Below are 72,089 nucleotides of genomic sequence, written 5' to 3'. Positions count from 1 at the left end.
GTGTCCCGCGAGTGAGCTAGAAGCAGCCAGTCATCGAGATAGTTGAGAATGCGGATGCCCACTTCCCTTAACGGGGCAAGGGCTGCCTCTGCGAATTTGTGAAGGCCTGAGGTGACAGGGACAGACCGAGGGGGAGGACCTCATACTGGTATGGAAGAACGCGTCATTCATGTCTACCGCCACAAAACAACCTTGATGCCAGAAGCTCGCTAAGATGCGTTTCTGCGCCAGCATCTTGGACGGGAGTCTGTGCAAAGCCCGATTCAGACTCACAGGTCCAAGATTGGCCGCAACCCGCCACCTTTTTTGGGTACAATGAAGAAGGTTTTTTCCATTTCAAAATGCACTCTGTCCACACTATTGTTTTCAAGAGTTTTCCAAAAGTTGCTCATCCACACTGAAGCGTATGAAAACGCTTAAATCATTTTACTGCACCTGTGGAAAATCCCCTTTGCATGCATGGTCTGAAAAGCAATTGTCCTCGTGTTCTGTCACCAGACACTATTTCCGAATAAACTTCCCTTCACATTTGAAGGAATGTAATGTGATGGTTGTACAAAGTAACATTTATTTTTAACAATGCTATCAAAGTGAGTTTCAAGTACAACAGGGCAAGAGGGACACAACATCTCCTTCCCTCCATCAAGGAACGGAGGTTACGACAGTAACATAGACATTTCCCTTCTGTCACTCACTCAACGTTGTGTCGATGTAGTGACACTAGGGGTCCCTATTTAAAAACGCCTCAATACTGAACCGTGGACTGCTGATGCAGGTGCAAGCAAGCTGCTGCGTGCAAAAATAGCTGGTGCAAAGGGACCGGGTGTGTATAATCACGACCCGGCCCTGCCCTCCACCCTGCCACATTCCTCCCTCGTTCTGAAAGACTGCTGAAAGAACGAGGGAGGCATGACGTACAACCCCCCCCCCCTTCCCTGGGGAGGGGCGTGCCTTTTGCCCCGTCTGCCGGCAGGTCATCCTCGTCTACCTGGATGAAGGAGGGGACAAGGGGAGGGAAACAGAAACAATTAAATGGGGGGTACTTCCTGTAACAGTATAATACCCCCCAAAAACACTGTAAAATTTAAATGAGAGGGCAAAGGCCAACGCAGAGCAGCAGTGAGAGAGAGAGAGGAGAGAGAGATTGAAAAAAAAACATTGGGGGTGCGGCATTCAAAGAAAAGGAAACAAAAGATTCTCCACCCAGCCCTCCACCAGGGGATGGAGTGGTCTGGATACCAGCTCCATAGCAGACGTCGCACTCACTGGGTTGTCCATCTCCAGAGTGCTTGGGAGCCTTCTGGGTCTGGGAGGTGATTCGTGAACAGGGGTCGTCCGCTTCCTGTAGGGAGCTCTATGCTGGGGCTCTACACTGGGGCTGAGAGCTAGTCCCGGGCTGGGGCAGAGCTGCCTGGGGTTTCACTGCTGCAGGGGGACGCCCTCGGCGAGCAGACGGAATGCGAAATCTTGAGCCATGGCGGGGCAATATGTTTTGTATTCCCTCCGTCTGTTTCTTCAAGCCGAGAACTGCTGGGCAAAGTCCTCAATGGTGTCACCGAATAGGCCGATCTGGGAGATGGGCATTAAGAAAGCGAGCCTTGTCGAAGTCCAGAATCTCAAACAAATTCAGCCACAGGTGGCTTTTCTGGAACACGAGTGTGGGCAATGCCTGTCTGAGTGCACGTGCTGTGACCTCCATGGCCCTGAGGGTGAGGCCGATCACCGAGTGCATTTCCTGCAGCACATCAGGATCAGGACTACCCAGGTGCAGTTCTTTTGATGCCTTGGCCTGGTGGACTTGCAGGAGGGCCATGGCATGCAGGGCGGAGGCTGAGGTGGCCTGTCCAGCGGCGTTGTAGGCCTTGGTCGCCAGAGACGACATCAACCTACAGGCCTTGGAGGGGAGTGACAGTTGATCCTGCCAGGTGGTGCTGTTTTGTGGGCACAGGTGCAGTGCAACTGACTTATCCACCTGGGGGAGTTCCGTAAACCCGTGGACCACCCCGCCATCATTTGTAGTGTGAGCAGACGAGCGAGGAGGCGAGCCGGTCTCATCTCGGAACCCAACGGGTTCAAAAGAGCGTGCTGGGGAACAGGAGGTCCGCAGGGATTTAGCTGGCAAAACTGTGCCCGCTAAATTCCCAAAATCGCCTCCAGAGAGGCGGAGCGGTAACGACCGCATCCAGGAATGACACAAAGACGGAGGGGCATCTTAAAAAAGACGCGTCTTTAAAAAGAGGTTCAACGTCAATGTGTTTACTCTTTTAGAGAAATATATGTTCTTTTAGGGGCTGTCGAAGAGCTCAGGGGCGTAGTCTGCACTGGCGTGCAGAAGAAGATTAAATCCGCTGAAATGTGGCATATTTCCAACAGTGTATGCTCTTTAGAGGTGAGTGGAACAGCAGTGGGTTTTACTCAGCTCGCTGAAACACAACAGCTCGGCTCCGAAGAAAATATTTGCCCCCTTGGAACAGACGCACGCTTCCCTCCTTTTATAACCGTATGTCCGGGGGAGGGTCATGCAAATTCTGTTTGTCAATTCTCATTGGCAGCTCGCCCCTGGTCGCTTCAACAGCGCACTTAAAAGAGTTATTTCTCTAAAAGAGTCCACTCTTTGATCAAAACAAAACATTGAGACTAACAAAATGCATAAAATACACAGACAACCGTTTAACAAGTGATGAAAAACTGCCATTTTTGCATGATAGCAGCACAACATGTGTCTGTCTGCCACAGAATGAGAGACAGTGAGTGAACTGACTTGACTCTGTGTTTCTATAATATTTTGCTATGGCTCTTTCTTAAAGTTTTTTTTTTTTTTTTGTAACATTTTCTTTTTCCTTTATGTGCAACTTCATTTATATTATTTAACAGTATACCGTAAATGTCAAGTTTACATTGTATATCTTTTTATATATTATGTACGTTGTTTTGTCCTGACTTGTTTTGCTCTGTTTGATTTGTATGCAGATCAGCTGTACACACTTTGGCAATACAGATGTACAAATATTTGTCATTGCCAAGAAAGCACCTTGAGAGAGAGAAAGAGAACAGAGCCAAGATTTCTGTTAATTAACATTTAAGTATCTACCAATACAAAATTGAATTGATAATAGAATAGAACCAAGAATGTTTTTACTTACTTGCAGTTGTATATGTCTATTTCATTATGGACTGAGCACAACAGTTAGCAGTGACTGACTGCATTTAAGTCAAAGAGGTGAAATTCAAAATTGAAATTGAAATTGATTGAAATTTCTGATTTGTCATATAAACAATTAATGACAATTAAAATGTAATTAAAATGAAAAATAGCATATTAACTGTTAAAAAACAGTATATTACTGTATGGACCACCAATAAATGGAGGTTTATGTAACAGTTTTAAAGACCCTTTTGAGGTAGATTTCATATTCAATTACATATGAAGTGCATCCGATACCTGCTGATGAAGTTAAAAGCTGTTTATTGTTAGTAATGCCCATTTAAAGCAAGATTTACATTAAACGGACATCTCAACCACATGGTAGAGTTCTGTAATGCAAATATTCAAATGAATTTGCACATGCCATGCACTATGGCAAAGGTGTTTTGATGTAATTAGAAAGCATTTTGTGAGGAAAAGGGCAAAACATTATTTTGACTTGTCCCCCCTTTTCTTTAAAAAATGGGGTCAAATTGTAAACTATAAAATACTCTGTTTCAAAAGTATAGTCACATGACATAAACAATATGTGTGTTAACATTTAGTGTGCTAAAATCACTTACTAAACTTTTCTGTGTAAAGATATAGCCAATTTTACAATTTAGTTGCACATTGATGATTTAAAGAACTTATAGCTTAAATAGTACATGTAAAGTCTTTTATAAAATTATAAGCTAAAAATTTCTGCCCATTAACTTCAGTTGTGTCTGACTATAACTTTGAATATTATTATTTTTTTTTTTAATAAATGGCTGATGAGTAAAAATTTATATTTTGTGGTAATCAACACTATGCCACAAATGCCATAGATTGAGCTTAACTTGTATTGAACCCGGAATAGACCTTTAAGCATTTATTTATACCAGGAAACATCTTGGTTACTGTCATAACCTCCATTCCCTGATAGAGGGAACTAGACATTGTGTTGATGTAGTGACAGTAGGGGTCGCTCTTTGAGAAAAGGCCAATGAGGATTGGCGAGTGAAATTTACATGTCAATCCCCCGGACATACTGGTATAAAATCGTAACCACTCATTCAAGTTTTGTGCTTAGGATCCGAGACAGGGTCCTGAACATTTCAGAGGGTAGTATAGCATTGTGGTAAGAGGGAAACAACGGCGGTTATGACAGTAACCGAGACGTTCCCCTTCTGTCACTCACTCGATGTTGTGTTGATGTAGTGACACTAGGGGTTCCAATACGAAACGCCACAACTGCTGAACTGTGTAATGTGGACTGCCGATGCAGCTGCAAGCAAGCAGTAGCATGCATAATAGCAGTTGCACCGGTTTTCACGTAGCCTCCCCCAATGCCCCAAAAGGCGTAATTCCCCACATCCCTGGATGGGGGGTGAATAGACGTAACTAGCATGAGAGCAGGCCGCGCCAGCCGCTACCTTTTCTCTCTATGTTTTTTCTCTCCACAGTGTATTAGATTTGGCTTGGGCCAACTAATGCTATTATTCGCACAGGGGAAAGTGTTCTATTCTTTTCCTATTCTTTCAGGGGGAAAAGACACCACGGAGACCACATCCTGCCTGAAGGGGAGGTTAACATGTGGCAAGCACATCATGTGGGCTCATCAGCTGCACATGGAAGAGGCACGGTGGTAGGTCCAGTTCTACAAACGCAGCAACTGGGGCCAGAGAGGGCTCTGCCCAAGGGACAAGCGGCCTACCGATAGGGGGACAGTACCATGGAAAATCACATAGGGGGCTAGCAGAGGTAACCGGTACTCGCATCCACTGTGGCGTTGCGACGTGAGCATAAGCCACCTTGGCGGTTTATATATATGCTACCGTCACTGTGCTGTCCATTCGGACCAACGCATGCTTGCCCTGGATCAAAAGTGAAAGCTTCCGCAGGGCAAGCAGTACTGCCAAAAACTCGAGGTAGTTGATATCCCAACACAGTCGCGGTCCCATCCAGTAACAGGAGGCTGTGTGCCCATTGCACACGGCGCCCCAGCCTAGCTTGGAGACATCTGTCCTAATGAAGCACTTACCTCCCTCCATGTACCTGGCGTCGGGGGATGTCAAGTCACAGATGTTTGGTGTCCGGTTGCCGTGATAATGGCGGTCGTAAACACCAGCTGTGTGACCCAAGGATTGAGGAAACCACACTTTTTTTTTAAATGTGGGTGAACATGAAACAAAAGGGAACACAAAATGTATTTCCGGCCCTCCACCAGGGGATGGAGTGGTCCGGACACCAGCTTCAGGGTTCCGGCAGACATCTCCCTCCCTGGGTAGTCCATCTCAAGGGCGCTTGGGAGCTGTCTTCGGTGTCCTGGTGCCAGGCTGTGAGGTGCCGGGCGACCGCTTCCTGCAGGGGGCTATGTGCTAGAGGCCGATGACTGGGCGCGGGCTGTAGTGGAGCCACATGGGCTTTTGCTGCCGCAGGGGGATGCCCTCGGCGAGCAGACGGGGTACGGGATCTTGAGCCGCGCTGGGGCAAGATATGCTTTTTAACCTCTGTCTGCTTCTTCACCACCGAGAATTGCTTTGCAAAGTCCTCGATTGTGTTGCCGAATAGGCCGATCTGGGAGATAGCTGCATTGAGATAGCGAACTTTGTCAGAGTCCCTCATCTTGATCAGATTCAGACATAGGTGGAGCTCCTGGACCACCAAGGTGAGCATTGCCTGCCCGAGTGCTTGCACCGTGACCTGAGGGCGAGGTCGATCACAGAGCGCAGCTCCTGAATCACATCAGGATCAGGACTACCCATGTGCAGCTCTATCAAATGCCTTGGCCTGGTGGACTTGGCGGCCTGTCCGGAAGAAGGAAAAACATGAACCATCCACGAACGCTGCTTCAGTGTGATCACAGCCCAGGCATGTGAGGCAGCACTGTCAAAGCACCCAGGGGTATACTTTGCACTGATCGTGCAGAAGGAGAGCAAGCCGCTGAAATGCACCGTATATCCAACAGCATACGCTTCTTATTTATAGGTGAATGGCTCCGCAGTTGTGGTGTTTCATATAGGAACCCCTAGTGTCGCTACATCAACACAACATCGAGTGAGTGACAGAAGGGGAACGTCTCGTTTATTGTCGTTGTTTCCCTCTTGCCACAATGCTGTACTACCCTCTGAAATATCCGGGACCCTGTCTCGGATCCTCAGCACAAAACCTGAATGAGTGGTTGCGAGCTAGCTAATTTTATGCCCGTATTTAAGGGGGAGTGCCATTCAAATTCCACTCGCCAATTCTCATTGGCCTTATCTCAAAGATCAGAGGTGTTTGAAGCTCCCAAGAGCAACTCCTAGTGTCACTACATAGACACAACTTCGAGTGAGTGTCAGAAGGGGAAATGATGCAATGAGTACAATTAGACCTGTCGCAATTATTAAATAATCATCTAATCACGGTTATTTGAGACAACCGTGATTATTATTATGCCCAAATAAGGGAATTTTAAGCGAATATAGTGTATAAATGCCATGAATGCAATGTTTATGTGTCATTCAGTTGAACTCTGAGTCCGAGCATCACTGTGCTGCACCGCCGACTTCAACCAGCTCCTGTACGGAAAAGCGTGTGAAGCGCTCTGATGCACTCTGATGCACGTGCTGTCAGCAGACTTCCGCAAATATATAAACAAACAAGTATAAACTGTGAAAGTGAACGCAAAGTGCTCCAGTTTCACTTTAAACAATCGTGTATTGGCAAATGTTCCTGGTTAATTTACGCCGTCTTAAAGGAGCAATATGCAACATTGACATCAAGTGTTTATAAATGGGTACTGCACTCCAAATTCAAATATTGGAGAGAGTTGTCTCCCCCACCCCACTCCCTAGACCCAAAGCTCACATAAGTTACCAGGTTGAGGACATGCAACAGGAATGAGCAAACTGACAATGGCAAGCAACGAGCCTTACACTGTAAGTTGATCAGCTAATGTATACGTTTGCAATGTTTTTATTGTTTGCAAATTATAAACCAGCTCATGTGGATTTTTTATAACTCTGTCAATGTTAGCTACTGTAGATGTATTGCTGGCTTCCATGGCTGCAGAGCACTGTGTTTGTCTGCTAACTTGTTTCAGATCTAGCAATCCGGGGTGTCAAAATACTATTGGGAAATGGGCAGTGGGCGGGATCACACAGGCCAAAACACAAACAGAAATTCCAGCCCAGAGCGGACATTTCAAAGTAGAATAAATTGGCTGTAGCATTGTTTTCAGAGAAGCCAGTATTTCAACTTAGCATGTTTCCTAAATCTCTGATAACACATTATGATAATTTTATACTTTGTGTACACATGCAAAGAAAGCACACCTTAAGAAATATGACAATTATATGACAATTAATCGTCATAATCACAGTTATTTGTTTGACAATTAATCGTCAGCCAAATTTAATAATCGTGACAGCCCTACGTACAACAAGCCATATAACCCACATTTTGCAAAAATGTATTTATAGTAACTTGATTCTATGAGACCAGGTTGGATTTGTAATAAATAGATACATTTACTATCAATAGTTGTCAGAATAGCAATTCTTCCGCCAAGTGATATACATCATTATCCCAACATAATCCTGACTTAACTTTCTCTTTCTGTCATACTAACAAATGGCCCGCAAAGCTGCACATCATGGCATGTTTGAAAAAATTATCTTTCAAAGATTTCACCACTGATTAATACACTCAACGTTAACAAAAGTCAAAGAAATACAGCAAAATAATGTGGGCTTGGAGAGTGCATTTCTTAATTTCCTTTCATTCTTCATTTCCACACACTGACAGGGTTATGACAGCATAGCTAGAATGGAGAATAGAATGCCTGTGTGACTGTCCAATCAGATTTCCTGAACAGGTCAGGGGCCTTTCTGTGGACCAATCAAGATGAGAGAATCAAAAGATGAGTCGCAAACCAGTGGCATCAGGTGAGAGAAAACGTGGATACAAACTCATGTAGAATGATTATAAATCATCGATGTTCAATTATAAAAACATGAATAAAAAGGTCAACTTTTGTGCAATACTTCCCAAATAGTTTTCACTTGCATGTTGTTATTGCTTAATATATACACTTATTCATACATTTATTAAATATATTTCAAAAGCATAAACCTAAACATCATAAAAAAACAAAATGCCCTATTTCAGGATTTGTCACCAATGCAACAGAAATACATTATTATAGTGAAATACAAAGGAGTGATTTTGTCATTTTGCTACAGTCCGCATTGTGTTTACATTCCTTACTGTAATGTCTGGACATTGTGTTGTCACTTTCCTTGTCATGTTGATGCCAACAGAATGGTGCTACTCAGAGATGGGTCCTAACTTACCCATTCCTATTTACCTAAAGTCCTCTGCAAGAACATTTCAGGATTTCATGCTCATCTGCAACATATTTCATATAATAAAGGCTGATGACGATTAAACTATACTGAACATTATGTTCAAAGGTTTTCTAACCCCTTAATGAATTCATCATATGTGTCCACTTTACATTAAGGTAAAAAACAATTAAGCATTTATAGCATGTGCAGTACAATGGCTCAACTATTTGGCTGGTGTTGCATGAAAGTCTTTCTATTTTATGTGTTTTGTTATTACCGCATAAACATTTGTAGATGAATTATTAGTCATTTGAACCACTGTTTACCCTTTACAAAGAGAACATTCATGTAACTATAATGTGTTTCCCAAATTTTAGGGATGTCCTTATATTGGTATCGGAATCGGGTCCGATGCTATGCTCACATACTTGTGCTCTTACACGTAAAAATGACCGATAAAGAAAAATGATGCCGTCTGATGTAAGAATGTCACTGCATACACATTCATCACACAAAAATTACAATCGCATTATGTCCTAGTGTGATTATTAAACCGCAAAGTCTGCCATTTAATGAAATAATAAATAGTGTGCAGTGCTGTGTGCTTCATGATAAATGTATTTATTTGTAAAGGGACGGACAGTACAAAAACACAATTTCAGCTCAAATGCATTGTACATAGAGATAATAGCAGATCCTAATTTGCATCTCAGGTCCCTAGATAGGCTTTTCCCTAAAAAAAGTATTAGATTACAAAATAATAAGTTTTCTCCCAACCCTGGTAACATATAATAAAAAAGGATTAGAACAAAATTAGAGCACAGGTCTGTTCTCTGGTTAATATAAATGAGTACAAATCTGGTTTCTTTAAAGCTAGTGCTTCACCATTATTGTAAAATACTTTATAATTTGTATTTATTTTATTTTATTTGGTAACACATTCCGAAGTTGAGAACCCTTCTCAGAAAAAGCCCTTTGCCCCTGTGTATTATACAATAGTCAATCCTACAGTTATCCTACACTCACTGTGCTCCTGGTTGTTCTGATACAGTCCTGTCTATTTATACATTTAGATAACACCTGTGTGTGAAGCCGTCTGCTCATATACTGTAAACACCACATAATGAGCATCGCAAGCACTCTATGTGTGTAGTAGATGATAGAGAGCAGAGTGTGCATTCACTTTGAAGCATGCAGAACACGCAGACTACATATTTATTGAATTAAATCAAAGCCTTTTGCATTTTAATAATCACATTGGGTCATGTAGCAACATGTCTAGAGGTTTTAAAAAAAATTAAAAACTTGAAAGGCTTCACTAAGTTTTCCACCAAAATAAAAAGTTCATTTAAATGGGAAAAGACACTTTATCTTACATCTGTGATGCTTTTTGTGCAGCACTTTATTTGACAAAAATAACTCCCATATCTCAATGTTATGATAACATTTAATTAAACTGCTGATTATGGAATTCAGAAAAAATGTAACAGAAAACACACACACACACACACACACACACACACACACACACACAAAAAAGCATTTCATAGGGCCCTAAATGCTAACATGCAGAGATGCTTTAGTTCATGAAAAAGAACCGCCCCTTACAATGGCAAAAGGCGCCTTATTAATAGACAGAATTTACTTATTTGTAGAATGTGAAAATGTGAATTTTTATTTTTGACCATTTTTAACGATGTGACAGCTAAACATTTGTTTTTAGTGATTCATTAATAAAATAAGTATTCTGTGAAATCTGTAAAAAAAATTATCATTTTGTCACTTTATATTTGAACTGCAACATAACAGAAAAAATAAAACAAAAACAGGTATCATTATATTACTGAGTTCCAACATTTATAAAGTAATGTTTTTTTGACACTCCAAAACATTATATCAGTATAACCCCCCAAAATATATCAGATTCTGTGCTATTTTTAGGTTGCTAATTAAAATAATCATATTTGAGACAATTTCAGATTTTCATGTCTCCATTGAAGCACACAAAATGCTCTTTGGAACAAATAATGCTCAAATAATGCTGGATTATCTAACATGGTAACATCTAATAAATAACATGGACCATCGGATTTTGCACAAATTTGAGGAGTCCATGCCAGTGCATGCTTTCATTAAAGCAAAAGGGTGAATACAATTCAAATACTTATGAAAGTCTTAAATTCATGTTATTTTTCAGTCAAATTGTTATGCTGATAAAATAGTTTGTAATTAAATAATATCTTTGAAAAAATGGATTTTCACATGCGGTGTAACAGTAATTGTTTTTAAATAAAAACTTAACCAAACTGTATTTTAGCAGTACTGTTTAAGACATCCCTAGAACAAACTGTAAATGTAACTTCTTAACTATGTTGCAAAAAAAAACTGCTGTTGTGTCACAGACAATTGCAGAAGTATAGTTAGATGAGGGAAGAGTGCAAGAAAGATGACTGTAAGTGTGATTAAGTGGTTTTTCTTTTTGTTTTTTTTAAGGGCCATGCTAATTTAGGGTAAGAACGATTCTACAGTTTGTGAAAGTGTAGATTCTGCTGCCCTGAGGGAATGCAAATATTTTGATTATTTATTTTAATGAATAATTACGATTATAAAGCATTATGGAATCATCTTTGTTCAGTGCTTTTTCTGGTATTTGCTGTATCCTTTTCAACATTTCTAAAAAATGTATGATAAAAAGTCATATAAATAATTATTACAATTATTTTTACATTATTTTCCCCCAGTTTATCAGATATAACATCAATCTTGATCAATATATCCCATGTTTTACTGAAGAGTCAGCAACCATAGAATGTTACAGCAAATATTTGAAAATTATTTTTGTACATTTCACATTAGGGAAAAGCAATTAAAAAAACAGGGTGAGATGCCATGCGTATTGTTTTAGCATCTCCTTCAAGTCACAACTGGTTGTATAACACAAAAATAAATGCTGATGTAATGAATTTCTAAAAATATTACAATGACATATCATCTATGATATAAAAAAAAATGCCTACACATTTTTCACAGATCACATTTTTACACATTACTGCAAACTGATGAAAATGTGCCTTTACGCAGATCTTCTTGGTGGTCCAGGGGTCTCCTTCTCAAGACTAGCTGCTGTGCATGTCTGTTGAGTGAGATGGTGAGCCAGTCAAAGACTTCCCCATCTTTGTCACTGGAGCAGGTACTGAAAAGCCATTTCATCATGATGCTAGCCCGTTTGGAAAAAGTCACAAATGAGATCTCTTTATATCCCACTTGTTTCTTCTAGACACCAACGAGATGAAATGGAGAGCTTTTCTTATTATTAAATTAGAATTTTTTGTTTCAGTTTTCTGCTTCTCTGAGTTTCTCATGAGAAAAAGACCCCAGTAAACTCACATGTGATTGGTAACCAATAATATTTATTTTTTTTTAAATACCAGAAGCGAATGATGTTCATGACTTTCTGTTCCATTGAAGATTTTTCCACCAATGCAGACAGAACACTGTACTAAAATCCATCGTTTTCAGCACTACCATTCAGGCTAAACACTGTAAAATAACTACTACATTTGTAGTGAACAACATAAGGCTTGGCCAGAGTAGTCAAATTCCTGAAAAAAATACTCTTATGAGTTGATTCTTTTGATTCTACACTGCCAAATATACAGCTTGGCCAGATTAGTCGGTTCTTTTTGAATTTACAGCGCAAAACATATAGCGCTACCAATGTAGTCCTATTCCCGAACGAATGACTCTTACGAGTCAGATATTTCATTCTACAATGCAAAACATACAGTGTGACCTGTATAGTCTGATTCCCGAACAAATGACTCAAATGACTTATGGTTTAGTTCTTTAGATTCTACACAGCAAAACATGCAGCCCGACCAGTGCAGTCTGATTTTTTAATCTGCAGCCCAAAAATCATACAGAGTGGCCAAAGTAGTCAGATTAGCAAAAAAAAAAAAAAAGGCTTATGAGTCAGTTCTTTTTTAATCTACAGTGTGAAATATACAGCGCGACCAATGTAGCATGATTCCCAAATGATTGACTCTTATGAATCAGAGTCAAAACATACAATGCTAGAGATGGAAACTCAAGTCTGCAAAAACAATTATTTGCGACTCGACTCAGACTTGTAAACAAATTACTTGAGACTTCACTTGGACTCGAGATCATGTTTAAATGCATTTTCATATCTCTTGAACAGGAAAAATCACCGGGATAGAGAGAAGAGCTGCCGCTCACTCTGTAAGAGCTGTCTAACTCATTCCTGCAGATCTGTTCTTTCTTTAGTAGGTATGGCTGATTCAAAAGAACCAACACATTTGAATGACTCATTCATTAATTGAAATCTTCTCTTCGACACGAGTAATAATTAAGAATGCTGTATGTAAAACATGTGGGATGAACACTAGCACAACTACATTGAACTTCATGAGACATTTGAAAACTCAGAAAAGATGAGTCAGGTTTTCATGCTGTGAAAACAAATGTTTTTCTGTCTATGTGATCATAAACACAATGACCTGTCAAACATCATAATGACCTCTTTTGCTTGATTTGAATCCTGCTGTGCTTTTTTCTACACTGTTTACAGGGTATGCACAAGGCTCTTTAAGTGCTCGAAATTAGCTTTTAGAAATTTTAGAACTGGAATACCTGAAAAATCTTCTTGTTTTGTTGAATACTTTGAGTTTGAAGTGCTTGAAATTAAAACGGACCGTTTCTTCCGTGTAATGTGTATCCATCAAAGATGACATTCACTCACTCCACTATCACAGAATAATGTCTTTTAATATCATATCTCTTATGAAGAAGAAACATTAATTTTAATCACACATAGCACATACAGACGCAATAAAAAAAAAAAGAGATTCTTCTCTCTCATTAATAAACGAACCGGAACACCAGCATGAGTTGCGAGATGTACGCTAAACTCTTAAAGTTCTATTTTAGCACTTTGTACATAAATGAATGTAAACTTAATGTTATTTCTTGTAAATTATACACATTTATTTCAAACAGTGACACCTCATATCAAGTAATATATTTTTTTTTTTAATTAAATGTGATAATAAAAATAATGACAAACATATGATTAAAAACATTTATTATACATTATTACTTGTTCTGCAACTGATCCGCCTGAATATAGCCCTTTATTTTTAAGGCTTTTTTGTTAATCTTTTCTTATAGAGAAAGGTATGTGAGAAACTCTGATCTTTGATCATTTATATTGTTTTAAAAAACTATGTGATTATATTGTATCGAGATTATATTGAATCATGAACATCCTATAGTATATTGAACTGAATCGTGAGATAACAATATAGTCCAGTCCCCATTTATAAAGTGTATGCAGTTGTGGTGCATATGGATTTTTCATAGATGTTATCCCAATGATGGTTTAAGTCTTGTTTTAAATGTTAAAAATTAAAAGTCTATAATGCAGTCATTTTAGTCTTTTCCCCCCAAAAAATAATTTGTCATATGGACTACTGTCATTATAATTCTATAGTGCTTTTTGTTCTTTTTGGTGCTTGATAGATTTGGTCACTATGAAATGTCATTGCATGGCAGGAGTTGCCAAATGATTCTTCAAAAATTCCTCTCCACAATGTCAATAAACTGCGCACAAAGGTTTGTACTATATTTGTGCATGCATTTAAGTGCACACCATGAACACTGCAGTCTTCTTCCTGTTTCCTTATTACATGTGTGTGTTTTTCACACAGTAGTTCCTGACCAGTCTGTTCAGTTTCTCTTATGAGTCTGACTCACTAGTTGTCGTGTATTCTTTCCTTCACAGCTGTTCAGCTTAAAGCATCTCACCTGGCATCCTCGGATCTCTTTCAGCTGCTGCATTTCTACACTCTAAGCAGGTGGGCATGAGTTATTTTTATTTAGCAGCTATTTCCAACAGTAGATAATAATTGATAGTCGAGAAGGAGAAAAGAGTTGGCCTATTTAAATTTAATTGTTTTCCTTTCAAAACAGTTACATTACAGTACAGTGATGGCATTAGATACTTTGATTTATTACACAGTTCTCTGTAATATTTGATTCTGAATGCAGAATCGCATTCAGCTGTCAAATATTTTTGTATGATGACTGTATAATTGACCATTGTCCCACACAAATGATTTCCTACATAACTTTACTGCTTTCATATCTCTCATGTTGTTTCAATCTACGGTCTCTAATCAATATTTTGTGACTATTCATTTATTTGGTGAGAAGCCATGTACTAAGTGGGATAATGTACAGTCATTATCACAAAATAAACCCCTTCAGGGTGACACAAGACTGCATCAAGGGGTTTATTTTGCAGTAATTACCGAATGGAAGCACATTAACCCTTTACATGTACAGTGGTACTGAATGATTGCCATATTCATATGCCATAGAGTTTACATACAGTTTTAACCCTGTTCAATTAAACTTATTTGAATATTGCTTTTCACAATGCATGTTTTTACAAAGCAGATTTATAAAGAATAGTACCTTACAAACCTCCATTGAGCAAGCCAAAGTCAACAGTGGTAGATGAGGAAGAGGTACTTTTTGTGCTACTCCAAAGTACTATTGTGTGTTGTGGTACTTTTTTGTTTGTGTTGTTTCACTGTGTTACCCAAAATGTTGGGTTTCAGTTTAATGTTTTTCAATTGTTATTTATCTGACTCTACCCATCTTTCTCTCAGGGATGTGTTACTGGTTGCTTCTTGGGTTTACAACCATAAAAGTTTAGTTTTCAGGTCAGTTCACATGGTCCAAGTCAGTACCTGGCCTGTCATTCACTATTCATATAATTAATCAAACTGTCATTCTCAAGAGTTTGTGTGTGTCTTTCAGAAGCTTGCCTGTGTTCTTCTTCAGATCCACACATCAGCAGTATGACTGCGGGAACACCAGGCACAGTAGAAATGGCAAAAACGGTCATGTGTACTATACAGGTGATATTGACCTTTTGATGTCTGTTTTTTGCTGCTTTAACTGACTTATACTTTAAAACATTTTTAATTATACATTTTAATTTTAATAATGAAATGTATTTTCTGCATGAATTTTGTGTGCAGTCTGTGGACATTTCACAGAGAAAACTGAAACTCACATATGTTCATATGTCCAACAACACTTTTAGCTTTGGCCACTGAGGGGCAGTGATTGAAATTTTGATTCAGCATCATAAATCAGCAGCAGAACTTTCAACCTACTGTCTCTGAATTCTTTTGCGCAACCTTGTTATGCATGTCACAGATTTAAACACTCGACGTTGTGTCGATGAAGTGACACTAGGGGTCGCCCTTGGGAGCCCCAGACACCTCTGATCTTTGAGAAAAGGCGTGAAATTTGCCACTACCCCGGACATACGGGTATAAAAAGAGCTGGAATGCAACCACTCATTCAGAATTTTTCTTCCGAGCCGAGCGGTTGTGTTTCAGCGAGCTAAATTCCTCTGCTGCATTACAGCGGCTTCTCCCCCTCTTGCACCGGTTGAGTGCAGAGAATGCCCCTGGTAGACACGATCACTCAGGCCAGGGCCCCCTCTGCTAAGCGCCTGTATGACCTGAAGTGGCGTCTGTTCGCTAAGTGGTGTTCTTCCCGTCGCAAAGACCTCCAGAGATGCTTAGTCGGATCAGTGCTTTCCTTTCTGCAGGAGAGGTGGCTGTCCCCCTCACCCTTAAAGGTGTCTGTAGCCACTATATCGGCACTTCACGATGCAGTAGACAGAAAGTATTTAGGGAAGCATGACTTGATCGTCAGGTTCCTGAGAGGTTAAACCCCCCCAGACTGCACCTCGTTCCCTCGTGGGACCTCTCCATGGTCCTTCGGGGCCTACGGAGAGCTCCAATTGAGACCATAGAGTCAGTTGAGCGCTCCATCAAGAGTGTAGGGGACCTGCAGGCATTCTCTGTCAGCGAACCGTGCCTGGAGTTCGGTCTGGGATACTATCACATGATCCTGAGACCCTGACCGGGCTATGTACCCTAGGTTCCCACAACTCCATTCAGGGATCAGTTGATGAACTTTGCCTCCTCCTTCCCCAGGAGGAGGCAAACCCAGCCTTGGCGTTGCTGTGTCCAGTGCGTGCTTTGCGCATCTATTTGGATTGCACACAGAGCTTTAGAAGCTCCAAGCAGCTCTTTTTCTGCTTTGGTGGATAGCGGAAAGGATCCGCCCACTGGGTCATTGATGCCATCGCTATGTCATATCACGCCCAGGACGTGTTGCCCCCTGTGGCGCAATGTGCCCATTTTACCAGGGGTGTAGTGGCCTCCTGGGCTCTGACCAACGGCGCCTCTCTAGCAGACAATTGTAGAGCAGCGGGCTGGGCAACACCTGGTTCTACATCCTCCGGGTTGAGCCGGTTTCATCCCTTGTGATGTCAGGTTCAAACAGGCAAGACTTGGGACAGCTGGCCGGGTGTACCGCTTGCGCATAGTGCCTTTACCCTCCCTTGAGGCGAAGACATGTGCTCCTTCTCCCAGTCGCATTCACAAAAGTGTGGACCCTGGATGTCCTTCCTCCTTAGCCCTGTGTCTGGTGAGTTTTTGGAGAAACTCACCACCGGCCAAGTACGTGTGTCAATTAGGCCCTGTACTGTGGTAGGTTCTTCAAATGCATTGGTTGTCCCATTGGTAACCCAGTGTGATGTATTTTCTGCAAAGGCGTTTCACTGTTGGTAAACCACATAATACTTTGGCAGAGGCCTCTCTGTTCCCGGTCACCATGTTTGTAGTAAATCCTCCCCCTTCGGGTAGGACCTACCACGGGACCCTTCCACATGACTTGCTTCCGACCGGACTCGGGAAGACCATGTGATGTATTCCCACTCTAAAGCCCCCTCCGCTGTGTCGTCCTCTTTGGAGGGACACCACCCGACGTGGACCTTATATGGCCCCCAGCTGAACGATTTTGTTCCTTATGGGTCAGCCAGTCATTATTTTTTGTGCAGCTGACTTTTCCCCATGGTGCATGGGACCGTTTGACACCTACGAGTGCGATGGAGGAGGTTACGCGATGGCCTGGTGCGCTGGTTACGAGGCACACAGAGCTCTGCCCGTCTCACCACTAGTCCATGTAACACAGTTCAGTAGTTGTGCCGTTGTGTGTCCCTCCTGCCACAACACTGAACTACCTGCTGAAATTGCCAGGACCTTGTCTCGGCTCCTCAGCACAAAGCCTTAATGAGTGGTTGCATTTCAGCTCCTTTTATACCCGTATGTCTGGGGAAGTGGCATGCAAATTCCACTCGCCAATTCTCATTGGCCTTTTCTCAAAAATCAGAGGTGTCTGGGGCTCCCAAGGGCGACCCCTAGTGTCACTTCATCGACACAACATCTCATTCCCTCCATAAGGGAATGGAGGTTACGACAGTAACTAAGACATTTTATAGCTTATCCATGTCTGTTAGCTTTGAGGACATCTGTATGCTAGTCTACTTCTAAAAGTTGACAAAATAAAGTTTTAGCAGATATACACATTTAATATCTTTCTCTTCTGGGAAAATAAACAAAACATTTTGATGACTTAACTTATAATCCCCTCACTTGTCCAATAAAATACTGTCTACAATGGAAATACCACTAATGCTACAAGCAAAATTGGAAGCTATCAATTTGACAGCCTCCATTTGAACACATTAATGTTCTTGATGATGATAGAGTGCTTCTTCATCAGAACAGCCTTGGATCTTGTCTAGATTATGACCTACCTCAAAAATCAAATGCAGGTTCATTTACTCTCTGATTCTTACAGGTCTGCAGGTGTAGGTGAAGGTGGTGCCTTGGTGGCAAAGATTTTTCATGAAATGTATTTCCATGACACAAGCTATCAAGTGTGGTTTTGCCACACTGTGTACACTAAAGGCTATTGGCTTTTATAAAAACAGGGCAAGCCTTTCGAGATGTCCCATATCAACTTCCTATTTGAATAAGAAATTTGTAAACACAGGAATGAAGATTGTGTTCATCAGTTCATTACTTGGAGTTTTTAGCTATTAAAAGCATCTCTTGTCTTATTATTCCAAGAAATGATGCTGCATGATTAATGGACCTATATCTTTTGAACACAAAGTCCAAACTTTATGAAGTTGGAACACATCAGAATATTCAGAGGATGCTTTCACACAAGGGGTGCTACAAATAAAAACTTTGCAACCACAAGATTGAGGAAGTTGAGATTTTGCAAGCATTCTCTTAGGCGCAAGTGCTAACATATTATTAATAGGACAAAGAAAGTAGCCAGTACTTTCTCAATATTCAGTAGCCAGTATCTTCACTTGGTATATATGTGTAGGGTGTCAACAATATTTTTTGACCAATTGACCAATAGAAAATTGTAAAGTAATAATGCATACTTTTACATTTATGTTTATATCTTAGGAACCTTTTGAGCTAGAAGCTAAATTCCTCTTTCCACTGAATTCTGAGAGTCCCAATATAGGAAGCATTTAGAAATGTGTAAAACGTTTGGTTACGTATGTAACCTCCGTTCCCCGAGGGAGGGAACGACACATTGTGTCGGAGAAGCGACACTAGGGGTCTCTCTTGAGCGCCGATATTCACCTCTGATCTTATTGAAAAGGGCCAATGGGAGTTGGCAGTCGGTATTTGCAGGGCTTGTGTGGAAAGTATGGTGCGGTGGTAGATCCAGCCTCGAAAGGGGGAGTTGCTACAGCACGGCGACCGAGGCAGCTGTAACTGCCTAAGGGAGACACGGGGGTCCGCTCGTAAGGGGACAGAACCGTGGAATTACACACAGGGGGAGTCCGAACAGGAGGCCTTCTTATTTTACCTGTGGAGCCCCTATACCAGTACGGGGTGGCCATCAGGGTACCCGCAGTGGCTTGGGTCGGTGAGTTCCTCCGCTGAACCGCGGACCCGGAGGGCTGGGGAGGAATTGACCAGGGGCCCGACTCGGAGTGGGGCGCCCTGGGAAGAAGGCGCACTACTTTACCTTGACGTCAGGAAAAGGGCGCTGGGCGCAAGTGATCCACCCGGCCGGTCGGTCTACGTGTTACCGAGTTCTACGGGCTCGGACCTGAGAAAACACGAGACGCAACCGACTCAACGCGGAGGTTGTAAAACCTCGCGAAGGTGTTGGGTGTTGCCCAACCCGCGGCTCTACAGATGTCTGCTAGGGAGGTGCCCTTGGCCAGTGCCCACGAGGACGCAACACCCCTTGTTGAGTGAGCTCGGACCCGTAAGTGTAGGGGCACGGCCTGGGTGTGATAAACCAGTGTGATGGCATCGAAAACCCAGTGTGCGAGCCTCTGTTTGGAGACGGCATTCCCTTTCTGCCGTCCCCCAAAGCAGACAAAGAGCTGCTCAGAGCGTCTGGTGCTCTGTGTGCGGTCCAGGTAAATGCGCAGGGCGCGCACTGGACACAGCAATGAAAGGGCTGGGTCTGCCTCCTCCCGGGGCAGCGCTTGCAGGTTCACTACCTGATCTCGGAATGGTGTGGTAGGAACCTTGGGCACATAGCCCGGTCGCGGTCTTAGGATCACAGACGTATCTGCCGGACCGAACTCCAGGCAAGTGTCGCTGACAGAGAACGCTTGCAGGTCCCCGACCCTCTTAATGGAGGCGAGCGCGATCAGCAGGGCCATCTTAAGAGAGAGGGCCCTGAGTCCAACTGATTCGAGCGGCTCGAAGGGAGGTCTCTGGAGTCCTGCCAAGACTACCGAGAGATCCCAGGAGGGAACTAGGCCTGGCCGGGAGGGATTCAACCTCCGAGCGCTCTCAGGAACCTGAGGATCAGGTCGTGCTTACCCAAAGACTTGCCGTCTACAGGATCGTGGTGGGCGGCGATAGCGGCAACATACACCTTGAGGGTGGACGGGGACAGCCTCCTGTCCAGCCTCTCCTGTAGGAACAGAAGCACTGACCTAATCGCGCATCTCTGCGGGTCTTCGGCTCGGGAAGAACACCAATCTGCGAACAAGCGCCATTTTAGGGCGTAAAGGTGCCTGGTAGAGGGGGCTCTGGCTTGGTTGATGGTATTCACAACGGTCGCCGGTAAGCCGGCTAGCTCTTCCGCGTCCCGTCCAGGGACCAGACGTGGAGGTTCCAGAGGTCTGGGCGCGGGTGCCAGAGCGTGCCCCGTCCCTGAGAGAGGAGGTTCTTTCTCAGGGGAATTCGCCAGGGAGGAGCTGTCGCGAGGAGCCTGAGTTCCGAGAACCAAGTCCGAGTGGGCCAGTAGGGGGCCACCAACGTGACTTGCTCCTCGTCCTCCCTGACCTTGCACAGCACCGGTGCAAGAAGGCTCACTGGGGAAATGCGTACTTGCGCAGCCCCGAGGGCCAGCTGTGTGCCAGCCGCCTGTCCCGAGGGGAGCCTCTGTTAGGGCGTACCAGAGCGGGCAGTGGGAGGTTTCCTGGGCGGCGAACAGGTCTACCTGGGCCTTGCCAAACCGTTCCCAAATCAGCTGGACCGACAGGGGTGAAGCCTCCACTCCCGCCGGGCAGGCGTTGTCGTGATAGCGCGTCCGCTACGACGTTGAGCTTGCCGGGGATGTGAGTGGCACGCAGCGACTTGAGTCGCTGCTGGCTCCATAGGAGGAGACGGCGGGCGAGTTGTGACATGTGGCGGGAGCGTACGCCGCCTTGGCGATTTATGTACGCCACCACCGTGGTGCTGTCCGATCTCACGAGGACATGTTTGTCCCGAACTAACGGGAGGAACTTCCTGAGAGCAAGAAGGACGGTCAGCAACTCCAGGCAATTGATGTGCCAACGCAGCGGGGCCCCTTTCCAACGGCCCGCTGCTGCATGCCCGCTGCACACGGCACACCACCCGGACCGGGAGGCGTCGGTTGTGACCAGGACGCGTCGGGACACCTGCTGCAGGGGTACTCCTGCCCGTAAAAAGCAGAGGTCTGTCCAGGGTCGGAGTGTTTTGAGGCAGGCGGGGGTGATCCTTACCCGATGCGTGCCACGGTGCCATGCTTGTCTCGGGACTCGAGTCTGGAGCCAGTGCTGTAGTGGTCTCATATGCATCAACCCCAGCGGCGCGACTGCCGCGGAGGACGCCATATGCCCCAGGAGCCTCTGGAAAAGTTTTAGAGGGACCACTGTGCCTGGCTTGAAGGAAGCGAGGCAGTCCATCACCGACTGAGCACGCTCGCTCGTGAGACGTGCTGTCATTGAGACTGAGTCTAACTCCAACCCGAGAAAAGAGATGCTCTGAACCGGAGTGAGCTTGCTCTTTTCCCAGTTGACCTGAAGCCCCAAGCGGCTGAGGTGCCGGAGCACCTGGTCTCTGTGTGTGCATAGTAACTCTCGAGAGTGTGCTAGGAGGAGCCAGTCGTCGAGGTAGTTTAGAATGCGGATGCCGGCTACTCGTAGCGGGGCAAGGGCCGCCTCTGCGACTTTCGTGAAGACGCGAGGGGACAGAGACAGGCCGAAGGGGAGGACTTTGTACTGAAACGCCTGGCCATCGAACGCGAACCGTAGGAAGGGTCGGTGTCATGGCAGAATTGAGACGTGGAAGTACGCGTCCTTCAGGTCCACCGCTGCGAACCAATCTAGATGCTGAACGCCAGCCAGAATATTTCTCTGCGTAAGCATTTTGAACGGGAGTTTTAACAAGGCCCGATTGAAAACTCGCAAGTCCAGGATTGGTCGTAAGCCGCCGCCTTTCTTGGGTACAATGAAGTAAGGGCTGAAGAAACCCTTCCTCATTTCGGTTGGAGGGCCGTGTACTGTGGAAAAGCGGACGCCCCTGAAGGGGGGCGGGAGCCGGGCAAACTGAATTGCGTAACCGAGTCGAATGGTCCGGTGCAGCCAGCGTGATGCATTGGGAAGCGAAAGCCACGCTTCCCAGCTCTGCGCTAGGGGCACCAAAGGGACGAGTATTTTGGACATACCCGGCGGGGCCTCGCAGTGGGGCGGAACAGGTAATGCAGCGTCGGGCGGCTTCGTTGCGGCCTGAGGCTGAGGTGCTGAGAATAGACTCAAAGCACTTACCTTGCTCCGCGCGCCCGGCAGGGGCGGGTTCTTGACTGAGGAGGAGGTCTGATGTTGGCGTCCTCTGGACTCTTCTGAACCGGCCGGCCGGGGGACAGTCGTGGGCAGGCGGAAGGCGGGATCGCCGCGTCCGGTGTACCGGGACTGTTGTGATCTGAAAGCACATTGCCGTGAAAACGGCATTTGTGAGCCAGGTGACCCAGAGGCAAAGGAAATAGCTCTTTTATTGAGAATGTGGGTACCACAGCCCCGTCAGGGGTGTGGCAAATGAAAAAACAAAGGATTCTCCTCCCGGCCCTCCACCGGGGGACGGAGCGGTCTTACCACCTCCGGAGCTAACGTCTTCGGCTCTGGGTCGGCTGTCTCAGGAACGCTTGGGAGCCTTCCGGGTCCTGGAGGGGGTTCGTGAGACAGGGGGCATGCGCCGCCTGCGGAGTGCTCGACGCTGGGGCTGAGAGCTGGGCCCGGGTTGAGGCGGAGCAGGAGCTGGTATCCTCGCAGGGGGACGCCCGTAGCGGCAGGTCTGCGGCGGGGCATGATGTGCGAAATGGCCTCCGTCTGCTTCTTCACCGCGGAGAACTGTTGGGCAAAGTCCTCGACAGTGTCACCGAAAAGGCCAATCTGGGAGACAGGTGCGTCCAGGAAGCGGTTTTTGTCAGCCTCACGCATCTCGACCAGGTTGAGCCAAAGATGGCGTTCCTGGACCACTAGGGTGGCCATCGTCTGTCCGAGTGCCTGAGCTGTGGCCTTCGTCGCTCTCAGGGTGAGGTCGGTCGCTGAGCGCAGTTCCTGCAGCACATCAGGATCAGGTCCACCCCCGTGCATGTTTCTGAGAGCTTTGGCCTGGTGGACTTGCAGGAGGGCCATCGCATGCAGGGCGGAGGCAGCGCGTCCAGCCGTAGTGTAGGCCTTCGCGTTAGCGAGGATGTTGTCCTACAGGGCTTGGATGGGAGTACGGGCGACCCCGCCAGGAGGTAGGGCTACCGGGGCATAGATGGTGCGCAACTGCCCTATCAACCTGGGGAATCGCGTCGTACTCGTGGCGCTCTCCGCCGTCGAGGGTGGAGAGAGTGGAGCGGGTGGCACCTAGACGAGCGGAGAGCGGGGCTCTCCACGTAGACGTCAGCTCATCATGCACCTCCGGGAAGAAAGGGACCAGGGGATCGCGAGGCCGCGAACGGCGCGCTGCCCCCAGGAACCAATCATCCAACCGAGAAGGCTGTGGGGAGGATGGAGGGTTCCAGTCCAACCCCACACTCAAGGCGGCCCGGGAAAGCATGTCGGACATCTGAGCGTCGGCCTCAGCCTGGGCCTGCTGGCCCGAAGGCGGCAGTCCAGGGGAGTCCTCGGCATCAGACACCGCACTCTCCGATGCAGCGGCGAGCTCATCTGCTTCGGACTCGGGAGGATAGACAGCCGGGCCGTGAGGCGAGCCGCTATCACCGCGAGCGTGGACGGAGACCAGCGAGCGTGTCGGGGAACGGGAGGTTCGCGGGGGCTACCCGGCGAAACTGCACCCGCTGCCACCCCAAATCGCCTCCAGCGCCAACCGCACCATCCTTAATCCCGTGGGAAGAAGGAGCAATGCGGGTGCAGCTGGGGTGGCTTGCTTTCTGTTGAAAGCGAGCCGCGACCGCTAACGTGGTCATGGTCATGTTCTCGCAGTGAGAACATGAACCATCCACAACGCCGCCTAGGTGTGATCGCGGCCCAAACACACGAGACAGCGCCTGTGGCCGTCTGAAGCAGAGAGCACTCTACCGCATCCAGGAACGACACAGGGGCGGAAAGGCATCTTGAAAAAGACGCGTCCTTAAAAGGACGTTCAACGCCGCTGTGTTTGCTCTTTTAGAGAAAATTACTCTTTTAGTAAAAAACTCTTTTAATACACAGTGTGTGTGTGTATGCGTGTCTGCGCTGTCGAGCGCTCAGGGGCAACAATGCACGCCGTGCACTGAGAAGGAGAAAGCCGCTGTTGTGCGCTGTCAAGATCCAACAGCATGCAGATCGTCAGAGGAAAACAGGAACGTTTAAGTGGCGTGTAACTCGCAGCAAACTGCAGACAGACCATCGGCTCCGAAGAAATTTTCTGAATGAACTCCCGTATTTGCCCCGCTTAAATACCCGTATGTCCGGGGGCGGGGTATGCAAATACCGACTGCCAACTCCCATTGGCCCTTTTCAATAAGATCAGAGGTGAATATCGGCGCTCAAGAGACCCCTAGTGTCGCTTCTCCGACACAACGTGGAGAGAGCGACAGAAGGGGAACCTATGTTTTTGGAGGCACACCTGACAAAATGTTATCAAATACATTTTGATTCCTCTTTATAAGGAGTTTGGGTGTGGCCCATAATGATGTATTGACCTAAATATTGGGAGTGCAATGTCTAACCACCAATTTACAGTGCTAGGGGCACTATAAGTTAAGAAAATCACCAAACCTGAGCAACTGTGGTCAAGGAAGTTTAAATTTCCAATAAAACAACTGTATCCATAGGATGTGTTCTTCAGATTTGGATATTGTGTTAATTTTCTGCACTTTTATATTTGTTAGGTCACCAATAATTGCCACGTGTGGTTATATTCCGTATTGTTGGAGTCACCTATGGAAAATATTATCTGTTTGTTTCTGTTTGTTGGTAGCTTACAGGGGCCAGTGGTGCACTGTGTTTCATCAATCCTTTGTACCTCCATGAGCATGGTGATGATTGGCTGACTCATTCTTCAACCAACCCACATCTTGCCAATCGTCCAGTCAGCTTGAGACGAGAGAGGCAATTAAGCAACACAAGAGCATGGGATGGGAGGGGACTAAAACAGAGGCCAACTTCCCTAGGTGAGGAGAACTCTGCAGTTTTGACTGTGACAGAGATAGTGGTCACCAGTTTTTTGTTTGCTTTGGCTATGTGTGATTTAAAGGATCCAACAATTATGTTTAAAATACTGTAAATATTTGTGATTCTACAAATAAAGTTGAGACAATTGTAATTATAAAAGTATGTGGACACCCCCTTCTAATGAATGTATTTGGCTATTTCAGCTAGAACCATTACTAACAGATGCATAAGATAAAGTAAATGCAATCTCCTTAGACAAATGTTTTTGTAATATGGTTTACTTAGTCTGGTGTGAAAAAAAAAACTTGATTGGATTACAAAAAGCACCATTGAACACCTTGGGGATGAATTGGAATGCCAACTGCGAGCTATGCCCTATCACCCACTTTTGTGCCTGACCTCACTGATGCTCTTGAATCTGAATGGGAGCAAATCCCTGCATCCAATTCCAACATCTAGTGGAAAGCCTACCCAGATGAGTGGAAGCTGTTATGGCAGCAATGGGAGGACCACCTACCTATTAATGCCAATGGCTTTGAAATAAAATGTTTGTAGAGTTTGGGTGTCCATCTACTTATGGCCATGTAATTTAAGTCTATCTCTTTGTTTCTTCTCAAAGGGTCATTTGAGAAGTGTTCAGTGTCTCTAGCTTCCCCAGGTGGAGTTGTGCTTCGCAGCGGAAGTGGTTCCAACCAGCAAGACCCTCTCAAAAGGGCAAGTGCAGACTCCATCCACAGTCCTCGTCCACAGTCGCCACATCGTGTGTCATGGATAGAGGACAAGATATGGCTGAATGCATCACCTCCTTCCTCTCAGCTTCACCCACCCGGCTTAGAGCTGGACTCCCTGTCAGTTAGTAGTATAGAGGAGGAGCCTGAACCAGCCATAAGCCCTTCCCCATACCAACACTCGCCCCGCCTCCCTTTAGCAGAAAAGGTCAAGAACCGCCTCTCGGCAGTGGGTCAGGCTCTGGGCAGATTTGTGTCACCACAGCGACGACTGAGTAAACGAATTCAGGAGATGGCGGAACAAAAGAGTGGGGTATTTGCAGAGGCCATCAGGGGATTTATAGAGCAAACTCATGCAGGTGGGACAACTCCTGGGGTGACCTGCACTGAGATGCTACAGGAAGTGCGTTCATCTCTAACTGCTCTAAGAGAAACCCTGTTCGATTACCCAGAGATCCAAAGCATCACTGACAGCCTTGGAGACACACCTGATTTAGAACTGGGTATGACCTGGAGATACACAATTTTGGGAGAAGTACAATATGCATGTTATTTACAAAATGCATGTTATTTACTTAGATTACAGTTTTTTGGAAGTGTCAAGTGGTGCTTGCCTTACACCAGTGCTGTGTCTGAAATCGAGGACTGTCAGAGTGTGCACTGCATTTCATGAAGAATGAACATCTCTGCCATACATTTTTTTAAAGTATGCAGATGAGAAGTATGAAAACATTCCTAGAAATCCTTCATTGTCTTGTGACCCAAATATATAACGTAGTAACAACCGCAAAAATATTTAACTTTGGTTTTGTTAAACAAGCTCAATTTAACCACAAAGAACAACTTTTCTTCGTATATATAGAACTTACAGTTGAAATGAGATGAGTTTTCTCAGCTATGGTGAACACTTACAGTCGAACGCGAGCCTGTCAAAGTATACTCCATTTGACGGCACGCGCATACACAGGTGGTTGGCGCATGCATGAAACGAGTGTTATAAGACAACGGACTATTTCTTTTCTGGAGTTTAGACCCATAAAGATGTCTTTATATTCCTTCAGACCCAAGTTATACAAATGTAGGCATCTCCTGACCTCCTAAAACATAAGGCTCTTGACAAGAAAATCAACTGTAGTTGTTTTTACCTCTGTCTCCTGATATTTACCTGCGATTAAATCTTCTTCTAATTCATGAGAGCAACGGTTCCAATGTGAATATTGCCACCTTGTGGGCCCAGCAATTCATGCAAATATTTCCAGGCGCATGCCCAGTCTGCACATTCAAAGATGTGAGGTTAAAAAAATCGTTCTGTACTCATGCAGTGCTCAAGTATTCTGCTGATGACCAGATTTGATGATGTTCAGCATTCGCGTCAGACGCGAGGTATACTTTGGGCTTAAAGGGTTAGTTCACCCAAAACATTTAAATTCTCTTATCATTTACTCAACCTCTTGCCATCCCAGATGAGTATGACTTTCTTTCTTCAGCAGAACATAAAACATTTTTAGAAGATTATCTCAGCTCTGTAGGTCCATACAATGCAAGTGAATGGGTGCCAAAATTTTGAAGCTCCAAAATCCACATAAGGGAAACATGTAAATTACTCCAGCAACTCTGGTGGTTAAATCCATATCTCCTGAAGCGATATGATAGGTGTGGGTGAGAAACAGATCAATATTTAATCCCATTTTCCATCACTTTCTCCTTCTTGTGTTTTTGCTGATTCACATTCTTTGTGCTTATCGCCCCCTAATGGGCAGGGAGGAGAATTTATTATAGAAAATGTCTTAAATATTAATCTGTTTCTCACCTATCCTCTTAATTCTCACCTCAACTATCCTTTTAAGAGTTTTTCTAATCTGTCCTTCTTTGCAATACATGCATACAGTTTCAGAATACTTTTACTTTGCATCTTTCTTAATTATTTAATATTTATAATTATTAAGATTTTCAAACAACATGTTGTCTTTACAATATCACATAGTAAAGGGTATTAATATACTGTATGTACTGTAAATATATAGCTGTCATTATATTTTTGAAATGGTGCCCTTCGCATGGGGATAATGATTTTTGGGGGTCCATTGCTTTAAAAAGAAAGTAGTGGGTAATGCTTTCTTTAAGAATTGTTTTTTTAAACAAGTGTTTCTTTATCAAATAAATGCATTATTTTGTATTCTATATTTTTACAAAACAAATACAATTACTATATTAAATACAGTTATTTTATTACAACTGAAAATTAAAAAAAACCCATAACATTGTCACGTGGGCCTACACAATCCACCTGAGCTTTATTAGGTCAAATGTGGCAAAGGTCTTTTAAGCAACCCATAACACGACACAAGTACTTATAAGAACTATACAGCGGATGTTTAGCTCTCTTCTTTTATTTTAGGTCATCTTGTGTAATGGTAGAGCAACAATTTGAAGAGAATCTTACTAAACAAGTTAGAAAAGTTAGTTAAACTGTCAACACGTTTATTCACATCTGGTTTAATGGCACAGGCATTTGAATGTAATTCAAATTGTCCCTTGAGGACTAAGGGTTCTTAATGCCACATAGGGTTGCCACCCTTCCTGTATAGTATGGGATCATCCCATATTAAAATATGAAATGCTGTGTCCCTTTAAGATTCATATGGGACGCGTTGTTTCCTGCATTTTTGTACACATTGTTTAACACATACACTAGATCTTTACAGTAGACAAAATTACATAATCGTGAATAAAACCAAACCATTTCTGAGTACGTTTCTGGAATTAAAAAAAAGAAAAACACCTTTTGACCAAAGCACTACTGTTCTGGAAAGAGAGAGCCTTGGCCAACAATGCTCAAAAGATAAACAGTGAGATAAGAGATAAAAAAAAAAGTGAATGTTTATAAGAAGTATAGAAAAAGTCTCAACGAAACATATTTAGAGAAGTTACTTTTTAGAAGCAGTGCAATAACCCATTACTTAAAAGTATTGTTCCTCAACAATGGAAATTCTAGTAAAAACAGGGAATCTCATACAGTAACATCTCTCTACTATGAGATCTCTTTCATAGATTCTCTCGCTAACAAAACCTCCTTTATTCACAGATTTCTTATCTCCCTATCCTCAGATGTTATGTTGGAGGTCGCCTTACATAAAGTAGCTCTGAAGCCAGTTTACGCTCATCTGTACATGTGTCTGAAGACAGCACACAGGGATGATGGCACTCTGCAGCGTTTAGAGGCCAACATGAGCATGCTGGAGAAGCGCAGCCTGGAGGAACTAGAAGGTGCAGCTGGTGCTGGGGTACCTGATGCTGTCATGATGGAGAAGATCCAGCAACACTGGACCATGATGCATAAGACCTATTCACCTAGTAAAAAAGTTTACATCCTGCTCAAAGTCTGCAAGAATGTCTACCATAGCATGAAGGCTAATTCTAAACCTGGTGAGTGAAGTACAGACATGATTCTCTCACTGCTGATGTGTGTGCAGTACTATTTTTAACATAAAAACAACGTTGTGTTTTGAGTTCCCCTTTATTGTTTCACTATCATCATGTTTATTAAAGCCAAGTTATGACATTAACAGGGTTAATGCATAACTTGGGCCACAGCTTCAATGAACTAAATGAAAACGTGCTAACATTTAATATACCAATCATGTAATGAATTATAATGTATGAGTAGGTGTTAATATTATTTCCGCTCATTTGCATTCAAGGCATTTAAAACATGTTTAGCTTTAACTACATTTTAATTTGCACATGTGTCATCATTTATGTGCTTACCAGAAATCCGATTTGGTTCTTATGACTGAAATATCAGGTGTTTCATTTAAATAATGTGCGAGTCAGAAAGCAGATTTGACTCTGTTGATTGCTTTTTGTCAGGTGTAGTTTTTGGGGCAGATGACTTCCTACCATGCCTTACATGGGTGTTGCTGCGTAGTGATGTGGCTATACTGCAGATTGATACTGACTACATGATGGAGCTGCTGGACCCCACACAACTACAAGGAGAGGGTAGGGAATACAGACACACACATACAAAACTTCTTTCTTGCATAAATGGAAATCACTAGGACCATTTATTTTGGGGGCACTAGTGGATTTAGATTAAAAAAGGGGTTTGATTCTAGCCCATACGGTTCTAGAGTTATTAGGGATTTGGGGCCATACTACCAAATTTTAGATCTGTACAATTTACGGTTTCTGACACCCAGAATAATTTGAATTCAGTACAAAAACAATATCACCTTTGGTGTTTGGATACCTAATGATGCAGCTTAGGTATTACGCTAACTAAAGAGCCACTTGTGTCACTTATTCTTAATAGTAGTGTATTTTTGGACTCTAGAAAATCGAGATTTTTACATTATTGTTTTTTATTTGAATAAATAAAGGTCCATTTCTAATTTCAATATTATTTGTACTTCAGCCCTAAGCTAAATCTTCTTGGAGGCCCCCATCGCACAATAAATTACTTGTAGGTGTGCTTCATGATGTTGAAAGCACACCTACACGTTTAGCTACAATTCTCTCCTTGCAGTTACTTTCCTTTCCCTCTTGGGCCACAAGGGGAACCCCTATAACTGTCCGATTGAACCATAACAGAGACATCACCTTAAACGTGACACAAACTGACCAAAACAATAACATTAGCTGTTAGCTACTAGCTCATTGTGCTGCATAAAGCAGTTGTTGCATGGTGATTTTACACAAGTGTAACAGTTAAATTGGCCTGGTTGTTTTCTAAGCAAGCTTCCAGAAGCTGGTCAACTAAATAAAGTGAAGCTTTTGAGCAGGGTATACAGTAGCGTTAATGTAACAAAATGTACATTTCGTTTCCATTTGGTCAAACAACTTCCACTTTTCCTTGATGGTTCTATAGTCACTTTTAAGTGTTTTTAACTTTTCCCTACACTGTTGGTAGGTCCGGTAGTAGCCATGTGCGGCCAACAGCTGAGACACTTCCTGAGAGACTTTTTTGTTTCGCTCATCGCTAACCAGTGGACCGTCTGCACCTCGTTTATTGACCACAGCGTGGTTTTGTGCACAGCCATTTCTTTTTACACAATTCGAAAGTGACGCTGCTAGTGACGATTATCCCTGACCAATCAGTGATCTGCTGGATTTTGACATCACATTTAGTATTGGCTCGGCTCCTCGACCGAGGTCATACTAAAAAAGTATAAGGTACTAGGTACTATCCACAGTTGAAAACCCCCAAAAAGCGAGCAGAGTCGAGTTGAGTCGAGTTGTACCACGCAGTTGAAAAGCCCCATAAGCTTTTAGTAGGGGAAGTGACCCAATTAAGCCCACCCAAACCTTTTTCCATGTTTTCTTAAAGAAATGTTGACAGCCTTCCAATAAAGTGAGCTTTAAATCAAAGATTAATCTCTCATCTAAACACTCATGTTATGTTTTGTGATAAACTGACAAAATTAAGTTATTTGATTTAACTGGAAACGTGTAAAGTCTGGAGTGGTCTTATAAGCCCAGATGTGTTCTGAATAAAGCCAGTATGCTTTTAAAATTGTAAATCCTTCATATTTGACTAAATAAACACCTCCGTTTTGATTTAGATATTTAGATTTAGATCTTAAACATCATAGACAGTAAATGAAATATTTCATTTCTGAATCTGAAAGTCCTTGTAAACCTTGTTTATTTTGTATTTATTTATTTATTTTGCCAATTCATTTTCTCCCTGCAATGAAATTAGATTCTGTATGTATAGTTCACAATGAATTCAGTTATATTTCTGGTTTACAATTACAGACAGAGCACTAAATCTTGTTTGAGCTCAAGAAGCTTCTTAAATCTTTTCATTTAATGTGATTATCAGCATTTTTTTAGTCATTTCTTTTTTTATTGCATCTATCTTTGTGAGCATCACTCAGGCAGTGTCCTGCATGGGCTCCAGATCCTTTCAGATACAAATATCAAGTATTATTTGATTGATTGACTGATTAATCTCTTAATTAAATTCTTCAGATAAAAAACCTCGGCCGGTTCATTCATCTGACTGTGGAAAAATTACCTTTTTTAAGGTCAACTAAAAGTTTTGGAGCAACTTCTGAAATGGCTACCGAAGTGTTCCCAAATAACTCTTATTACATTTGATTGGCTCCTCATAAAAAGTGTGTTTATTTCCTCAGCAACAGTATTTTCTTTTTCTTTCTGTTTTTTTTTTTTATATTTCAAAATAAAACAGTAAGTGGGCTTATATGGTACTGGGGCTTAATTGGGTTACTTCCCCTATATTTAAAAAAATATTAATAAAACAACCTTGCTTTGTGGGGCCCCCTGGTGATTTGGGGACCCTTAGCGCTTTTAGCTAGAAATGGCCCTGTTGGACAAGAAAAATTAGGTTCATACTGTACCATGTGATCCACATTTGGTTTTTGACCACTGAAAATTTGTAAAATGTAACAATTTACGCACTGAGCAACAGTGAGAGCCCCAAATATCTGTGATTTAACCAAATAGGGTCTTACACTTTTTAATCTAATAGGATTTTAGATACTTTGAATGCTTCTGAAGTTATAGGAAAAAAAAACAACACAAGCATTTTTGAACTGCATTGACATATAATGCAGCAAGGGGTGCTGAAATCAATTGATATTAGTTATAGAGCTACTTATCTCAGTATAAATATAACATAATGGTGCTATCACATTAATTTGATTAGCTGTAGTTTTGCTCCAAAATCATTTGAGAATTTCATTTGAACCCCCCATTGAAAAAACTATGGATTACTCAATATATATTCATTCATGACATTTAATAATTTGGCTAATTTGACATGAAATAATCCATGTGGCATGTTCTTTAAAGAAAAGAAACAAAAAAGAATTATTTAGTTATTGCACAGCTGTAAACCAAATTTTGCTACAGTACTTACTAGTCGGTGGCATTAGGGGGAGGGACATTCTCATTTTATAGCATTTGACTGGAGTCATCAATATTTTTGGTTTGCTTTTCTGGAAGAGAGGCCAATTTTAAATGCTTAAATCTGCTAAATGTGAATTTTAGGAGTACACTTGCATAAAAAGTATCAACGCTAACACACATGGCCACATAACTCATTTTTATTTCATGGCGTCTCTCTCTCTCTCTCTCTCTCTCTCTCTCTCTCTCTCTCTCTCTCTCACACACACACACAGGTGGGTACTACCTTACAACTCTCTACGCTGCCCTTTTTTACATCAGCAGTTTCAGGCCTCGTTTAGCGAAGCGGCAACTCAGTGCAGAAGCACAGAGGTCTCTCAGCCAGTGGCATCGCAGACGTACTCTCCACTGCAACCAATCAAGGCACACCAAACATCGCAAAACCATACGGAGGCGTGGGCCAGCAGAGGCAGACTGTGCCGATCCACCGGAAGGGAATTCTTTGCATGAGAGCGCAGATTCCAGCACACCGGTCACCTCTAGTGTGCAGGAAAAACTGCTGGGTTTGGAGGAAGAGTTAGAGATTGTAAAGAAGGAAAAAGAGGGCAGCTCAGAGTTCTCAGGGGAACAAATACAGTTACTAGAAACGCTCTACCTTGCCGCACATAAAACAGAGGATGATGGGAAAGGTGCTGGAGTGAGCTGGAAAATTATGTAAATGTGATATACAGAGAGAATTAACAAATTCTTACTACTTAAAAAAGAACTTACCTCTGGACTTACTTATTAAGTTTTGCATGGGCAAGCATCACTCATATATTCTTAATGTAAAAATCTAGTCTTGCATACTAACATTAATGTTTTAAAACTGATATTAAATCATACATACATAGGCGCATTACTCTGCCATTATTAGTGTTTACTGTACTGTACAGCCTCTGTCATTTTCATTGACCACTAGGGGGTACTGTTGTACACGTTTCTTTCCATTTATTAATTACCAAGAACGTCATACCAAAAGTGTTCTAATACTGTTGTTGTAGTTTTGTTTTGGGAAGACAATATATATATATATGTATGTATATGTGTGTATATATGCATACACTACCTGTCAGAAGTTTTGGAACACTTATTCTTTATTATAATTGTTTATTTTTTGGAATAATAGTAAAGTCATCAAAACTATGGAATAACATAAATTGAATTATTGGAATTATGTTGTAACAAAACAAAATCCAAAATAAATCAAAACTGTTATATTTAAGCATCTTCATACAGGGGCGAAAATTTCATCAAAATGTTGGGGGGGACAATAAACATAACAATTCTCAAGAGCAAGTTTTGAAGGGGACACCAAGGTTTTTTTTGTTGTTGCCCCGTTTGCATTTGTATTATTTTATTTCTTAAACAATTATTTTAAGGATGTATCATTATATTATTTACAATACACATATTTTAATGATATTTTAGGGGGGGGCAACCCTCAGATGGGGGGGTCCTGACCCCCCTGCGATTTCCGCCTATGTCTTCATAGTATTCCCCCTTTTGTCTAGAATTTGCAGAAATGAACTCTTGACATTTTCTTAAGCAATTTCTTGAGGTATCACGCTGGGATGCTTTTAAACAGTATTGAAGGAGTTTCCATCTATGTTGGGCACTTATCGGCTGCTTTATTATTTGGTCCAAGTCATCCATTTCAAAAACTTTGAATATTTCAATTTTTGCACAAAATGTCCATAACATTTTTATAACAAATATTTCCCTTCCAAAGCACAGTTTCATTATATTCCATTTTTCTTTTTTCATCTTTATTATTCATCTGGTGAAAAAAAAAATATATATTTTGGAACTGAACTTTGGAGGGTGAATATTTATTATTGAATTTTTTATGATAAATATTTTGTGCTAAATGTTTCAATTGAAATATTCAAAGCTTAAAGAGTTATTTCACCCAAAAAAAATGAAAATGATCTTATTATTCATTTTTATCAAATATCTCAGCTCTGTAGGTCAGTTTAATTATTTATTTGTTTTGGGACAACTGTCCCTTTAAATATATAACCATGAAATTGCATACCCCAAAAATACATGCACTGTTTATGCAAGTGTTTATTTTTTCAATAAATGCAATACAGTGTGCTTTTTTGTTTCAAAGACATTTGTCATTAATACACTTCCAATGATTTCTTGCTTCACCTCTCATCTGTTTATTGAACAGATAGCACTAGCTTGCACTTTCTGTACACATTAATCAGCTTGAACTTGATATATGAACTTCATTCTTTACACTGCCTCTGAACATTTTTACTTAAATTGTTATGCTGATCATTTTAAATTAGGATTTTTATAATAATAATAATAATTAAATTATAAAAACGCAAAATAGAAGCATTTTTACTAGTGGTGTCAGACTTTTGGACTCCACTGTACTGAATGTATGAAACAATGGTATGCGCTTTGAGGTGAAACATGCATGATCATGTTCTTTTTCTTCATGCAGTGACATAATGCATACAGCACAGGGCATACATTAGATATCTGGCCTTTGCTTTGAGTGTTTGAATACACAGATGGCTGAAGCCTGAGGCGTGTAGATGCAAGGGACAGTCTCCAACACACAGACACACATTGGATCACATCTGATTTGTGATGCTTTGATTAGCAGCTCTGTTAAGATTAAGCTCTAATGAAGTTGCTGTTAATGGAGATAAATAGAAGCGCCAGTGGCTAAACGCGCCCCAACACTTTCAACAAAATTATTCTCTACATAAATCTAATGGATAGATCATTAACAATCTGCCTGGATTTCTCCCTCTCTTTCTCTGTCACACACACTTTCACACTTCAGTCTCAGATCCAGATGTACCACTCAATTTTTGTCCCCTGTTTTGGATTTGTATAATTTCAGAAGCTCATACATAAAAATGTTTCATGACAGTTGTAAATTGTAATTGGAACAGTGAGCTAGCAACTTGAATGTGTAGCAAAATATCAAGGTATATACTATCATTCAGTACCATGGTAAAGTAGTGGTCGACCAATCAGGGTTTGGTGGTTGATGGCTGACAATGCCAGTGTTGGGAAGTAACTAACTAAAGTAGCAACGCAACAAATTTAACTACATTGTTCAGTAGCGTTACAATAGCTCAGCTATTTTCCATAACGAGCTACATTTTTCAATGAGTAGCACTGTAGTGTCCCAAAGTGCTACATTTGTCACATTGTATTTGCGAACGAGCATTGGAGTCAAACGTTCTCACCGAATCCGTCTTCTCACTCATGTTGTGCTAGTTATTTAAGTGAATAATTATTTACAGCTAATGTAAATTAATCATTTAAAATATACGATTCACTTAAATTTAGTGAGAGGGAACTCCAATTCATTTTTCCGAGTCAGTTCGTTTGGGCAGTTCATGTAAATGAACTAGTTCCCTTAATTGAGTGACTAATTGACTTTGGCCCCTGCACAGCCTCAAAGGGACATTGTTGAAGCAATAGCTTAGTTAACGTATCTCAAAATGGCCAAATATTACAAGATTTATTTTTGGCCTGGACAACATAACAGGCTATCACTAGTTCATGAACTCCATTAGTTGCTACAGTGTAATACCAGCTATAATATATAGTATCAGCTAAAGCTGATCATTGGCAATGGCCAACACTAATGCAATATTCACCACATTATACAATTTAATTGAAGCATATTTTTAGCCCATTACCCCAATTTCGCATTGCGTGTAAACACCTTTACAACCGTTCTTACCAGCATATCCAAAGTGCACATAGTATGCATGACTGTTCAAGTTTTTACTTAAAATGAAGAGAATAATCTGATCTCATGTAAAAAAAAACAAAATCGGTAACACTTTAAAACAAGGTTACATTTGTTAACATTAGCTGACGACATTATTAGCATGAACTAACAATGAACAGTCAATCCAAAAGTGCACATATGTCAGAATGAATGTCTCTCTGTGCCCCTCCTCTCCTTCCTTTTCTGCATTCTGACAGGTGTGTAATTGGATGATTAATGTCTGCAAGCAGCCCGCCCACTGCCCCCACACACAAAGCTACAAGCACACACATTTACAGTACAGTATATGCATATAGACACACACGTTGAAACTCCTAAACTAAACACAAACACCAGCATTTGTTATAAACAGCACTCTGCTGAGACAAACACAGGCAAATGATAATGTACTGTACGTATTTGGCATGTTATGTTTGGCTATGGAATGCTAGCTTTCTTCTTACAGAATACTGCACAGTGTACACTGCAACCTATTTAAAAAACAAAAACTAAAATCAGTATACTTCAGGAAACGATCAATGGTACATCATAATGCTGCATGTGAGTGGTGTCCGGTTATAATCTTGGAACTAAACAGTAATTTTGCACTTTTACTATTATTATTACTATTTTAAGTAAAAGTAATTTTAGCGGTCTGATCACACAATGAGATTCAAAAAGTATTTTTTAAGCAAAAAAAGATTTAATGTATCTTACTATGGATACAGAATTCCATGCAATGTGCTCTGTTGTATACTACACATTCAGATAAATGCAAAAGATCATTTGGGTTTTCAGTGCATACGGAAAATGTGCATTCTTTGCACAGAATACATACTATTTACTACAGCAATAATAATAATAATAGTATGTCATTGTGCTATTACAAACATAGCCTTTGTCTTCCGTAACAGTGATATCCCTCCACCGCTATAATTTCTTTGGTGATAAACGCTGTTCGTAGGCTTGCGTTTACAAACTACTGTTTTCCACATTTGATTAAGATGTTAAAAGGATATTAGCCCTTTTACACAGATGTCACACTTTATATCAGATATGGAGACAGACAATGTGTCCAGGCAAGCTAAAATGCAAACTTTAGAGATCAAAAAGTAGAAAATACTATCTAAAAAAGGGAAATGAAAATCTAATGGATGGTGAACAAGTACAGGAAAAGAAATGAAAACCGAAGGACTCGTGTGACCTTAACGGGTCAGAAAGATCTGCCTTTTCCTGTTAACCCTCCAATGAACTCTGACCTCTGCTGCAGGCTGCATTTATCACATGCACTCTCCTGGCATGGGTGGGGGTGCAAATGGAGCCACAAAGCCAGTGATGCATGTAAGACGCTTTGGCAGAGATCTGTGATGATGACATGAAAAGTTAAAACCCTATATGTACAAAGTAGCTTTTTTTTTTTTTTTTTTTTTTACTTTTAAATGTTTTGTAAATGTTAGGATTAAAAAAAAATACTGTTCTCTCATGACTTTGTTGGAGTGTTTGACATGCTGCTTGCTGTTGTCAAATGTCCTTAAAGGGATAGTTCACCCAAAAGTTCTCTCATTTCCCTCATTTCCTCACCCTCATGCCATCCTTGATGTGTTTGACATTCTTTCTTCTGCTGAACACAAATGAAAATTTGTAAAAATATATATACACACTGTTACAATATGTTATATATTGTCAGAAGGATGTGACAGACCATGTATGGTTGAACTGTGAGTCCTGTGTATGTGACATCATTGAGATGCGCAAGCACGTGAAGTAAAGTGTAAGCACTGAGAAGCATGCGGTTGTGAGACTCTTTATTTTTGTAGAAATAGACAGAAACAAGCATATAACACACACACACACACACATAACTGTCTGTGACTTAAAACATATATTTACTTATATTTTATCATAGTAAACTCCACACATAGTTCAGTCCAAAAGGATTGTTTAGTGTAAAACAAGTTGAATATTAGTGAACAGCCAGTCGATTTATTAAGTGAATCGCTGTTTCCTCACAAAAGCAGTTTATTCTGCATACTGATGTATCCTCTCCAGTAATAATCCATTCAAAAAGTATGGCCTCTGCTCTCCTCGCCAGAGTACAGTTCCCTTACAAAAAATGTTGTCTGACAAACTTTGCTGCAAACTAGCCCCAGATCGTCCTCTCACTATTTTCACAAGCTTGTGATTCGCAGCTAATTTTTGCCAGAAGTTTGCAGCTCTTCAATGGTAGTGGTGAACCTGCAGCAAACCTTTAGCGACAATGAAGAATTTGCCGCAAAGCTTGTTTGCATGTAAAATTGAGTGTTGAATTTGCAGCAAGTTTGCCAGAACTCTCACATTTTTAAGTATCGTGTTATGCTTTGTTTTGCTAATCTTGAAGACTCCTTATAATCTCACCCAACCCGATCTCATGAATATTCATACTTAATTTACAAGTTGGCTCACACGATGTTGTTCGCATAAAGTCGTAAGACTTCATCACATGCAAATTCCCGGATGTCTAATGCGGAAGTATATGAGGTGTTAAGGACATACTTATTAATATTAAGCCCTAACCCAAACCCCTTATCTACTTAACCAATCAGTAGAGTGTCTAAACATTTAGGAAGTTGTTGTGTGTGACAGAAACCAGTAATTGTAAACCACTGATCATTTATTTTTTCATTGTATGTATGTAGAGGCTTTATGGCTTGACATTCATGAGTGGATTTTCCCAAAGGTTCCTCTTCTTTCAGATTTCTCTCAGAAGGACATTGTCTTTGGACTTGTTATGAACAGTTACAAAGATGATTTTCTGGTTAATGACATTATTATTTTTGGAAAATTTTATATACACAAATCGAAATATTTGAAAGTAAAACCCAGGTTTTCTGCATTTCACAATGCTTTTCTTTCTTACACAAAGGCCCTGCAAATAATGAAAAGTAAATATGCACAAAAACTTTTTGAAATAATTGAAGAATATGATTTAAAAAACAAACCCTAGCTTTTTATTTAAATGTTTTTTTTTTTTTAATTTTTTTTTTTTTTTTTTTTTTTTTCTGTAATGCAATTTTGCACCTGATTTCATTGTTATATTGCAATGATATATGATTGTTGCCAGGCTGTTTGTATATGCTATAGTTCAATAAAAAAAAAAAAAAAAAAAAAAGAAACCAGTAATTGTCACGTATTAGATGGAAATGATGTCCAGCAACGTCATTGGCTGTAATGAAAGTCACAGGAATTGAAACGAGTGCAGTTGCACGATATAATACGAATTAGCCAAAATTAGAAAAGTCGTACGAATCATGACGATTTCGCCGTGAGAGTGTGTTGTCTCACCAGTTAATTTGTGTGTGTGTGAGTGTGTGAGTGTGTGTATATGTTTTGCATGTTTTTAAAGACCTTTAAATTCTGTGTGTTTTTTGCATAGTGGCTAATTTATTGATTGTGCTATGGTCTTTCCCATTCATTTTCAATGGTTGATCAATTTTGACCGCAAAGACCAAAGGTGTCGCTTTTTTTTTATGACCACTTAGACTTACAAAATCATGCCCATATTTTTTTTTTATGTTCAGATGGCAAGTGGAGGAAAAGTCACCAAGTCTTGTACTGCTCAGATAAAGAAACCCATTTTTATTAAATCAGCAAAAGTGATTCCAGTTAAAAATTACCTAAGACCATGTGATGAAGAGCCTGCGAGTCAGTCTCCATTATGGGAAATTACTGTGTTCAAAGGACTTTTTTATATCTTACTCAACTTTTCAATATTTATTGGGGTTTTATTGTGCAATTGTTTTTATCCATCCTATTTATTGTATTAATTGGTTTTGTTTTTAACTGTCACATCTCATTTGTCCTTATGTATTTATTCCATAACATTATATTTAAGAATGGGGAAGAGAGGGTTAATTTTATTTAGAAAACAGTAATCTCTAATTTGCAGAGAGAGGAAAATTTCCTTATTTAGGCCTGCTGCCATGAGAGGCACTAGTCAAGATGGACGATGTGTGTTTGAAGCACATGGAAAACCATGCTAGCGCTGCTTGAGCGCAATTTACTCCAGCCTCCATTGTTGAGGGAGGGGAATTGGTATTGCTTCAGTACCTAAAACAGGGCTAGTTTTTAGACTGTTTTTAATGTAACCTTGTTTTCATGAGTGCTTTTAAACACTATTTATTTGCACATTTTGCACCTCTAATGGATTAAACATCTTTTTGTAACGCCATTCCTTCTCACTGGTGTGATTCTCCTTGTGACTGCTCCAGTCCCTATCCCAGACCATAGCAGGGTTACATTTGTTTTTAGATAGTTCCTTGGACAAAACATAAAATATCTTACCAAGAACATTCAGAAGACAAAAAAACAACATGTTGTGGAAAATTAGATGTGATCTAGGAGCTATATACAGCTTTGTACAGTGCATGCCATTGAAGAGATGATAAGTCTATCCCTCACAGACTCATTTTCATTCCTGTTAAAAACCAAAGATGGCGCTACTGAGAATAAGGTCTATTCTGTCGTGTCAGTGGACACAAACTTGAAGTGCTTTTCTAAACTGTCACCAAATCAAGTTCTTGAAGGAGCGAACAGCATTCAGGTCAACATAACACGAGTATTTCGTGTTATATTTGAAGTCCAAATTGCATTTATAGCAGATTTCCATAGCATTTGTTTCATCTTTATCAAAGTATCCTAAGGAATGTTCGGATCGTTATCAGTGTTGATAAAATGCTTTGCGCATGTGCAATACAGACATGGAGAACGCGTAAGATTGTTGTTGATACGTTGCATTGTTGAGCAAAGCGCCACAGAAAACAAAGACCAATTCTGTGATGCATTCTGTGTGTGCGTCTTTTAAATTTAGTCTAATTTGAGTTATTTCAGCTAGAGCCTTTTCAGTGCAGAGCCACCGAGCTTTACACCCGCAGCATTTTCTACAGACACATTTTATAAATCACGTGGTGAGCAACTAGTCGACTTCAGGCTGACGGTATCGACTGTTATTTGTAGTCGACTGTTGCAATCCTATCCCCCCCCAAAATTAAAGCGTTTGGTGCTAGTAGTGCAAAAATTACACACTTCAACTTCAATCTAAATTAAAGGTTGATATTTGTGGCACCCAAGAGACAATGTCTCAACACAAGTAAAAAAAAATAAAAAAAAAAAATATGTAGTATTATGATTGTGTCAGCATTATCATATCATTATCATAAGCACATGATCAACAATCGTGTTGTACATTGTTGACGCAGAAAGAAGAATGAGAGAAAAGAGCTCAAGGTTTCAAGTCCATTACTTTCCAACAAATCTCAAGAAAGCGTAGTAAGAAATGTCACAAGATATTCAGGCTGGCATTCTTTCTTACATTGATACTGTGTGAGGATTGATGGTAATGTGAGGCAGGTCCTTTAGAGCAAAGCATAAACGTGACTCTTGGGACCACTGCAGATAAACATTCTTATAAACTTAAAAGAACTGAAGAACATATTCGCTTCTATATCAAACTGAGTGATCACAAAAAGTGGCACTTGGATTATTTTAACTTTAATATTTTGGAGTAACCGAGTCTCTGACACAGATAAATACAAAAATAGATTTAACATAAAATTTAAATTAAATAATGCGTAACGCTGAGTGAGACTGATTTATGATCAGAAGAACTGAATGAAACTTGCATTACCCTCAGTTAGAAGACAAAGACGTCTGGTAAAGACGCTCTACAGTATGCCACAAATCAACTTTCAAAATGTTATTGACCATGTTCAAAAGTTTTGCAGTGAATCTCATGAAAACATGTCTGGGTCACATTTCGCCTCAAAACCTAAAGAAAAACTGTTACATTTGTGTACAGAAAATGTAGCCTATTTGTGAGATCATTTAAGATTTTCTGCATTGTGACATTATTTTTAATAACCATTAAGCCTCCCTAAATTCTCATTACATAATGTGTCTACATTTTATATATAATTTTGTTTTATATTATTTGTTTTATTACTTAAATTAGTACAAATCAAAGGCAGAACAACAAATACCCCCATGAAAAATGAATACTTTTCCATTTAAATGTCACAGTAGAATAATATTTTTTGCACTACTGTAAAGAGAATCTGAAGGAAAAATTTACTTAATTGGCGTTAAAATAACGTCACAATAATTTTGGGGTGAAATATGACCCGGACATGTTCTTGAATGGTTTCCTGATATTCACCCAGTTAAGTTATGAGGATTTGGTGTAATCTTTCATCTCAGAAGACTTTTCAGGACTTCCTGAGAGAGTCCTGACCAAGGAGGTATACGCTGTCTTCAGTTTATGCTCCTCAGGAGGGTTTTCTGAGTCAAGGCAAGAAAGGCTATGATGAAGGCCTTAACGTTAGAGTCGGGGAGATGTCTGCTCACCCCTAAGGCCATAGGAACACTTGTATATATTCAGTTGAGCCCTGCAATGTTGCAGCTAAGACTAGAAGATCAATGTCTTCAGTACAGTGCATCTGGGAGAATCTCACTAAAACTGACAAGATATGGTGAAAAAAATAAGAAATTATATTTTGCATGAAGAAAATGAAGCCTTCTTTAAGACCACTGTGACATTAAGCCCATTTCAAACTCTAATGCAAAGAAAAAAAAATTTGTGAATTGTGAAGAAAAAGTACCAAACATTGTTTTCATTACAGTATAACACAATGCAAAAATTCATACAGGTCCCAAAAATAGCCTTCATTTTGTTGCAAAATATAATTTCTCATATTTTTCTGTTGATTTTGGACTGAAAAATGACCTGGACAATTTCTTCTTGAGATTCATCCATTTAAATCATTGTGAGGAAGTGTTAAGTAGCAATAAATGCCGATAAATGGCTAAGGAATGTAACAAGTCTTTCAGGCTTTGCATACAGTCACGTTGCACAGAACTGAGTGCATAAAAAGGACATTTTCATACACGTCATTGCATTTAAGACATTCTCAGAGTCATTGTGTCCACCGGGCTGGCACCCTGAAAGTTTGCTGATGGTGACAGGCTCTGCAGGTACTGCAAAGTCAATTTGTAGTATACTGCTTTGGCCCTCTTTCAGCACCTTCTCTGCCCTGCTCTGGTCTCAGTGGGCATGTATGTCGAGGCCTTGTGCTATGAGGGGTTCAGCAGGGTGGGCATGGGGTGGCGGGTGGAGCAGCATGGTAGTGTGGGGGCCAGGGTAAGGGTGCAGGGACGGCCCTGGGTGGGAATACCCTGGCTGAGCCAGAAGGGCTCCGGGGTAATCTGTGGGCAGAGACAGCATTCCCTGAAGACCTGACAACAGAGAACAAGAGAGAGAGTGAATGAGAGACAACAAATAGAGACAGTCCAGTCTTGCAAACGGAATGTTCGCACATCACCAAACTGTTGCTATGGATACGTTTTAAACAGCAGAAGTCAATTAGTCCAAAAAACTACTAGTGAGGTCAGATATACACATTCAGCCATTGTGTTGCATCTCTTACCATGAGCATTGCGTTTCTAGGACGGCAAGTTAAAAAAACCCAGTTAAAAATACTCTAACTTTAAAAAACACTTAAAGAAACGTTATGTAACTATGGTAGTCATTCAAGGTAACAAGTGACATTAAGTCTGTAATGTAACCATATGATAATTAACAATCAACTGAAATACTTGTAATCTCTCATGTAAAAAAAAAAAAAAAAGACTTGGTTCTGAAAGTTCAAATTCCATTAATTTTCTCCCTAGGCAAATTTATTTTTGATGACAACTTATTAAAATTCACTTAAATAATTAAATTGTGTTTAATAGCAGAATTCTTGGTGAAGAACTACACAAAAAAATAGGAAAATAGGTGTGCACATCCAAAACCCAGTTGTGCTCAAGTGCAGGACAAACAAATACAAATGTTTTTGTCTTTGATGTTTTTATATATAAAAAAAATGTATATAAAAAATCTAAAAATATATACATTTTGTACACATATGCCTATTGTTGTATAAGGGTAGGTGTGGATTTTAGACATGCGCCCTTACAGTTTTTACTAACTTATCACACATCTTAAAAGATACATGTATAGTTTGTAAAGTTTATAGTTTAGAATATGTGTCTAAAGTGATATGCCTTTACACATGTTTTGTGTGGATTGAAGATGTTAAGATAATTGTTCAAATGCATAGATTTTTTAAAATGTTTTTTACTTGTCACATGATCTCCTGTGGGCAGCTAATCAGTCGATATTGTCATCACCTGTGTCTATAAAAGCTGTGCTTCATTCAATGTGGGGATTGTGCCTGATGAAGACCTAACTGGTTGGAAAAGTTGCTTTATTGTAATAAAAGTTTTGAGCAGACGCCTACCTTCTTTTTTAAGCAACTACACAACCATAATTAGAGAATCTTGGTGAACAAACTGCACCAAAAGAGCTTTGCGTTGACCAACCGCTCGAGAATTGTGTCTCTGCCCACAAAATGGGCATTTTCCAATGAGTGGGCATTTTCACGATTTGCTTACTACATTGAAATCCCCTACTGGATATTCCCTATTGGATAGTTGAAAAACGCCCATCCCGCTTTAAAAAAGCCCACAGATTGAGAAACGACTATTACTGTTCCGTAGAGACCTATACTTCAACCGCTTCCATGATGCACAACGACTGACACACTCGAGTCTCCCTATGCTCTCAAACTTCTGATATATATGCATATATATGAATATTTGGCAATAAGCTTGAAATACTGTATATTGTGTCTATTCTTACAATCAACAACTTACATCAGTAGTTTTTTTCCATTTCCATTTTTTTTTCAAAACATTTTTCCATTGTTTTTAATTTGATGATGTCATTCAAAATGTTTTATGGGATTATAGTTAATATATAATTTATACTTCCTCATAGGAGTGTGTTTGGTTTATTAAGTAGTAGTGTATAGTAATGGTTCCCACCTGATGTCCTAAGACCTAAATGAGACTGAGCATCTAAGCCATAACCTCCAAGAGCCGCCCCTTCTGGACTGTACGGAGCACCCTGGCCTGAGAAAACATAAGCACACACGTTATTTACTATATAGAGCCCTGGATTTTCATATAATAAAAAATAAAAATGCAAAACAAGTCACAGATAAACAGACACACATATTTCACCTGAGTGATTTGTTTGGTCGATCATTGGCTGAACTATTCTGCGTCTGGCGTTTATAAACCTTAGTGAAGAAAGCAGGAGAAAGCATACAATGAGGGAAAACAGGGACAAATAATTTTTACCAAAAACCCTTAAGAAATAAAAAAATCTAAAAATGATTATTAATGACAATAAAATAAGAATATTTAAATGATACAGGGTTAGACTTAATAAACCGTGAACTTAATAAAGTGTGATTTTTTTTTTCACTATATATTTTAAGTTAAAGACAGTAAATTGACACAGTTTAAGAGTTCAGAATCCTTTAAATACATTTTTCCAAAAATGACTAATTATTGCTATAAACAACATAACTATTAAAATTTTACAACATAAATCCTTATTTTGAGAAAATATATTGATCTAATAATTAATTATTAACTCATGTTGCTGATATTTGATTAGGTAAATGTAGCCGTGTAGTGTATTGAAACTGGCAAATTTTTCTTATAGACTGAAGACTAACCAGTTGTTGACCTGCAGTATGGTGAGACCTGTGTCTTGGGAAAGCTGTTTTTTCTGTTCTTCAGAGGGGTATGGATGCTGAGAGAAGACAAATAAGGATTTAATGCAAAGGTATGCTAGTAATCTGATTCTATACTAAATGGTAACATTTTATACAATTACACAATTAACATGTTTACTACTTTCTGTAAATAATGTTATAAAAATGTTTTGTGAGGTAACCTAAAAAACAAGTTCATATTGAGCCCCTTAGAGGACCGGGATAGGCATTTTTCTGAAATAGTTTTTCTTTCCCACACAATAGCTTTGCATTCATTCACAATATGTTTTGCATTCCCTCAAACTATTGAGAGGGAACACAAAACTATTGCAAGGGAATGCAAAACGTATTTAGAGGGAACGCAAAACTATCGCTAGGGAAAGCAAATTAATATAGTGAGGGAATGCAAAACTATTGCAAGGGAATACAAAACTATCGCTAGAGAATGCAAAACTATCGCTAGGGAACGCAAAAGTAATATAGTGAGGGAATGCAAAACTTATTTAGAGGGAACGCAAAAGTAATATATTGAGAGAACACAAAATTAATTTCAAGGGAACGCAAACTATTGTGAGGGAACGCAAAAGGTATTGCGAGGAAAAGCAAAACTATTGAGAGGGAACGCAAAACTATGGCGAGGGAACGCAAAACGAATTACTAGGGAATGCAGACTATTGCTAGGGAACTCAAAACATATTTCCATGGAGTGCAAAACTATTGAGAGGAAATGCTAAACTATTCCAAGGGAACACAAAACTATTGTGATGGAACGCAAAACTTATTTAGAGGGAATACAAAAGTAATATATTGAGAGAACGCAAAATGAATTTAAAGGGAACGCAAACTATTGTGAGGGAACGCAAAACTATTGCAAGGAAATGCAAAACTATGGCGAGGGAACGCAAAACTTATTTCAAGTGAACGCAAAACTATTGTGAGGGAACGCAAAATTATTGAGAGGGAACGCAAAACTATGGCGAGGAAATGCAAAACTAATTACAAGGGAATGCAAACTATTGCTAGGGAACGCAAAATGTATATCCATGGAACGCAAAACTATTGAGAGGAAATGCAAAACTATTCCAAGGGAACATAAACTATTGTGATGGAACGCAAAACTTATTTCAACTGAATGCAAAACTATTGAGAGGGAACGCAAAATTAATTTCAAGGAAACGCAAAACTATTGTGAGGGAACTCAAAACATTGAGAGGAAATGCAAAACTATTCCAAGGGAACACAAACTATTGTGATGGAACGCAAAACTTACTGCAACGGAACACAAAACTACTGAGAGGGAACGCAAAACTATTGCGAGGAAATGCAAAACTACTGTGAGGGAACGCAAAACCTATTGCAAGGGAACACAAAACTATTGCGAGGGAAAGCAAAACTATTGTGAGGAAACGCAAAACTATTGAGAGGGAACACAAAACTATTGCGAGGCAATGCAAAACTACTGTGAGGGAACGCAAAACCTATTGCAAGGGAACACAAAACTATTGCGAGGGAAAGCAAAACTATTGTGAGGAAACACAAAACCATTGAGAGGGAACACAAAACTATTGTGAGGAAACACAAAACTATTGAGAGGGAACACAAAACTATTGCAAGGAAATGCAAAACTATGACGAGGGAACGCAAAGCTATTGTGAGGAAACACAAAACCATTGAGAGGGAACACAAAACTATTGTGAGGAAACGCAAAACTATTGAGAGGGAACACAAAACTATTGCAAGGAAATGCAAAACTATGACGAGGGAACACAAAGCTATTGTGAGGAAACACAAAACCATTGAGAGGGAACGCAAAACTATTGTGAGGAAATGCAAAACTATGGCGAGGGAACGCAAAACTATTGAGAGGGAACACAAAACTATTGCAAGGAAATGCAAAACTATGGCGAGGCAACGCAAAACTTATTTCAAGTGAACACAAAACTATTGCGAAGGAACGCAAAATGATTGAGAGGGAATGCAAAACTATGGCAAGAAAATGCAAAACTAATTACAAGGGAATGCAAACTATTGCTAGGGAATGAAAAATGTATATCCATGGAACTCAAAACTATTGAGAGTAAATGCAAAACTTATTTCAAGTGAATGCAAAACTATTGAGAGGGAACGCAAAATTATTGAGAGGGAACGCAAAACTATTGCGAGGAAAAGCTAAACTTATTTCCAGGGAACGTAAAACTATTGAGAGGGAATGCAAAACTATTCCCTCCCAATAAGTACAAAACTTATTGTGAGGGATGCAAATTATTGCTAGGGAACGCAAAGCATGTATACACAATACATTGTATTAATTCAGGAAAGGCTTCTTCCCCCAAGCCATCAGACTCCTCAATACTCAGAGACTGGACTGACACACACACACACACACACACACACACACACACGTGTCCTGAGTTGCACTTTAATTATTGTCACTTTATACCTGGCTGCTACCTCAATAACTGCTATGTCCATAGAACACTATCTCATAGTATGTTATGTTTACATTTGGCATTTTTAGAAACAGTCATCTTTTTGCACTACTGTATACTGGTCAGCGCTGACTGTCTCTCACTGTGTCTATTGTCCTGTTCATTTTTAGTAATTTTATTGTACTGTCCCGTACTTTTTGCACACGTTTGCACGTGCATTTTATATAGGTATGTCATTTAGTCTGTGTAGTCTCATGTGGTTCTGTGTTTGCCCTATGTTGTTTAATGTAGCAGCATGGTCCTGGAGGAACGTTGTCTCATTTCACTGTGTACTGTACTAACTGTATATAGTTTAACGACAATAAAAACCACTTGACTTGACTTGAAAAGGACAGGGGTATTGCCGTTGCATACAAACTATGATGGGGCGAAACACAAACTTCAACAGCAAAAAAAAAACTAGATAACACTCCCCAACACTTGTTATAGGTCACACTTTGCATGTCTCAGGTGGTCTGAGGATCTACTTTCTAGTTTAGTACACTAACTACTAGAGGATAGTCTCGAATCATTATGAAATATAGTTTCTACAGAACCACATGATACATCTATATATATATTATATGATAAGATTCTTTTTTCCCTCCAGTCTCCTCATTAACCGCACAGCTGTGGTCATCTTTATTTTTAGTGACTTCTGGATATTCTTTCATTTGTAATTACAGCAGTGTCATTAGTGTGTAATTACCATATGCTCATTACTGTATCTGCACAGGCTTTGCTCAGCTATGTAAATTAACAAGCCAAGAGTTCATAAATTCACATTGCACAGACTCTAACTTGAGATGGTCAATAAAGTCTTTAATTTTCTCTCAAAATATATTCCTTCCAAACTCTTTCCTTTCCTGTCTTTCTCCTGTTGTCCATTATCTTTCTTCAAACTCAGTTTCCTATAATTAATTCTTTCTGCTGCCCATTTTAAGTGCCAAAAGCCTACTGTTTCTCTCAACCTGAACACACTATCAAGTAAAATGTATCCCTTGGTCTTTCTCTCTCACCGATAGGTGCTGGAAGAGCCAAGCTCTCATAATGTTTGTTGCAACTTTGGGAAAAATCCCTCTTTTCTTGTTGTTTCGTCTATCTCTATCCATTTCGTCATCTTCTCCTGTGCTGGGAGATGCCACACTTCCGTCCAATCCATCACCTGGCACAGCAAAACACACAAGCATGATAAAATATCTTATCTTACTTCCACGTGAGGTTGAGATTCAATGGAAGTCACTCTGGATTTTTGTTATGAGTTCTATTCGGAATAACATACTACCAACTACCATCCTACTCATACATTTCTAGTAAGTGTGATTGATTTTTAACATCATCTTGACTCATTATTTGATCAAACTGCACATAAGATTTACTATGCAATACGCTAACATTCCGAACACAGCCATTGTGTTTTAAAAGTCATTACCTGCATCGCTGCAGTTCTCTGTGCTGTGTGACGTGAGACCGCAGGATGCACTGGGGGTGCCTGATGGGGTCGACACACAGTCATCCGGATCTCGCAACCAAGACGAATTCTAGATAAGAAGAGAGACCCACAGTCAGACACATGCACTCTATGAGTTAAAGACAATTCCTTTGGCACCCTGATGTGCATGTTAAATTTCAACCGACTCACTTGTTCTGACAGATTTGTGCAAGAACCAGTGAAATCCTCCATGTTCAATTTGGATCCGCCCTCTTTGTCGTCCAGCACTAAATCAGTGGGCATCTTGCCCTTCAGGCACGTGATGTAGCGGTGACAGAAATTATCACAGAGGTCATGAACCTATTACAGAAGAGAAGAGAGATGTCAGGCTCACTGAGGTACATAACTGCACCATGGTATCACCACAATGTAAAAACCTGTATAATGTAATAAATGAGACAAAAACCTTTTCTAGCTCTAATAGATGAAACCGTAGTACTTGAATGGCTTGGATCATCTGTATAAAGAGACAGTATGGTTACACATGGATACAACACATCGTTCATTCTGTAAACAATGACGAGACCCTTGAAAAATGACATGCAATTATTTATCCAACAGCGTATTTATGTCTCACCAGATTATCCAGTTCTGGATTTGATGAAAAGATGGGTTTCTCAGATCGAATCTAAACGCATGAACAGAAAAATCATTAAGTAAAGACTTAAGTAAAGCATTGAGTAATGGTCTGCAATCTGCCGGTACTTCTCTAATGTGAAAATGTGATTGCTTCGAGTTACTCACTTGTTTGGCGAAGACTGCGATGTCATCGTTGAATGATTCAGAGGAGCAGACATCGCTGTGATTGGTCATGCTGGTAAGGTGGGAAAGGTTTGACATGGAGGTGGAGTCTCGTGGTGAGCAGGTGGCAAGTTCACATTTCTCAAACACCAGAGCCAGGAGTGGAAACAGAGGATGACTGCATATAAACACACATGCACAGTAAGACAACAATGCAAGTACATGGATGCTGCCTTTAAATAACAGGTCGACTGATATATCGGTTTTGCATATTTCATTCAGTTTGGACTCTTTGTAGTCTCTGTGTCTATGTGCATCACAGTAAGACTAAGAAAACGCATTCAATAAATCGATTTTAAAAACGATCAACTGAGGGTTATTAGCTTTTTCCACCACCTTAGTTATCGGTAATGCCAAAATCTATTTCAAGTCATCAGATTTCATGATTGTAAATAGTGATAAACCGATATATTGGCCAGGCCGATATTTCGCTATTTTGCGATTATCGGCATCTTCTGACAACAGACAAACTGATTAACAGTTTTAAGTTGTTTCTCTTTAGAAACAAATCAGTACATCTGATTTGCTGTTGTTCAATTTTATTATGTTTATCTGCATTTATATCGGCCATCAGTCATCCTGCTCTCTATATATATCGGCATTGGCCATTGAAAAACCCATATCGATCAACCTCTTATCGTAATTACAAGATGAACGTACATAAACAGCATCACAATGTCATAATTGCCAGTGGGAAACCAGTGGGATTTTTGTGTTTTTTAGGGGGCATGTCAATTAAAGAATCGAGGCAGGGGCAAGTTGCAATTAGTAATAATAAAAAGAATAGTTACATTTACACATTTGGCAGACGCTTTTATCCAAAGTGACTTACAGAGCCCTTATTAAAGGGACAATCCCCCCCGGAGCAACCTGGAGTTAAGTGCCTTACTCAAGGACACAATGGTGGTGCCTGTGGGGCTTGAACCAGCATCCTTCTGATTATCAGATTACCAGTTATGTGCTTAGACCACTACACCACCACTTATGGTGCAAATTAATGGCTTATAAGTCATTTACAAAAGCATTATACATCATCGGTATGCAGTTATAATAACATGAACAAAAAGGGCAACATTTATGCAATACTTGCTAAATAGTGAGCATTTGAATGACATGTTATATAACTTATTAAATACACTTATTCAAACTTCTAATTATCGAAAACATAAAATCCCCTAATTCATGATTTATGCCACAATGCAGCAAAAATAGACTATTATTGTGAGATTAAAGGAGGAAGTATGTCATTTTGCTACAGATCGCTTTGTGTTTATTCATCACTGTAACGTCTCGACTCACTTGTGTTGTCACTTTCATTGTCACGTTGATGTCAAAAGAATGGTGCTACTCCGAGTGTTGTCCCAACTTAACCCTAAAGTCCTCAGCAACACTTTTCAGCTCTCTGTGCTCATTCACAGCATATACATAAATCCATACTGCACTTTAAGTCCACAGATTTCTAATGTTTGCATTTCATTAATAAATTCCTTATTTGTGTCTACTTTACATTAAGGTACATTTGCAAAGGTTGGTAATCTTGAATAAGTGTTATGAAGCATTAATATCATGTAAGGTCAAATAGTCACTATGTATTGAATGAAAGTAACCCATTTTCTTTATGTGGTTATTACAGCATATCAGTTTTTTATAATGCATTTGTAAATTAGCTATTTTTCATTAATAAACCCTTAACAAAGAGATCGTTTATGTAAAGTGTTACCCAATATTTCACTCATTTAGCCAGTTTAGGATGTGATTGTCTTGTGTGACAAAATTACATTTCACATCATTGTCTGTGGCAGCATGAGAATAGTAAAATACATCGATGAAGCATCAAATATCCCTGCCGGTCACTTGCCTTGGTTTTTACCCAATGTGTCTATTTTATTCAGATCAAAATCAATTACATATAAGCCAGAACTCCTCAGGAGAATCTCAATGCAGCGTATATTGCACACACGCATACACCTACAGTTCATTTACATGTTTTGTGGCATTAACAGATGGTTATTGTGACTGGAATCTCACCCGTAGATCAGATCCCTGTGGTGTTTGAGCGAGTCAGGCACAGTGTGGCCATAGTGTGGCGGAGGAAGTGACCTCATGACATCCCCGTAACCTCCCACAGGCATGATGTCAGAGCCTGGGTACTGCACCAACTGCTCATACTGAAATACAGAAAGAAAGAGAGAGGATCTTGAGCTCTAAAAGTCAACATGAAATCAAAAATTACCCAATTTACTTTCTTTATCTGCACGCTTCTGCTTTTATCACACACAATTAATCAGTACATATTATATTTAAAAAAAAATGTCTTTGTAATCTTTAATTAAAATGTAATAACTTGCTCTATCCATTTCAGCTGACATCACCAAGCCATTATTTTTCATCCCCTCCACCCAACTGTCATATAAAGATCACTTTCCACGATCCAATCAATTGCCGATGGATAAAATCATGTCCCGCCCTACTTTATGTTTTCAATATCCTAATATTTCATCTAACCCTTAAAATTAGTTTTGTTTCAAGTTGATTCAGTGATGTTAAAGGAATGTTCCGGGTTCAATACAAGTTAAACTCAATCGACAGCATTTGTGGCATAAAATTAATTTACACAAAAATTACTTTTGACTTGCCCCTCCTTTTCTTTAAAAAAGTACAAATCTGGTTTACAGTGAGGCACTTACAATGGACGTGAATGGGGCCAATCTGTAAACATTAAAATATACTCTGTTTCAAAAGTATAGAGACATGATGTAAACAATATGTGTGTTAACATGTTTTTAATGCGATAAAATCACTTACTAACCACATCTGTGTTAAGTTATATCCAATTTTACAACTTAAAACCATGATGATGTAATGTCCACAAACCCTTAAAAAAGTAAACTACAATTTGAACAACTTTACAGCTCAAATAATGCATAATTTTGCCCCCATTCACTTTAAAGTGTTTCACTGTAACCTCGTTTTTTTCTTTTCTTTTTTTTTTTTTTTTTTTAAGAAAAGGAGGGACGAGCCTTTAATACATTTTTGTGGTGAACAATATTATGCCACAAATGCTGTAGATTGAGCTTAACATGTATTGAACCTGGAATATTCCTTTAAAATTAGTTTTGTTGATGTAACCTAATGTATTCAATTTAATTAATGTTTTTTTTTTATTTAATTTAGATGTTATCACTTGAAGCTAATTTTTTAGGTTAGCATTTTATTATATTTTTCTGTGTACTGTGTGGTCCTTAAAATAAAACACATTGAAAATATGTGATTCAAAATATAAATTAAACTTGTAAATACAAAATAGTTTTAGGATTTGTAAAGATTAAGGACAAAGAAATGTTATGTCATAAATAAGAAATGTTTAGGATTCTGCACTATTTCTAGCTCACAAATCAAATATAAGTAAACTTTTATATAAGTAAATAAAAATAAAAAAATATTAAACCGACCATGTTAACTCCTTTGGGGGTGGGGGGGGTGGGGGGTATTATTACAAGTGTATATGGGATTGACAGCATGTTGCATATTTGAACTAACATGTTAAGTACGAGAGAGAGAGAGAGAGAGAGATAGAGAGAGAGAGGGGGGCAGAAAAGATGTTTGAATTTGCTGCTAATTGTCTCTCCTCCTCAATAAACTTCGGTTGCGGGGATCCTTTGATGTGCAATTTTTCAGAGTGCCAACAACATTTACCCAGGGACATAAACTCCAAAGAACAAATGTTCTATCTCCAGCGTCGGATTTATAACTTACAGCCCCAGCACACAAATACATAATGTAATCCCGCCTTCATTTATCCAAATTAGATGGTCTCACAGTCAACGTTCTGATTAATCACACGCCGATCTTGAAATGCTCACTTTGCTGTAGTCAGAGATATAATCAGCAATACGACTTAGTCATAAAAGAGAAAGAAAAACCCAATAGGTCAATATTGTGTATACTTTCAGAGAAACGTCTTTTTTATGTCCATAAACTTTCTTTGAGCTATTTCCAATAATTGCTGACCTATTATTGTGATGGAAGTGCTGTGGAATTCTTAATAAACAATTTCTATGAGCCACCTCTGCACAGTACATTTCTAATAAGAGAGAAAAAGAGGCCGCATGTACGTATCAGCAAATAATCAGGCTTTTCTGTAGCTTTCACTTTTTTTTTTTAGCTTTCTCTATATGACAAAATGTGGCTTTTTCGGGGCATAAGCTCAACACCAGATTTATTTTCATATGGCTTCATTTTGAGGTTACAAAATGAAAAAGTATCTCAAGTTTGATGTGCTAGTACTCCTTAAAATAGGTTAAATGAAAGTAGTGTTATGAAAAACATATCATTTGTCAAATAAACTATTACAAAATTATAAAATGAATTACTCATAAGAGGCTTGGGCAAAACATATGGGCAAAGATGTCATTTAAAGTCTAATAAAGTCACAGTAATTATCATTACGGCAGTAAATGGGATCCACATTTTGAACAAACATGCAAAGCACTGATGTCCCTGAATTTGATGTACTGTTTGTTAATGTAGTGCTGGTAATCAGTACTTGAATAGTTGATAACAAACATTAGATAAATCTTTACAGATCAGAGTGGTTCATGAGCTTTCTATAATAAATCTGTGACCATATATGAATCATAGTTTCATGATATTTCTGAATATAATGATTGAAAATATTATAAACGGAAGGTAATCCAACTATATAGGTACTGTTTACTGGCAAAACATCAGCAGCTTTATGCACATATATGCTGCACCACAGCATATGATATATAATGGTAACACTTTACAATTAGGTTCCATTTGTCACTAACAATGAACATTACTTTTACAGCACTTATTAATGTTGGGTAATGTTAATTTCAATAAACAATAGTGTATTTAGAAATGAAACTTAACCAATATTAATAATTGCTGTAATAATCGTAGTTCATTATAAGTACATGATACCGGTAACACTTTACAATAAGGTTCCATTTGTTTAGAATTAACAATGAACAATATATTTTTACAGCATGTATAAATCTTTGTTAATGTTATTTTACAAAAATACAATTGTTCATTGTTAGTTCATAGTTTGTAGTGCGTTATCTAATGTTGTCATATACAACTTTTGATTTAAAAAATGTATTATTTATATATGTTGAAATTAACATTCAATAAGATTAACAAAAGCTGTTAAAAATGTGTTCATTGTTAGTTAACTAATATGTTATCAAATGGAACCTCATTGTAAAGTGTTACCATGACACCTAATATATATACATATATATATATATATATATATATATATATATATATATATATATATATATATATATATATATATACTGATCAGCCATAACATTAAAACCACCTGTCTAATATTCTGTAGGTCCCCCTTGTGCCACCAAAACAGTTCTGACCCGTTGAGGTATGGACTCCACAAGACCTCTGAAGGTGTCCTGTGGTATCTGGCACCAAGATGTTAGCAGCAGATCCTATAAGTTCTGTTAGTTGTGAGGTGGAGCCTCCATGGATTGGACTTGTTTGTCCAGCACATCCCATAGATGCTAAATCAGATTGAGGTCTGGGGAATTTGGAGGCCATGTAAACACCTTGAACTCTTTGTTATGTTCCTCAAACCATTCCTGAACATTTTTTGCAGTGTGGCAGGGTGCATTATCCTGCTGAAAGAGGCCACTGCCATCAGGGAATACCATTGCCATGAAAGGGTGTACATCTGCAACAATCTTTAGGTAGATGGTATGTGTCAAAGTAACATCACATGAATGCCAGGACCAAAGGTTTCCCAGCAGAACATTGCCCAGAGCATCACACTGCCTCTGCTGGCCTGCCTTCTTCCCATAGTGCATCCTTCTGCCATCTCTTCCCCAGGTAAATGACACAAATGCCGTCATCGTGATCAAAAATTAAACGTTATTCATCAGACCATGCCACCTTCTTCCAGTGATCCATGATCCAATTCTTGCACTCACGTGCCGATTGTAGAAGCTTTTGACGGTGGACAGGGGTCATCACGGCCACTCTGACCGGTCTGCGGCTACGCAGCCCCATACGCAGCAATGTGTGTGTTGTGAAACCTTTCTATCATGGACAGCATTACGTTTTTCAGCTATTTGTAATGCAGAAGCTCTTCAGTGAGATCAGACCAGATGGCTAGCCTTCACTCCCCAAGGACATAAATGACCTTTGGGTGCCCATGATCCTGTCGCCGGTTCACCGGTTGTTCTTCCTTGAACCACTTTTGGTAGGTACTAAACTGCAAACCGTGAACACCCCACAAGACCTGCTGTTTTGGATATGATCTGATGACCCAGTCATCTAGCCGTCATAATTTGGCCCTTGTTGAAGTCGGTCAGATCCTTACACTTGCCCATTTGTCCTTCTTCCAACACATAAAATTCAAGAACTGACTGTTCACTTGCTGCCTAATATATCCCAGCCCTTGATAGGTGCCATTGTAATGAGATAATAAATGTTATTCACTTCACCTGTCAGTGGTTTTAATGTCGTGGCTGATCAGTGTTTTTATATATGTGTGTGTGTGTGTGTGTGTGTGTGTGTGTGTGTGTGTGTGTGTGTGTGTGTGTGTGTGTGTGTGTGTGTGTGTGTAATAATTAAAAACAATAAAAAAAAATACACAACACATTTTTAGCTATTTTGTGGGTTTTACCAACTTAGATTATTAATCAATATGGTCAGTTTTTCTTTTGGGGGAAAAAAAGGATCATAACAACCCAATAAAAGTGTGATTTTAACAGGGTTACATTGGCAACAAAAACAGCAATCAGTGTCAGTGTATTTCTTTGATCCTTTCACTCATAATGAGGACACATATTGCAGGGAGAGATATAAAAGATGATTTGAGACAGAACAGATTTTTGATAAAACTATCCTCTGTTTGAAGACACTTCATTTGCCTGCTCATTGTAGCACAAAAGTTGACCTACTTACTGACTTCATCAAGATTTTCAGGGCCTGTATGCTACTTTCCTACACCATAATGTTTGCCCTTGATTGCGTTTAAATATGTAATTGATTTTAATATTGATAAAAGACATTTTCCTTATAGGAGTGTGCATTCAGGGCATTATTTCTGTAAGCGCAGTTATAAATGCTTTGCAAAATACAGTATACGGAAAACCTTATTATTATTGTTTATGATAAAAATGTAGACATAGCCAGATAGAAATAAATGTTACCACTTTATAATCACTTGAATCGATACGTCATTAATATAAATGTTTAATTTTATAGCATATTCAAATATGAATGTAGCTATATGAAAATAGGCTACATGAATCAAATGTTAATGATATTTCAAACTGATGATCTATTAAGCGTTCTCTAATGTTAGCAATGACTTAGTAATGGAAGTTATTAAAAAGTATTGCAGAAAAAACGAGCAATTGCACAAAAAAAAAATTGAACTTTCCAGATTGTAGACTGCTACATAAGCTCCATATAGTTATGTTTGGTTATATTTATCCACGCTACAGCATCCTTTGCATTAAAATATCATGAAATTGACCTGGAAAAGAACGGAAGACAGGACCGACCTACCCTCTTCTCCATGCGATACGGAAGCCGAGTTCACACTCTCACTTACGGAAGACAACACACACCGCACCGGCTGATGAGACACTCTCCACAACTAAAACATAAAACAGCATTTTACAACCTCAGCGGTGAAATATGAGCATGTCCTGTAAGCATTTTCATGTATATTCTGGCCCAAAATAATGTAGTCTTCGAGGTTTTGGGACATCATAAATACAAGCATTCACATATGAGAGAAGTAGCCTACAATCAATTGCTTTTTACTTTAAAAGTAGCCCTCAAAATAACAGTATAACTCTGTGCTACTCTTCCAGAGTGCATTCCTGGCTGAGAAAAGCATAGCCAATACTACATTATTATATCCATGGAAATCTGGGTTATATGTGGGATACACTAGCATATGATGAGAATGTGTAAAGATACCCCACCTTAGTAAGAGTGTAGCAGCAGGAGCGTGGACCGGGCCGAGTATCCAATGTTAGCGGTGCGTCCGGGATGATGTCGCGTCCTATCCGCTGTCCATGAAGCGACGCGTCGGGCACAAATGCGTCTCTCCACAATCAGCGATGGAGCTTTAAACCAGAGAGAGAGAGAGACGGAGACTGGGAGTTGTTTAGGGGGTCAAAACACGACGGGGTCTCTCACTCCCCTCCTTTTTATCACACACACACTCTCGCGCATAAGAAACGCGAAGCCTTTCGTTTTAGGCTATCTGAGCGGCGCGAGAGCGCGCGAACGCGCGCGCGCACACACACACACAAACAGGCAGGCATTGCTCACACATTTCTTTTTCTTATCGCCGCTGTTAGCTGCAATAGCTATCACTGAGTATCACTGAATTATAGGACTAATGCCCAGTGATGTCTGGGTTGCAGACACATATGCATATTATCCTACTGAATCATATCAAAGTTGCATCATATACCACAAAACCACCAGATTAGCTACTGTACAGTATAGTGGCTCCAAAGATATTTGGACACTTAAACCACACTTAAAATGGATGGATGGCATTGCATTCGATTACAAATTAAGCCATGTGGCATCTGCACTTTGCTTTCTCAGAGCTTCTCTTTTCTGACATTTGCAACTACTCTTTCTGATTTGAATCGATGTATAAAGTCAGTTCCCCCCAATTTCACACAGATGTCCAAACTACAGGTAAAGTTCATCACATCACATGTATGGACATGTTCTATTATCTTTGACAACCACAAATTTAAAAATAGCCTACTTTTTTTTTTCTTTTTTTTTTTTACAGAATGCCTATGTCTATTGTTTTAGCATTTAAGCCTCCTATTGTCTTAAGAAGTTGCTTTTGTCCTTCGGTCATTTTTAACTTATATTGAAAACCATTCAAACTGCATACATTCTTCATTAGTGTACAAAGAAAAAGACCACCTTAACAAACATCGGTTTTGTTGTGTATGATGAAGGAGGAATTGCTGAATATTCATGGAGTAACGTTTTTCACGTATTAAATAAATTTAAAAAATTGGCAAAATTGTCAAATGATGTCTATTTTCAGTTATTTCAATAACTTTGGGCATTTTATGTTATCTCTGCTATATTATAACCATTTCTGATTTATTCCGCTTTAAGAAAATCAACAGTGTACAATTACAATTTGAGCACATGCCTCTTTCACAAATTAAGCTATATTGACTTTTCAAAATGGGCCGAATATGCACGTCCACTGCAACAAATCCATCCAGGCCTAACAAAATATACTTAGTTAGTATTCTAATAACATTATATAATAAATAATAGCCCTATTATCGTGCAAATGTTTTAATTGCAGGGCAAATTACAGCAATGTGTTTGTCTTATTTATGACTGTCTTTGAACCAGTTACAGGGTAGACTGGGGCTAGTTGTCACACTGGGAAGATGTCACAAGTGTTAAACTGTAGTCTAGCTGTTGGTTCAGAAATATTCCTCTAATGTCTCTAATTAGGATTTTTTTTGGTGAATTCTATCTTCAAAACTAAAATTCTAATGTCATCATATTTTTATATTAGCTCTTTATTAAGCATATACAATTTATTAAATGCAATAGCTGTTCTGTTGGTAATGTTCAAATGTACGTTTTGCCTTTTCATAAATTGTTTTGTATGTTATGATTGTTTACCTGTGTAAATAGCTGAAATAAAAAAATATATATAGCTATTAAATAGACTATCAAACAGATGGGAAAAAACAATGGGCTTTAAATATGTACCAAACAGCATAACAATCATTCAGAGGAACCTGCTTCCAAACGTGGTCTTGTGTTGTAAATGACCCTTAAATAACATAATAATTATTCCACACGTCCCCCGAACTGTTCTCCCGCTGGGCAAGCCCTCAACAGGCGGTCAAGACTTCAATCACCGCGATGCTCTCCAGCGCACTGCGGCCGAACTGACGCGCTCGGTGGGCGGCGGGCGGCATGACATAAGCGAGTCTTAGGATCAGGCGATCTGCGGCCTTTCAACACCATGGGAGGCTACTGACCAACAGTGATGATCATAGCTAAATAAATGCATTAATAGCGGAACAACAGAGAACGTAAAAGCGGTCAGTGGAGTAACGCCCTTTGAATGCGCTCTTTATTTCCACTTGTAATGTGTTGTCATGTCTTTCAAAGCATTTTTACAAGTTACAGTACGATCAGTTATAATGCCTCACATACAAAAGTAGGCTACTGTGGCGGTACCATGATACAGTGATGGTAACTAATGGTAAGACTTTGATATTTACCATGGAATGATAACCATATAGCCTGCCATTATTTTAAATAGGCCTACTTTAAAAAAATACCTCGAAATTACCACGATGCCCAAAAACATGGCATTACCATGGTACAAAAACCATACTAATATTAAAAATACATGGTAATACGTGTTTTTTGGTTGTTTATTTATTTGTTTTGTTAATGTCTGCTACTTCAAATTGTTATATATTGTAATGAAGCAACTCATTTTTAACTATTGATGCCGATATTGGCCAGAGCAAATAATTGGATTTGGCCATCAGGATGGGTGATACCACTAGGCCTATATATACCAGTTCTTATATTAAAGTGATTTTTATTTTATTTTATAATGTTTGCTCATCAACTCTTTTTGTATTAAAGTGTATTACATCATATTTTAAAAGCATTATGCAGTACCTGCCATTGGTCACCCTGCTCCCCTGATCTCTAGATATTGGCATCATTACTGGCAATTGGAAAGCACAAATCAATCTGCAACTGCTGTCAGTGTTTTGTAAAGTTATCAGTGTTTGTGGGAGTGAAAGTGAGGTGAAGCTCATTAGTGTTGTGGTGTGAAGCAGGTTAGTGTGATGGGGTGTGTTTTATTTGTTTTAAGTGACTATTTGTCACTTCCTCACAAAATGTGAATGTTTATTCTGGAGCATTTGTCAATTTATCTCTGTGTGTGCGTGTGTGCGTGCGTGCGTGCGTGCGTGTGTGTGTGTGATTTGAGAGAGAGTCATTGTCAAAGTGCCAGAATGGGTGGTGCTAGTCAAGGCAACAGGGGACAAAAAGACTCCATGAAGTGACAGCCGTAATTCAGACACACAAATAAAACTCACATCATATACACAGCTTCTACAGATTTTATATAATTATAGTTTTATATAATCATAATTTCAGACAAGTATATTTGATAACCACATTAAATTCATATGTATTTAAAAATGTTTACTCTGTGTTAGTTAGGTTATAACAATAGCATTCTTTGTACTTGACATTTATTTACATAGTGTAGGGTAATTTTCTCTCATTAAAAATGTTAAACTCCTAAAGACATGAATTGTCTTTGCAATATTTGTAGGAAATCATGCCAACTCACATTAAAATGAAGACTCCAGTCATATCAGAAACCTTTAAAAGCTGTTTTATTCTACATGGAGAAGGTTCACTCATGGGGCGTGCCATGTTAGAATCACATGACCAGCTGAATATTAAATCTCAGTAATGACTGGTTATTGGACACCTTCACTGATTGATTAAATGGTTAGTTCACCCAGAAATGAAAACGCTCATGATTTACTTACCTTTAAGCCATCCCAGATGTGAATGAATTTCCTTCGACAGTAGAACATTTTTATAAGCAGATTTCAGCTCAGCTTGTTCATACAATGCATGTAAATGGGTACCATCAGGCTGCTGGCTGTTTGACGGTCCAAAAGGCATATTTTGGCTGCATTTAAGTAATCCACATGACTCCAGTCGATCAATTAATGTCTTCTGAAGCATTTCGATATGTTGGTGTAAGAAACAAATTGATAATCAACTTAAACCATTGTAATTTCTTGATCAAGTACCTTGAAGTAACATGTAAATACAATAGTATAAATGAAGTAATCATTCAAAGTACTAATATTTCTATGTAATGCCATGGGATTACAATGTTTTTGGGCAAGTAGAATGGTAATTCTATGCTAATCTAAGTATATGCTAACTATATGCTTAGTACCGTCATGGTACTGTATATGACTATGGTAATCATACAGCGCCGCAATACTTCTTTTATAAGGGAAAACTCATTAGACATAAGAGGCTGTACAGGCAAGCATTTAGGCATGGTATTTGAATAGTGAAAAGTTGTTTGCTGGTGTACATGTGCAGAAAATTTGCTCTTGTTGGCCACCCAGGCTAGTCGACGCTGCTGACATGACCGTTACCTCTAAAGGCCACCATAACCCAAGCATGCAACAGTGCAGTATGGGGCATCAAAGAGAAGCAAGTCCACCTATAGCAGAGGGGCTGCAGAGAGAGAGTGAGAGTGCTTGAAGGGGTAAAAGAGAGAGAGAGATTTTTTTATGAGTGTGCACCTCTCCCATACTGTGTCATCTGAGCAGACACCCATAAATATTATTTTACCTCTTTCAGTCTTTCCCATCAGGGCTCTTATCTGCTTCATATATGAGTTCACCCTTTCACTGAACTGTGTGTTTCTTTACATGTTTCACAGTTTCCGAAGTACAATAAACCTGTAATTAATATTTTGTAATTAGAAAATAACACTTTTACTTGTTTTCATTCTATAAGTGATTAATATTAGTGTTTTTTTCCATAGGCAAGCATAACTATTACTATTTCTCATTCTTTTGGGTTAGAAGCTGTGCTGTTGTGCTACGAACATCAGGTGGTTTTCACCTGGCAGACAATAAACATTTGAAAAGGTCTCATAGACTTCATTGAAGGAGGGAGTCCTTCAAGCCATATCTAGAGACCAGAAAATCAAAGAGACTTGACATGGATCTGTAAGCAACTGCCTAGCAACCACACATAATCTAGTTCATACCTAACAATGTGCTAGAAACATTCAGAACACCACAGCAAACACATTTTCTGGGGAGTGGGAGAAAGAAATGGCTCCCGCAAAATATAAAAATAAACTAAAAGTTACTTAAATATATTTTATGTTTTTAAGGTACAGAATGTTATTTGTGTTATCCGTCTCCTGTGCAAAAAAGATTTACAGGCACAGGGTTGGTGGCTAATTCATACAAATTCTTCCTCATGCTTCATGCACCGGAAAGTACCACTCTGAGGCTAAGTGTCTGAGCAACGACACGAAAATGTAAAAAAAAAATTATGATCTCACAGTGAAATCGGAAAGAGGAGGTCAAATTTTCTTTAGCAAAAATCGGTATATGTTGTTTGTTTCATACCAAAATATAAAACACTGCCCCCAGTGGGCAAAGCGTTGTAGGGCATATAGGCACGTGTAAACTCCGTCAGCATGCCAATTTCCTTTGTGATCGTGTAAAAATAGCCTGTGACACTGGAACAGGCAGGAGCAGGACAGAATGTTATGGGAGAGGTACTGAAAAATCCCCGTTGACCTCTACCTGCGGGCTATTGCGGGTGGGAGTGGGGAAAAAACGTGATATTTACAGATGGGGGTGAGACAAAATATGACACATTTTTTGTAGGAGCAGGCCTGAAAAATCCATCCTGTGTAGACCTCTACTGGTAACCATCCAGAACATCTTGACAATGACCTAGCAATGCCATAGCAACCACCCAGAACACCACCTAGCTATGTGCTAAAAACAACTTTGAACACTTCAGTAACATCATAGCAATGTTCTGGCAGCCACCCAGAACAGCCTGGCAACCACCTAGAAATGCCATAGCAACCACCTAGCAATGTGCTAAAAAACATTCAGAACACCCTAAAAACTACCAAGCAATGGCATAGCAACCACCCAGAACACCAATTAGCAAGGTGCTAGAAACAACTCAGACCTCTGTAACCACATAGCAATGTTCTGTCAACCACCAAGAACAACCTGACAACAACCTAGTGTAAAAGTAGCCAGCTGGTACGTAATGGCTGTACAGTGTGTAAACTTCACACTCCTGGCCTTAAGAGACACACTAGCGACCGATGCTAGAGGACATTACTTTCTAGCCTCTTGCTAGCATGTCCTCCTATCATGTCCTGGCATTGCCGGTTTGAATCCCACTCAGGGAGGGTCGAGTAGCACCGGTGACACTAGCAATGACAAAGCAACCACCTAGCATTGGGCTAAAAAACATTCAGAACACCCCTAACAACATTATAGCCACATGATAAAAACACCCCGTGCGCCCTAGCATTGTGGAGGCAACTTGTGCAGAGGCAAGCACCACTCACATTTTCTTCACAAAATGTACAAATGCAGTTTTTAAAAAGCTAGAAAGACTTTGTTTACTTGTTTTCAAGGGTCAACTGTTTCCCCTTTATTGTAATTTCTTCTTCTAATTTTGATTCCGTGGTTCTTTCCTTTCTGTATTTTTTCTTTCTTTCTTTCTTTACAGAATTGAGGATTCGAGAAAACAAGGCTCAGTCTTTTTCTTCCTCAATTCCCTCAATCTCTCCCCCTCTCTGTTTCTTTCTCTACCTCTTACCGATGGTCTTCTTACAGATGGAGATTAACTCAGAGCCCGAGCACCATCCGTTTCCCTGACTGTTTGTTATTAAAGAGATGGATGGTGGCTTGCAGTACCAGCCAGACGCAACCACAATTACAGCAGGACCCATGATAGATAGAGGGAGGGAGAGAGAGGAGATAGAGAGAGGCATCTATCACACCCCTTAATCTACCTGTCACTTTGGGGGGAGAAGCAGGAGAGCAAAGTGGATGGAGAGAGAAAAGAAAAGAGAAATAAAGAGAGAAGATTTTGGCCTGGCTGAATCCTTCACTGGTGATATAAAGATGCAAACGTGGCTGCTTTGCATTCTCTCTAATTGCAGAAAACGTGCAAAAGTAATTCAGAAAGTGAGGCATTTACACATTCATTCATGTTACAGCAACAAATTTTGAGTCAGAATCGGAAGGCTAAGGTAAACGATTGTGACATGTGCCTTGTGTGACTTACAGTGTGTACTGTATCTCAGACTTCTGTTGAAATTATTATGGCAGTGGATCTCAACTGGTGGGTCATGACCCAAAAATCAGGGTTGTGAAAAGCATGGAATAAAACAATACTAAATGCAATTAACAAAATGCAACATATACTGCACATACTCATATATTTTTTGTAGATGTCAAAGGCTGTATGTTCAGTATGCCCAATCAAACTGTATATATATATATATATATATATATATATATATATATACCGACCAGCCACAACATTAAAACCACCTGCCTAATATTGTGTAGGTACCCCTCGTGCTGCCAAAACTGCTCCAACCCACCTCTCAGAATAGCATTGAGATTATATACTTCTCCCCAAAATTGTACTGAGCAGCTATCTGAGTTAGGCTACAGTAGACTTTGTCAGTTCAAACCAGTCTGGCCATTCTCTGTTGACCTCTCTCATCAACAAGGAATTTCCATCCACAGAACTGCTCCTCACTGAATGCTTTTTGTTTTTGGCACCATTCTGAGTAAATTCTCACTAGAGACTGTTGTGTGTGAAAATCCCAGGAGATCAGCAGTTACAGAAATACTCAAACCAGCCCATCTGGCATCAACAGATCAACAGAGAAAGTCTATGGTAACTCAGATAACCACTCTGTACGATTGTGGTGAGAAGAATAGCATCTCAGAATGCTATTTTCAGATGCAGGTTAGCGCTGTTTTGGTGGCATGAGGGAAACCTACACAATATTAGGTAGAAGGTTTTAATATTGTGGCTGATCAGTGTGTGTGTGTGTGTGTGTGTGTGTGTGTGTGTGTGTGTGTGTGTGTGTATATATATATATATATATATATATATATATATATATATATATATATATATATATATACCCACGTATATACTAGCATGTTAAGTGCATTGGATGCATATGGAATATTTCTGTGGATTATCTACATCTAAGTGGAATGTTGAATTTAATTTATATTTATTCTTTGAACTCTTTTTAAAATAAAGACATTAATACTCTACTCAACAACACTGGCATGGAACTTTATTGGAAACACATCAGAAACCACACTGTCAACAACCCCTATGTGACTCAACGATTGCCGCCTGGTCGCTACACAACCGTTTTGGAGACTTCAGTTTTTCCCCATTCAAGCAGATAGGAGCTGTACATGTATGCTGCTTTTGTCAATAGAAAATAGCTGCCCAGGAGCATTTCCAAGATGGCTGCTGAGTGAACTAACTTGCCTTTAAAGGGACTTTGGTAAAATCTTGGTGTAGAACCAACCAGTTGAGAACCACTGTATGACGGTATGCAATCGATATAAAATCAGCTGTTAGTCATACTGGAGTCAGGCTGTTTTCTTGCATCACTGGTACTACTCGTTCAATAAAACAAAGTTACTCAACCCTCCATTGTCACATTGCCGGGGTTTGTGCAGAAAGTGGATTGAAGAACACTTATTATCTGCATAAAGTCTGGTCCACTTCGCAAATTTTTATCGCCAAGAGCCGCCAACTTAGTCATTAACAGTTTGTTTTGTTTCTATGCAAATCTGGTTGGGCAAATTTGAAATCAGATATACAGTAACTCTGAGAACAAAGTTGTGTTCAAGGATATTTCTTGGTCCTTGTCCCAAATGCCACACTCAGTCCTCTTCTAAGTCCACACTTCATTCATTGCTGCTGTCGGGTAGAAGTCTGCAGTACAGGTTTCTGGAATGGGTGCATAGTGGGAGCCTGTGAGCACCCCTCGGATTCTTCAGTTGACAAATGGGACCACCTTCTATCATCACAGACCTAACGGACACTTGCGAGCAAAGGCCATTAGATTGCAAGTCCACATCAAGTGTGCCATTTGGGAGTGAGGCGTTAACTTGCTCAAAGAAGATTCTATGGCATGAACTTGTCAAACTGGCAAATCCAGTGACTAATGCAACATGATCAAATAGGAATACTGACTGTTCCAGTACCTTGACACCAACCCCATTCTACTGACATGCACCATCTCCCATTACACATTTTTGCATTCATTCAGATGAGTTTACCTTTTCCTGTGGCGTTACTGATAGCACGTTGAGTCAGCAGCCTCAGAGACACGGGTATGTATCAGGCGTGGGAACCAGAACCAAAAAATTAGCTACTTTTCCTCCATCGTGCTGAGTGGTACTGAGCATGGTATGGAACGGTTACTATGGAATGATATTCCGGACATTATTCAAAAGGAATTGCAAATTGTATTTGCAATTGCGTTTTCAATTTGTGGACGCATAAAATGTGACAATCCAAACGCAATTGCAAATCGCGCATTACGGTTTGCATTTTCGTTTAAGCGAACGCACAGTGACTGCCAGATTTCAAATGGAAAAACAAAGTCCGTTTGCAACTGTGTTTCCCATATCTTACGAGTTTTGGCCCTGTCATATTTAAATAGCAATTTCAATTACCACGTCTGCTTTTTCACTTTCTCAGCGTCGCGTATGTAGCCAGCCAAAACTCAAATGGAATACTAATTCCCTTAGTATTTCCATTGATGCCTTACACGGAAACCTGTCAATCAGGGTCAAGGGTGGGATTATGGTATGGGGCGTGTTTGTCTTGGGAAGTGACATCACTCACAGTCTATCAGGATCAGTAATTAGCACTGCACTTTATTCATCTATAATCTCACACTGGACTGTCAACATATTCTCCTCAATGTACTACTTCATATATATATATATATATATATATATATATATATATATATATATATATATATATATATATATATATATTTCATATACTCCTACTTATTGTATTGTATATTGTGTGTATTGTTTACTGTACATTGTATATAATTATTGTGTTGTGTAAGTATGTGTACATTTGATTTGTAAATTGTGTTGTGTAAATATGTTGTTTACTGTAATTGGTATATGTCTCGTCACTGTCATGACTGCTATGTTGCTCGGAACTGCACACAAGAATTTCACCTACTGTTGCACTTGTGTACATGGTAGTGTGACAATAAAGAGATTTGATTTGATTTGATTTGATTTGATAAACCGGCATCTGTTCAGGGCATCACCTCTTGACCGTCGACTGTGAGTGACGTCACTTCCCAAGACAAACACGCCCCATAGCATAATCCCACCCTTGACCCTGATTGACAGGTTTCTGTGTAAGGCATCGGAAATGGAAATACTAAGGGAATTAGTATTCCATTTGAGTATTAGAAAATCAGTTATTTTGAATTCTTATAATAAAGGTGGCTTAAATTTCATTGATTTTGATTCTCTTAACAATACCTTAAAAATTAATTGGCTTAAACGTTTCCTTCACAATCAATCTTCTATTTGGAGTATAATCCCAAGATATATTTTTTCTCAATTAGGAGGTATACATTTTCTTTTAATGTGCAATTATTCAATTAGTAAACTTCCTGTCAAACTTTCCAATTATCATCAGCAGATGCTTATGGCTTAGAAACTTATTTACAAGCATAATTTCTCGCCACACAATTTTTTAATTTGGAACAACTGTATTATTCTTCATAAGAGGAAATCTTTATTTCTTGAAAACTGGTTCAATAATGGGGTGATATTAGTAAACCAGCTATTTGATAGTGAAGGTAATTTATTTAATTATTTCCGATTTTGTTTCAGGATACCAATTCCCAGTATCTAGTAAAGAATTTAATATCGTTTTCAAGGCCATCTCTTTGGAAATCTGTATGCTGTTTAGAAACAATAATAGTGCTACAGTGACTTCTGTTTCTCCCCCTAGCCCTGAATCTACTGTGGTTGGTTCTATTTGTTTTTCAATACATAAATCCAATTATAAAATTAGGTCCTTATTTTTGGACCCTGTTACTTCAATTCCTTCCTCCATTTCTTATTGGAATAACCTTTTTGATGATATTAAATGGTCATATGTTTGGTCACTTCCTCAGAAATTCTTTCTAACTAATAAAGTTAAAGAAATATCCTATAAAATTATTCATAGATTTTATCCAGTTAAATACTTTTTAAAGAAATTTAGAAATGATATTGATACTTCCTGCTCTTTTTGTGAAGCCTCCTCTGAAACTGTTGATCATTTGTTTTGGGAATGTCTTTTTACTCGGTCTTTCTGGAACAATATTGATGCTCTGATTGTCCAAAAGGTTTTATGTAACTTTTCTTTATCATATAGACACATTCTTTTTGGATTTTATGTTAAAGACAAGAATCTAATTAATGCATGTTTTAGTATAAACCTTCTTTTATATATTGGAAAGTTTCATATCCATAAATGTAAATATATGAAAAGTAAACCCCACTTTAGCTTTTTCAAAGAAGAACTGAAGATGTATTTAAATACAATTTCAACTTCTGTTAACAAGAAAGCAATGAAAACATCCAGAATTAGTGCCATGTTTAATATTCTCTCTTAATGTTTTTTTCTTTTGTGCCCTCTTCTTCTTCTTTTTTTTTTCTTTCTTCTCTTACTCTCTTTTCTTTTTAGACTATTGTTGAATATATTTAAATTTCTTTCACATTTCCTCTCTTAATGTATTCTGAACCATAATTTCTCTTTTGTTTTGAAAGATTGTTTATATTTCTTGTATGTATCGTCTTGTTCTGTTTGTTAATATTGCAATAAAAAAAAAGAAATAGTATTCCATTTGAGTTTTGGCTGGCTACATACGCGACGCTGAGAAAGTGAAAAAGCAGACATGGTAATTGAAATTGCTATTTAAATATGACAGGGCCAAAACTCGTAAGATATGGGAAACACAGTTGCAAATGGACTTTGCTTTTCCATTTGAAATTTGGCAGTCACTGTGCGTTCGCTTAAACGAAAATGCAAACCGTAATGCGCGATTTGCAATTGCGTTTGGATTATGTCACATTTTATGCGTCCACAAATTGAAAACGCAATTGCAAATACAATTTGCAATTCCTTTTGAATAATGTCCGGAATATCATTCCATAGGTTACAGTAGCATTTCCACTTGAGCATGGTTTGGCACGGCACAAATATAAAGAGTTCTAGTCACTGAATTCTTGGCACAGTTAGCTAACCATACTCAACCATGCTGGTGGGATGGCTTTAGTACGTGGCAACTCATTTAGTGTATCTTCATGATTTTATTATGATGGTTTAACTAGTATCGTATCCTACATTATTTTTCTAAATGCCTTTTTCGTCAAGGAAGCAGATTACTAGATCATTAAAACTAAAAATATATCAATATATTCTCATATTTGCTTTTTGCTGATTTGTTTTCCTTTTTGCATCATGGGGTATGTCTTTTCTGTTTATTAGTAGAGCAAAACCCGGAAATAAAGCAGTCCAAAAAATAGGAACATGTGAGCATCCTCCGTCGTGCACTTGCTCCAATGTTTACCTCTCACACCATTGCCACAATTCGGAGGTTGCATTTTATCTCAAAGATTATTTTTTACTCCAATGATGGGCAGGTTTAGGGTTGGGATTTGGTGGTAGAGTTGATTAAATATGAATTACTCATAACTGTATAACAATTTATAACTTTTTGCACACCTCTGTTGACATTTCACTTTTTTACTGGAGTGAAACTGGAGCGATTCAAATTTTGTTAAGCAAAGACCAATTTCAACTGAAGAACTTTCAACATACAATCAACAAATTAACAGTGAGATCAGTCAGACTAATTCTTCTTGGAATTCTTGGAAACTCTCTTTGTAACAACTGTGCCCGTCCCCCTTAAATAGTGTAAAAACCAGTCAATATGGTTGGAACTGGCAATTTCATTTGTGGGTATGATGTCTAAGGTTGAGAAGAAAAAAAACACAAAGGGCCTTATTCATGAAATACAAACATGATGAAATGAAATAATGAATGTCTGTTTAAATCGTTTTTAAATACATTCAATTGCCACATTCAATTCAATAGGAAAACATTTTAACAAATTATTTTATACAGAAGATTGTTTACATTCTACATTCATGGTGCTAATGCTAACGCTAGCACACTGTATGTGGCCATGATGCACTGGTTCCCCTTCTGTCACTCACTCGACATTGTGTCATTGAGCATGATCTCTAACTCTGCAATAAATTAAATGGCAT

General features: G+C 39.6%; 2 protein-coding genes across 8 annotated transcripts; one reads left to right on the top strand and one right to left on the bottom strand.

Moving 5' to 3' along the window:
* The first annotated feature begins 14,245 nt into the window (after window positions 1–14,245).
* On the top strand, window positions 14,246–35,040 carry LOC127631767 (ras and Rab interactor 2-like). Of its 7 annotated transcripts, none has more exons than XM_052110079.1 (9): window positions 14,288–14,375; window positions 14,980–15,050; window positions 15,195–15,248; window positions 15,349–15,446; window positions 25,114–25,299; window positions 25,920–26,531; window positions 29,137–29,454; window positions 29,899–30,030; window positions 33,177–35,040. In XM_052110079.1, exons 2-9 carry the CDS (start codon window positions 15,040–15,042, stop codon window positions 33,617–33,619), a joined length of 1,854 nt encoding a protein of 617 aa, XP_051966039.1. In that variant the 5' UTR covers window positions 14,288–14,375; window positions 14,980–15,039; the 3' UTR covers window positions 33,620–35,040. The 7 variants fall into 7 exon arrangements, with proteins under 7 accessions (XP_051966040.1, XP_051966041.1, XP_051966039.1 ...); XM_052110077.1 differs by having other exon boundaries at window positions 15,346–15,446; XM_052110080.1 differs by lacking the exon at window positions 14,980–15,050 and having other exon boundaries at window positions 14,246–14,375; window positions 15,346–15,446; window positions 25,107–25,299.
* Window positions 35,041–42,213: 7,173 nt separating this feature from the next.
* meis3 (myeloid ecotropic viral integration site 3) lies at window positions 42,214–59,308 on the bottom strand. The gene is made up of 13 exons (XM_052110196.1): window positions 59,085–59,308; window positions 58,660–58,750; window positions 53,122–53,261; window positions 51,037–51,211; window positions 50,870–50,920; window positions 50,699–50,749; window positions 50,443–50,592; window positions 50,233–50,341; window positions 49,820–49,965; window positions 46,294–46,370; window positions 45,791–45,849; window positions 45,593–45,679; window positions 42,214–43,960 (listed from the first exon to the last, which is right to left on the bottom strand). Exons 2-13 carry the CDS (start codon window positions 58,669–58,671, stop codon window positions 43,770–43,772), a joined length of 1,248 nt encoding a protein of 415 aa, XP_051966156.1. The 5' UTR covers window positions 58,672–58,750; window positions 59,085–59,308; the 3' UTR covers window positions 42,214–43,769.
* Between the last annotated feature and the right edge of the window lie 12,781 nt (window positions 59,309–72,089).

The sequence above is a fragment of the Xyrauchen texanus genome, chromosome 38 (assembly GCF_025860055.1).
Source record: "Xyrauchen texanus isolate HMW12.3.18 chromosome 38, RBS_HiC_50CHRs, whole genome shotgun sequence".
Classification (NCBI taxonomy): Eukaryota; Metazoa; Chordata; class Actinopteri; order Cypriniformes; family Catostomidae; genus Xyrauchen; species Xyrauchen texanus.
Note: the sequence above shows the minus strand (reverse complement) of the source record. Positions and strands in the feature narration are given on the sequence as shown.

Bases quoted from the DNA above. Each gene is read 5' to 3' on its own strand.
- LOC127631767 (XM_052110075.1), top strand. From the start codon at position 15,130: ATGTTGGGTTTCAGTTTAATGTTTTTCAATTGTTATTTATCTGACTCT. The intron at 25,300-25,919 runs GTGAGGAGAACT...TTCTTCTCAAAG, and splicing joins ACAGAGGCCAACTTCCCTAG to GGTCATTTGAGAAGTGTTCA. The intron at 26,532-29,136 runs GTATGACCTGGA...CCCTATCCTCAG, and splicing joins CACACCTGATTTAGAACTGG to ATGTTATGTTGGAGGTCGCC.
- meis3 (XM_052110196.1), bottom strand. The intron at 50,750-50,869 runs GTGAGACATAAA...CTCTTTATACAG, and splicing joins ATCCAGAACTGGATAATCTG to ATGATCCAAGCCATTCAAGT. The intron at 50,593-50,698 runs GTTTTTGTCTCA...CTTCTGTAATAG, and splicing joins ATCTATTAGAGCTAGAAAAG to GTTCATGACCTCTGTGATAA.